This window comes from Medicago sativa, chromosome 6 (assembly GCF_051527215.1).
Source record: "Medicago sativa cultivar Bolivia chromosome 6, Bolivia_mono, whole genome shotgun sequence".
NCBI lineage: Eukaryota > Viridiplantae > Streptophyta > Magnoliopsida > Fabales > Fabaceae > Medicago > Medicago sativa.
The window spans coordinates 38,319,238-38,391,326 of record NC_140754.1 but is presented as its reverse complement, the minus strand read 5'-3'; the positions used below and the strand labels follow the sequence as shown (position 1 = coordinate 38,391,326).

General features: G+C 35.0%; 4 protein-coding genes, 2 long non-coding RNA genes and 3 pseudogenes across 8 annotated transcripts in view; 7 read left to right on the top strand and 2 right to left on the bottom strand.

Annotated features, from left to right (window-relative positions):
* Positions 1 to 106, top strand: part of LOC146914998 (uncharacterized) — a 7,319-nt gene extending 7,213 nt beyond the window's left edge. Inside the window, exon 3 of the long non-coding RNA XR_015014455.1 lies at positions 1 to 106. This exon is cut by the window's left edge and continues 242 nt beyond it. This is a non-coding gene — a long non-coding RNA (uncharacterized LOC146914998).
* Positions 107 to 1,009: 903 nt separating this feature from the next.
* LOC146914997 (eukaryotic translation initiation factor 3 subunit C-like) lies at positions 1,010 to 3,504 on the top strand (annotated as a pseudogene). The gene is made up of 2 exons (XR_015014454.1): positions 1,010 to 2,520; positions 3,365 to 3,504. The product of XR_015014454.1 is annotated as a eukaryotic translation initiation factor 3 subunit C-like (transcript).
* Positions 3,441 to 7,336, top strand: LOC146914996 (disease resistance protein RGA2-like). The gene is made up of 2 exons (XM_085717586.1): positions 3,441 to 6,829; positions 6,928 to 7,336. Exons 1-2 carry the CDS (start codon positions 3,514 to 3,516, stop codon positions 7,026 to 7,028), a joined length of 3,417 nt encoding a protein of 1,138 aa, XP_085573712.1. The 5' UTR covers positions 3,441 to 3,513; the 3' UTR covers positions 7,029 to 7,336.
* Positions 7,337 to 32,928: 25,592 nt separating this feature from the next.
* Positions 32,929 to 36,112, top strand: LOC146914995 (uncharacterized; annotated as a pseudogene).
* Positions 36,113 to 37,962: 1,850 nt separating this feature from the next.
* On the top strand, positions 37,963 to 44,773 carry LOC146914994 (MLO-like protein 10). The gene is made up of 8 exons (XM_085717588.1): positions 37,963 to 38,118; positions 38,215 to 38,331; positions 42,799 to 42,921; positions 43,008 to 43,082; positions 43,937 to 44,025; positions 44,107 to 44,156; positions 44,241 to 44,281; positions 44,441 to 44,773. Exons 1-8 carry the CDS (start codon positions 37,963 to 37,965, stop codon positions 44,618 to 44,620), a joined length of 831 nt encoding a protein of 276 aa, XP_085573714.1. The 3' UTR covers positions 44,621 to 44,773.
* A 2,968-nt stretch (positions 44,774 to 47,741) lies between these two features.
* On the top strand, positions 47,742 to 48,494 carry LOC146914993 (uncharacterized). Its single transcript, XR_015014458.1, has 2 exons — positions 47,742 to 47,960; positions 48,034 to 48,494. It is a non-coding gene; the product is annotated as an uncharacterized LOC146914993 (long non-coding RNA).
* Positions 48,495 to 53,143: 4,649 nt separating this feature from the next.
* Positions 53,144 to 56,963, top strand: LOC146914992 (disease resistance protein RGA2-like; annotated as a pseudogene). Its single transcript, XR_015014452.1, has 2 exons — positions 53,144 to 56,554; positions 56,629 to 56,963. The product of XR_015014452.1 is annotated as a disease resistance protein RGA2-like (transcript).
* A 9,076-nt stretch (positions 56,964 to 66,039) lies between these two features.
* Positions 66,040 to 66,660, bottom strand: LOC146914991 (uncharacterized). The gene has a single exon (XM_085721193.1). It carries the CDS (start codon positions 66,658 to 66,660, stop codon positions 66,040 to 66,042), a length of 621 nt encoding a protein of 206 aa, XP_085577319.1.
* Positions 66,661 to 71,007: 4,347 nt separating this feature from the next.
* On the bottom strand, positions 71,008 to 71,628 carry LOC146914990 (uncharacterized). Its single transcript, XM_085721192.1, has one exon. The coding sequence runs from the start codon at positions 71,626 to 71,628 to the stop codon at positions 71,008 to 71,010; it is 621 nt and encodes a 206-aa protein (XP_085577318.1).
* Between the last annotated feature and the right edge of the window lie 461 nt (positions 71,629 to 72,089).

Here is a 72,089-nt window from a genome sequence, read left to right as displayed (position 1 = left end):
CCATGTAATATTTCAATTATGCAGCAGTGTAAATGTTTGTATTCAATTTCTGTTTGAGGCCAATTTCTTTAGAGTTTCATCGATAAAATCGTTGTTATTCAGTGAATTTATCAATTTGTAGTAGCAAAGATATTTGCTTGCCCCCACGCATACGCAAGCAAATATTTTTACTAATATTGGTACATGATTCAGTGAGTTTGTACATGATTCTTCACTAATCATCTCAACTTATGTACTATGCATTATACTAATATTGGTTAGCCCATTTACACATCTATATATTTTTGGAGAGTACGTTATATGAATAATATTTTATAATTTATATAACTATCTCTCTTCAAAAGACGGCATTGTAACCTCACGGATGGAGAACAACTGAGTAGCTCACAATGTCTAATTTCACTGATAAAGAACACTGTCTGGAATCTCATTATAAAGCATTGAAATATTTTAGCCATTCCAAACTCTTCACAATTTTGGACAAAAAGGAAGGCGTATACTTGCCTTCACGTTTCTATGTATTATTTGTAGTTTAGAATCTTCGAGCAATTCCTTCATTTATGTTAAAACACTATTCCCAATCTTACATCTGTTGTTTAAATGGATGATAACTTATTTTGCTTCAATGCAAAAGCCAAGAAGTCTAATTTCAGGTCTACTGATAAACCAAGATTTTTTTTTCTGTGTGACAGTTGTTTGTTACAATTACAGGATTTCCAAAATCAAACAATGTTAGGTACTCTTTCGATACACCTTAGGTCTTCAATCTTGCCCTCACTATAAATTTGCATATCTGTTATGGTTAGTGACATAACTGCTGAAACTATAGGTTATATATTATATTCATTCTTTGGATGATAAAGAATAATCTAGTATACCTTATGAAACTTGTCTATTCAAAATAACATTTCTGATTTTTTTTCAAATTATTGGTAATCAAAAGTACACAAAAGCCATTTGGATATACCGACTGATATAGCAGGAAATTACCTGATTGCTTAGCAATTCTTCTCCATGACAATAAGCACGGAGTTATACGATGGCTTTAGATCCATTACTTTATACCCTCTCACACTGTAATGTTTTTCTCCTCAAAGATCCACCTACCTAGTACTGCTTACCCAATTGCTCCTTGTTCGTTGGCTCAATTCTTGAATAATGCTCTTCTGTTCCCATTGCTTCAGTGTCCTCTATATATATTTCCACGAGGAGTCAAAACATGGATTCTGGATAAGGACTTGTTTGCATAATCATATGATTAATTAGTAAAAAGTTTCATCCATTTCTTCTATACAATTGAAGAATGCCATGGATAATAATGACTGGGGAATGTTGCAAGAGAGCTTTGACAAGATCAACAAACAGCTTCAGAAATTCAGGTGTGTTTTCGAAAAGGTCCCTACACTTTACATCAGGTCTCTTGTAATGCTAGAAGATTACTTGGACATGGATTTTCCATTAAGGATGCTAAAAAGATGGAGCAGAAATTGAACAAGAATAATAAGCAGTATGAGGACTTGATTAACAAGTACAGGGAGAATCCTGAGAGTTACGGCGAGGACTCTGACAAAGAATATGAGAGCCATGATGATATTATCGATGCTGATCCATCGATCACATGGGACACTGTTAACAAGAAGTTCAAATGGCTTGTGGCCGTTAGGGGAAGGAAGAAAACTGGAAGGTTTGAACAATTTGATCACATCTTACCTACCAATCAAAATTGGCTAAAACACCTGCACAAGAGCTGCAAATTCTTTTTAGTGTGGTTTCTGCTCAGTTTGATGTTAATCCTCATTGGTGGGCATATGACTATAAATGTGTGGAAAAAAATGTGTGCAGAATATGTTGGTCGTTCTCGATATTCTTGTGCCGTATCCAAACATAAATGTTGATGACTCAGGAGCCAGATGAGAATGAAACTAAGAAAGGGGCCGACTATAACGAATCGATTCGTGCTTGGGGAAACTGAGTTGCTTTCTTAAAAAAAATTGATGCTGAGTCATTGTTGGGAGGCTCACACATGCAAATATATTGAGAGGCTCCAGGATGAGCCATTGTTGGGAGATTTCAAAGGCTCTTTAAAGGTTGCCTGATGAGGGGTGAACTCATTTACTACAAACCTCAAGAGGTTTATGATGCAATGAGGACATTGGTTGATCCGGAGAACAGCAGGACCTTAATGGATGGATTAGTGTTACTAATATACAAATATGGAGACGAAATAAAGCACTTGCAATGCTTTGTCATATACATCACCATTCTCATCATGATGAGTTCACTAAAGCCCGTGATCTGTTGCTTATGAGTCATTTGCAACAAAATGTTCACCACATGGACGATTTAACACGGATACATTTTAACAGGGCTATGTCACAATTAGGTCTATGTGCTTTTCGTGCTGGGCTGGTTTCTGACGCACATGACTGTCTGTCTGAACTTTATTCCGGTGGAAGGTTGAAAGAATTGCTCGTACAAGGAGTTGCACGAAATCGTTATCATGAAAAGACTCCAGCACAGGTACTAAATCCCATTTTTTTTCAAATGTATGTGCTTACAATATATAATTCTAATAGATCGGATGCTGCTTTAAAATCAATGTTGATCTGAATTGCAGTTTTGAACAGAAATTTGATTTTATTATTGGCTGCATATTGATCTGTAATTACATCTGATATGGATTACAATACATTATGTGTTTGAACACCTTGTTCCCTGTTATTTTATAGTTACAAGAAATCCAATTTAAGATCTTTATTCAGAAATTGAACTGTTGTGAATGTCTTTGTGTTAAAATTTAATTGCAGTTAAAACTGAAATATAAGGATTCATCGTAAGCTGGGCATAAAAGATACTTTGTGTGTAACATATACAAGCTGATCCTATGTATGGTTGAATTGTTGAAAAGATTACTTGAGGAATTAAGGATTTCAGCCTCACAACATAATATTCCAAAAAATTATGTTTATTATAATAAATATACTGCCCTTAAATATTGTAATAGACGCCAAGAAAGGATACCTATTATTTTGAGATAAAGATAAACAATAGTGCATGAAAGTAACATAATATATAAATTATACACTTGCCAACTTGATGCCACCCCACCATACTTGGACAGTGCTATATCCACTTGCACTTCAGGTACACTTGCCAACTTGAAATATTAAATAATTAGCATTACAATTATTTGGTATTGGATTCTCTCTGATGAACAAATGAACGGGCATGATGTTGTTTCATAAGATAAGTTTTCCAATTTTATTTTTTTCCCTTTCATTACCATGTACCTTCACAACTTGTTTTTTCCCACTCTATGTAGTTTTCCTCACTGTCATGTACTAATTTTGTTTTTCTTCTATAGCAGCCAATATTGACAAGTTGCAGAAGAACTACATCCACTGATTTAATAAATAATCTTTGAAAACAAATAACAACGCATATTCATCTTCCTAGAGCAAAGTCATCTCTAATCCAAACAACTTTGATTCATTTCTGTTCTCATATCTGAAAATGGCTGATGCTTTACTTGGAATCGTGATTCAAAACCTCGCATCTTTTGTACAAGAGGAGGTTGCTACCTATTTGGGTGTTGGAGAATTGACCCAAAGCCTATCTAGAAAGCTCACTTTAATCCGTGCTGTCCTAAAAGATGCTGAAAAGAAGCAAATAACAAACGATGCTGTCAAAGAGTGGCTACAGCAACTGCGTGATGCTGCTTATGTGCTTGATGATATATTGGACGAATGTTCGATAACCTTAAAAGCACATGGCGACAACAAGCGGATCACTCGTTTCCATCCTATGAAAATTTTGGCTCGTCGCAACATTGGAAAGAGGATGAAGGAGGTTGCTAAAAAGATCGATGATATTGCTGAAGAAAGGATGAAGTTTGGATTACAGGTGGGGGTCATGGAGCACCAACCAGAAGATGAAGAGTGGCGGCAAACTACCTCTGTCATCGCTGTATCCAAATTATATGGAAGAGACAAAGATAAGGAACAAATTGTTGAGTATCTTCTGAGGCATGCTAGCAACAGTGAAGATCTCTCTGTCTATTCCATTGTTGGCCACGGTGGATATGGAAAAACAACACTGGCTCAAATGGTCTTCAATGATGAAAGTGTAAAGAAACATTTTGACTTGAAAATATGGGTGTGTGTTTCTGGTGATATCAATGCGATGAAAGTTTTAGAGTCCATCATAGAAAACACCATTGGAAAAAATCCACATCTCTCGTCTTTAGAGTCAATGCAACAAAAGGTTCAAGAAATTTTGCAAAACAATAGGTATTTACTTGTTCTTGATGATGTGTGGACTGAAGACAGAGAGAAATGGAATAAGTTAAAGTCTTTGTTGCAAAATGGAAAGAAAGGTTCATCAATTTTGGTCACTACCAGACTTGACATTGTTGCATCCATCATGGGAACTTATCGTGATCATCATTTGGTAAGCTTATCTGATGATGACATCTGGTCTTTGTTCAAACAACAAGCTTTTGGAGAAAATAGAGAAGAGCGTGCAGAGCTTGTGGCAATAGGCAAAAAGTTAGTGAGAAAATGTGTGGGTTCACCTCTTGCTGCTAAAGTATTGGGTTGCAGTTTGTGCTTTACAAGCAACGAACATCAATGGATTTCTGTACTGGAAAGTGAGTTTTGGAATTTGCCTGAGGTTGATTCTATCATGTCTGCTTTGAGAATAAGCTACTTTAACTTGAAATTGTCATTGAGACCATGTTTTGCTTTCTGTGCTGTTTTTCCTAAGGGTTTTGAAATGGTTAAGGAAAATCTCATTCATCTTTGGATGGCTAATGGTCTTGTTACATCTAGAGGAAATTTACAGATGGAGCATGTCGGTGATGAGGTATGGAATCAATTGTGGCAAAGATCATTTTTTCAAGAAGTTAAATCTGATTTAGCAGGTAACATTACATTCCGAATGCATGATTTTATCCATGATTTAGCTCAGTCTATTATGGGAAAAGAATGTATTTCTTATGATGTTTCAGATTTGACTAATTTGTCAATTGGAGTTCACCATTTAAGTCTCTTTGATAAAAAACCAAATTTAAGTCTCTTTTTTCATAAATCAAAAGATGACCACATAATTCCCTTCCAAAAAGTTGATTCCTTGCGAACCTTTCTTGAGTATAAACCACCCTCCAAGAATTTAGATGTGATTCTGTCAAGCACCCCTCTTCGAGTTTTGCATACACGTTCAAATCAACTCTCATCATTGAAGAGTTTAGTGCATTTGAGGTACTTGGAAATTTATGAAAGTGACATCACAACCTTGCCTGGGTCTGTTTGTAAACTGCAGAAATTGCAAACACTAAAACTTGAACGTTGCCATTTTCTATCTAGTTTTCCCAAACAATTTACAAAATTGAAGGACCTTCGACATCTCATGATTAAAAATTGTCATTCATTGATATCAACTCCTTTTAGAATTGGGCAGTTAACTAGCCTGAAAACATTGACGATTTTCATTGTTGGTTCAAAAACTGGGTATGGTTTAGCACAGCTACACAACTTACAGTTAGGAGGCAAGCTACACATCAAAGGTCTTGAGAATGTGTCTAACGAAGAGGATGCGAGAGAAACTAATTTGATTAGCAAGAAGGACTTGGATCGTTTATATTTGTCATGGGGTAATGATACTAATTCACAAGTTGGCAGTGTTGATGCCGAGCGAGTACTGGAAGCTCTTGAGCCCCATTCCGGACTGAAGCATTTTGGGGTGAATGGTTATGGTGGAACAGATTTTCCACATTGGATGAGAAATGCTTCTATTCTAAAAGGCCTAGTTAGTATTATTCTCTATGACTGTAGAAACTGCAGGCAGCTTCCTCCATTTGGTAAATTACCATGTTTAACTACTCTTTTTGTATCTGGAATGAGAGATATAAAGTACATTGATGATGACTTGTATGAACCTGAGACTGAGAAAGCTTTTACATCACTGAAAAAATTGAGTTTGCATGACTTACCAAATTTAGAGAGGGTGCTGGAAGTTGAAGGAGTAGAGATGCTACCACAACTTTTAGAGTTAGATATAAAATATGCCCCCAAACTTACATTGACATCCCTTCTATCTGTTGAGTCACTTTCTGCTAGTGGAGGAAATGAAGAATTATTGAAGTCAATTTTTTACAACAATTGCAGTGAAGATGTAGCTGGTAACAATCTGAAGTCACTTTCTATATCAAAATTCGCCAAACTCAAGGAATTACCTGTTGAACTCGGTTCTCTTACTTCTTTAGAATCTCTTTATATTGAACGTTGCAATGACATGGAGTCATTTTCGGAGCACTTGTTGAAAGGTTTGAGTTCTCTTCAAAATTTGTCAGTTTTTTCATGCTCTGGATTCAAATCCCTGTCGGACGGTATGAGACACCTAACTTGTCTTGAGACACTACATATCTATAACTGTCCACAGTTAGTTTTTCCAGATAACATGAACAGTCTAACTTCCCTCCGTCAACTACGACTCATGGAGTGTAATGAAAACATACTAGATGGCATAGAAGGCATCCCCTCACTGCAAAAATTGAGTCTGTTCAATTTTCCATCTCTAAAATCCTTGCCGGACTGGTTGGGTGCCATGACTTCTCTTCAAGTATTAGCGATCTGTGACTTTCCAGAGTTAAGTTCACTACCAGACAACTTTCAGCAACTCCAAAACTTGGAAACGTTAAGTATTTTAGGTTGTCCTATATTGGAGAAGAGATGCAAGAGAGGAATAGGTGAAGATTGGCATAAGATAGCTCACATTCCTATATTGCCTTCTTCTGTAGAAACAACACCACCAACAAAATCAACAATTTGTGGTAATTTAATTTAATGAATCTCTTTAGTTTATTCCTTTCACTTTAATTTAATTATATGGTGTGATTTTAGACTTATATTGAACAATTAATGTGTGCAGAGAATATTATAACAACATGGAAGATAGCAAAGGCAGCATGGTATATATTGTGGAACTATACCCCCATGCAAAGTAGTGGGTTTGAGGATATGATTGATTGAACAACAACGATGATCAACTCAATAACCCAATTACCATAATAATATTTAAATTTCACTTTATTTATTTGTATCTTTGTTTATTCATTTATAACAATCACTTCATTTATCCCTTTCTAATTAAAGGAAATCCCCTGAAACACCCCTCCCCATATATAAAAGGAATAACTTCACTTTTTAGTGGAAAATGTTCATTGAATGCTATTGATTGGCCATATTATTGTATGGTTCAGTTATATTATTTGGATAGGAACATAAATTTCAACTATCTAATGAAGATTATGTGTCCTATATATTCTTGTGACTACAAATATTTGTTCTGCCTACACAAAATTGTTAAGTTCTGTTAATCTCTTTCTTGGGATTTTCTTTGAAAAAGATAATTAACTTCATTTGCTATTGATTAAAGATGTAGTTAGTTTATGTTCGAAAGAGAATATTATGACAATTTCTCCCAAAAAAAAGTTAGAAATTTTTAACAAAAACATTAATTAAATATGAATTTTTATGTTTTTGGTGCTAAACAATTCATATTAAATTCATGTATAGAAAAATGATTTATTTATGATATAGAAAAAGAGATTATAATAATTGAAAGAAAATAAATTAAATTTTTTTTTTGAAAGAAAGAGAAAGAAAATAAATTAATACATGGTAAAGAATATGTATAGAAAAAATTATCATTAATGATACATTTTTATTGTAAAACGACTTGAAATAAAACCAAACCATTTTATTAAAACGACTTATAATAAAATAAGGAGGATTATAGTTTATATATGCAGTTGCAATTAAATTTATCAATTGTATATTGGTTTCATCCTACTGGTACATCCTTATAAAATTGAGAGAGGAGATAAATTCATATATAGTTTCAGTGTACTTGTTCAAAAAAATATATATATAATTTCAGTGTAAATTTTTGTTACAGGGTCAATCAATCATTAAATTTTGTTAACTTTATTCATAACTTACTAAGCCATTTATTCGATTGTTTATAATTTACTGATGATGTTTACAAATTCGGCACTTCTATGGTGCAGTCAGGAAACTGACTTTTTTAGAAAAGTTATTTTGTTTAGTCAATGAGATAACTGTTGATGTCATGTCAGCTAGTGTACTAATGGTGGAATATTGTAAGTCTAAACTTTTCCTTATTACAAATCAGCCCTCATAGAAAATATTAATTACTTTTGATTTATTAACTTATTTTATTTATTTGTTATGTAGAAACTCTTCAATCATTTTTAAATTACAATTTCACTTTCCTCTTTTCTCGTCTTCATCTTTCCTCGTATCGTCCTTCTTCATACAAACATGAATTCACACAAAAGTGAAAATTCAATTTCCTTCGTGTTGCTTTCGTTCGTGTTCATCATATCTTCCAATTAATATGTCGAACGAAAAATCACTAACCCATATTCATCGATTTGATTAAGTAAGACGATTTTAGGGTATGAGAATGTGAATTTTGGAGAAGATGAATTTTGGAGAGAAAGAGATTTGATTAAGCAGATGAATTTTGGAAAGAAACAGTTTTAGGGTTTGAGAATGTGAATTTTGGAGAAGATGAATTTTGATTAGACAAGACGGTATGGTTGGTGTTGGAGCAGATGAATTTTGGAGAGAAAGGGATGAACAAAATTGATATGCAAAAATAGATGATAGGGATAATGAAAGTCAAAAAGTTTTACCCAATTTTGATGCATAAAATTTATGATTTACAAAATAAAATAATAATAAAAATGTTTAATTTTGATTTAATCAAGGACTCAATTGCAATAAGTAAAGATATAATGACACACCTTATTAGCAAATGTGCAATACACCATATAATCTAACGTGACCTGGGTTAAAAAACCAATTTTATATGAAAAAGTTAGAGAGAGAGGCTCTGCCTTCTTTCTAGGTTTTTCTTCCAGCTATGTTTCGCCCCTCCATTCTATTGGAGAACACCCCCCTCCGCAATGGAGGTTTGTTTCCCCTCTGCAATAGAGGCTTCCCCCTTCCTTGTGAAAGCTCGCTTTGTTACTTGCTACCACCCTATTCCCACCACCATCCAGATCCCAGTCTAGTTACCACATCACCACCATCACCCCTCTTGTTGTCACCGACCCAGATCTACAAGACCCTTTCATCAACAACATCATTGGGAAGCCCTCTCTATTGCTCTCGGTACCCACTAAGAAGCTCAGTTTTGTGTTTTAACTATCCAGTTGAGGTACCGATCCAGAATGCCATGCTCTCTGTCTCGATCGAACGCCCTCCACCGGAGCCGCCACCGCATATGAAACAGATCTCATGCTTTGGTTCCCTGGACCTGCTACCACCATCTACTCAACAGCTGATTTGGGATCCTCACCCATCGTTGATGCTCAGCCTTGTACGGCCTCCCTGCAAACCGCCAGATAAAAGTGGCAAGCTTTATGTTTTTTCTCTAGTGTTTGGGACTCTCTCTGGTTATGTGCAAGTTTTTTGGTGTATTAGGGGCTTCCAAGGTGTCACAGTTAAAATAGCACATTATGTGTTTGTTGGAATGCCACAACAAAGCTGGGTCATTTGGAAAACTAAGGTTCGATAAGTTCCTTATTGTAACACCCATACTAGACGTATCTAGAAAGTCTAGCACGTGCGTTGAATTTAGTACTGGATACATTAAAATATACAACATAAAATACTACGAATGAATATTATTTACAACAACATGCGTTCGTACAAAGATATACAACTCAACTTTTCCTAAAGTATAATAAATACATCCTTGAAATCCTTGTCATCCTGCTGCGGTACGAACGATCACTTGTTGAAACATCCATCCGGCTTCAAGCTTGCATTCCTACTTGCATATCTGAAACAAATAAGGATTGGGATGAGACATAATGTCTCAGTGAGTTCCCCTAAATCCTAGGCTATAGGCAACCTCAAGGGGAAACCTACGGTCACCACGTGTCTATATTACAACCTGACGGTTGATTATACGTGTGTGGGGACTTGCATACTTAGACGGTAGTGCATACTAGAGCCGTCATATTTTCATCTTACTTGTTATAGGTTTCACATCCTATACGTGTCATGGCGGTTGAGGGGAACCTAGAACCGCATTGCCAAGAATATGCTCTACGTATCAAGGCCTAAACATATCATAATCATGGCACGATGCTAAACCGGACGATTAGGGGAAACCTAAGATCGTCTCCGGTATCATGTTCTTTACTTGTTCTATGCATAACTTGCATTTGTCGTAGCATCTAATGCTCTTGCTCTTTACTTGGTCATACATGTAATCATTCTTGCATAAACATAACATAATCATATTCATATCATTCATAATCATATCTAAGTTCATTCATAAGGTTAGCGTTGAACATACATTCTTATCTTGATTCATTTTACGGATAGTCCCGGGTGGAGTAACCCCGATTACAATCCCATCATGACCGATGTACGTACATCGGACTCCCTCAGTGTCGTGCGATCCCCTTGCGGAGCCTTCCCCGTTCTCATCATGAGAACCCCTTGAATCCATACCTTCATGGATTGCAAGAGACACGAACACCTACATTCTTCATTACTCAGTACCATGTGATCCCCTTACGGAGCCTTCCCCGTTCTCATCATGAGAACCCCTTGAATCCATACCTTCATGGATTGCAAGAGACATGGCACCTACATATTCATAAATCATAGTCTTGTCATTCATTTAGGTTAAACCTAATCATACATTCCTGTTTACCTCGGATCCTTGAATCGATTCGATTAATGGTAAAGCCTTACTTGAACATTCTTAAACATGTGCGAAGCGTTTATGCTGCGCGTCTTATCATTCTAGGAATCTTGCTAACTTGCTAGTTCTCGACTAACTAAGTCGAGGCTCTAGTTTTCCCTTGCTTAATGGATAATTTACTACCCGATTCATAACATGTTTCTCTCGTACGCCATGCCTTACTAACATGCTTAATACTTGCTTCTTTATCATAGAAATCTTGCTTACAATGATCATCATGTAGGACCTTGATTTGAGGGGTTTACATTCGTAAAAAGACACCACGGAGAAAACCGCATCGCGAATCCCCATGCCTGCCTGAAGCGAGCAAAACAATGAGATTCCTCACTGTCTTACTCGCCTAGGCGAGTAGATTTGCTGGGGAGGCGAGTGGTAACTCGCAGCTGCGAGTTGGGGGCGAGCAAAACCCCCCATTCGCAGTTCTAGCTCGCCGTGGCGAGTAATAGCTCGCCGTGGCGAGTAATAGCTCGCCGTGGCGAGTTAGGACAGTCCAGAACACTTAAAAATGGTATTTTTGACCCAAAAACCTCAAACCAAGTGTCTCTATGTGTTTTGGAACATATTTGATCATTGGAAACTTATAAAACATTCATTTGGCAAGTATAAACATGTTTTGCATGCATGGCAAGAAAAGGGGCAACTATCACAATACATAATCCTAAACTTTTCATATTTTTCATAATAAACTAACATGGCATAATCATGATCCCAAAGGGTGGGAAAACTATCTATGGAACTCACCTTAACATAATCTTGAAGCATTCCCAAGCTCCAAGCTCAAACATGACAAAACCCTAGTTTGTGATCACTTGCTTCCTTGGCCCAAATCTTCCCTATCTTGATGTTTTTCTTACAACCTTGGCATCATGATTTCTTGATCTTGAAGAAAACCTAACTTGAAACCTCTTTCATCATACCATGAGCCAAAACATAACTCTTGACTTCAATACAAAATCAACTTCAAGGTTGTTTTCATGCTTCACTCTCCAACTCCATGAAATAGGATCCTTATAAGCCCTAAATCAACAAAACAAAAGCCTTAGCTTCTTGATCAAACCAAACCCTAAGTTTTCTTAAACTTCCCTTGAGAAGGAAAAATAGTGAAATCATCTCACTACAACTTCATATTACTTCCTTGAACAAGGGAAAACCATAACATAAGCAAGCTCTAGCTTCCTCTTTCCCAAACAACAAAACCCTAACCTTGAATTCTTATAAAGAGGAGAAGAAGTGGAAAGAAGCTTACCCCAAGGTACCAATCTCTTGTAGGATGATAGAGGGACCAAACTTGAACATGATTCTTGATGAAGAAGTCTTGATGAATTGGTGAGGTAAGGAGAGAAGAAGGAGAGATCGATGGAGTAGAGAGAAGGAGGAGGAAAAGTTTGCCAACATTTGAAGAGAGAGAAAGAGAATAGGAAATGAGATATTTTTGGGTTAAAACCAATTAAATATCCTTTCCAAGTGAAATTACCATTATGCCCTTGCCTTTAAACGGGTTAAATCCGACACAGATACTTTTCCCGTAAATAGCTGACATGTCATACAATATTTCCAATAACTTATTTTCCATGAATTAAATTCATCTGACACGTTCAATGGGTAATATACCGATACTGTTAGGCGGGATATTACACTTATTGTGCTGCAATCAGTTTTGCAACCCCTTCATACTTTGGCTGTCTTTTAATTTGTTGATCATAGTTGACATTATTGAGACCGCTTATAGTCGAAACGTGCTTGCAACAGTAGTCAATTTGATCCGTAACTGGATAGATAAAAAGACTGTGGATTCTCTCCTCTTCGTTGTCATGGATCGTGGAAGGAAGATAGTTCAATGTAGGGAGATAGGTTTTAGATGTTGGTTCAGCAACAAAATGTTGGCCTTTAGTCAATCTATGGTTTCCAATGATCATGGCCTTTTAGGCTTTACTGTTAGAAATTTTCTTTTAAGCATATGGAGACTATCCAAAAGTTGTTGTATCATCTTCATTGTAATCTTGTTGGAATTATCCTTTTATGAATGAATTATCATTTACCGTCAAAAAAAAAACGTGACTTGGATTAAATACACAAATGATCAATGATTGACCATAGAGTTAACTTCACCACAAAAGTCATTCTCATGACTTCACCATAAAATTTTCCTAAAATTAATTGTAAGATAATATTAGATATTGTATTAGGACCAGAGCACTCTGGATTAATTCAATTAATAAGGACCAGATTATTCTGAAGAGTGATTAACTTAAGCAACAAGATAAATATGAAAGGTTAAGTTTAGGACCAGAGCACTCTGAATTAATATAGTGTTTCAATAAAGGGTTAATAATAAAGGGTTAATACCCCTTTTAGTCCCTGTAATATGAGCGAATTCCGGTTTTAGTCCCTGTAAAAAAAAAGTTTAGATTCTGTCTCTGTCATTTCAGATTCTTCCACTTTTAGTCCCTCACTAAAACTTGTCAGCAGAATCTGTAACGCCCTCCTTTTTATTTAATTATTTTTATTAAGTTAGAGTCTATTTATGTGATTTATTTATTTATATGAGGAGTTAGTATTTTATTATGTGGCATTATTCTATTATTTATTAGAATATGAGAATTATTAGAGTAAGTAGATTTGGAGGTAGTTTGAGATTAGATGTCTTTTTATGATTTAGTCGATTTATTTTGATGAGTGATGTTTTGTTATGTTATATGTTGGTATTTACTAGAATAATATATATTTGTTATTTGTTAGAGATATATTTGTTATTTGGTGTAGAAATATATTTGTTATTTGTTAGAGATATATTTGTTATTTGGTGTAGAAATATATTTGTTATTTGTGAGAGATGTATTTAATTTAGACATAAATAAGATTATGAGGATTATTAGTGTGAGTGGAATTGGGGGTTAGAATAGAAAGAAGAATAAGTTGTTGGGCCTAAATAGATTTGGGAAGAATATTTTAGTATTATAAATAGAGAAGCTTAGGTTAGAAAGAGTTTACCGGAAACCGCTTTTTGGAAAAGAGGAGAACAAGAAAGAAGAGAAGAGGAGAGAAAAGTCAAGAGAAGAGGAGAAGACCTTAGGAAAGAAGAACGTTGCCGCTGATTCAGGAATTAATCTAAGGTGAGGGTGAGACTATCTTGCATTAATATTAAGTTGTTAAATCATTAGATTACATCTAACAAGTTGGGGAGAGTTTGTGAGAATTTGAGAATTAGGGTTTTGAGAGAGATTTGATGATTAGAAGATGAAAACTTGTTGAATTGATGTAGAAATTATGTACAAACCTTAGATAATCCATAGGATGATTATTGGAAGTAGTTTTGAGGTTAGAACCATGAGATTAGGTGAAACTTGGAGAAAATCTGCATTCAGCCCGAATTTTGATATTAAAACTGGAATTGATCGGTGCCGAATTGGTCTTAGGTGTAAACACGAAAGTTGTAGGTATGGATGTTAGCTTTCTAATGTCGTTGGTCTCACGTCAAAAAGTTATATAGAACTTGAGTTATGGTCAAATTACTGCACGTAGGTCACAGTAAATTTTTATGGACTTTCAGCACAACTTTTCCGAATTTAAAATGAAAACTGGTATTGATCAGTACAGAATTGGTCTTAGGCGTAAACATGAAAGTTTTAGATAATTTTGTTAGCTTTCTAGTGGCTTTGGCTTGACGTGAAAATGATGTTTGGTCTGTGAGTTATGATGAAAACACTACAGGGAGGTCTTAGCAAAATTGTACGGTGACAGCATTCTCTGTTTCATGTTTTTGCGTTTTGTTCATATGTTTCTGTTTTGAATTGATCTTTGTTATAAACATGAAATTTGTTGATATTTGTGATATCTTTCCAGTAGCTTTGGTTTGACAAGAAAATATGTTATGGATAATTTATTATGTTTTTACAAAGATACTTAGTGAATTATTGTCGATGTTTAAATACAATGTTATATGAAGTTGTTTATGATTGATGAATATGATGTTTTAAGATGTTGTTTATTATCATTTGATATTGTTATATTATGATATGACATGAATTATTTATGTGATCCATATGTTGTCAAGATGTTAAGATGTTAAGACGTTAAGATGATAAGAGTTGTTAAGTCGTCGAGTCGTTATGAAGTCATCAAGTTGTTAAGATGTTATGTTGTCAAGATGTTAGGATGTCATAGATGTTCATGATGTTGTTTAAGTTGTCAAGTTGTAGGAAGATTGAGTCCATTGCATACTCATTAAAGTTGGGGGCTTGAGGCCCGGCAGCCTTGTGCTCATTAAAGTTGGGGGCTTTAGGCCCGGCAGCCTTGTGCTCAAACTACGTTGGGAGCTTTAAGCCCGGCAGCTTTATGCTCACACGTTGAAGAGCCTAATTACGCTCATTTATGTTGTTGATTGGTACCACATGCATTTGCATATCAAGAGGTTTTTAAGATGATTTAAGATGTTAAGATGTCAAGTTGTCGAGTTGTCAAGTTGTTTAGATGTCAAGATGTCAAGTTGATGAGCTATTAATGAAGTGCTATGATGAATGAAGACGAATGATTATGATGTTTATGTTGATGATTGATTATGATGTTATATGATTTATGATAAGATGTTACGTGAATTATGATATGATGATATGTGATGTTTTATGAATATATTTATGACGATACATGATAACGTTGTGTTTGTACTTAGGATGCTATAAGTTGATGTTTATAATTATGTGGATATATGGAATTGATTACGAATTTGATTATGAAGTTATTTTCGGTAATGCTATGTTTTGATAATGATACTTATGTGAATTACATGTTGATGCTTATGATTGATATTGATGCTATGTGATGATTGTTGGTGACTATTATTTGATGTTATATAATGATGTTTAAGATTAGTAATTGATGATATATGAAGATGTTTATGATTAGTGTAATGATAGTTTATGACTAATGTAGGAAGATTAATGATACTAGTTAAGGAAGTTTAAGTTGTTAGATATGATTAATGAGTTATAAGATGTTTAAGTTGTTGAATGTACTTTATATGATTTATATGTTTATTATTTTTGTTTTGAGAAATCTCACCCCTCTGCTTGGAAATGTTGCTCTTCGTATGGGTAACTTGCAGGTAATCAAGATTAGAGGCGTCGTGAGTGGACTCCTCACATGTGTGTCTAGGTGCTCTGATACGTAACGGGATGGGACTTGACTTTACTTCTATTCCTTACGTATTGTTTATGAACTTTTATGAATAAATATTAAACTAAGACTTATGAGATTTTCTGATGAGGCCTGCGTGCCAAAGACTTTTTATGTTGAATGAACTAATTCCGCTGCGAAGTTTTGAATTACTTATGTTAAATGATTTTGAAGAATAAATTGTTATTTATTCAGTTTATGAATTTTTAAAAAGTGTAGCATTCCGTTTAAAGTTGAATTACTCTGATTTTTAATTATGAAATTTTTACGTTGGGAAAACGGGGTGTTACAGAATCTGCTGACGTGTCACGGTGACATAAACAGGGGCGAAGATTTGGAGAAGCATATTCAAACCAATGACATTGTTCATAAGGAATGCTTGTTTTCCATAAATACATTCATCTTCTTCTAAATTTTCCAGAAACCAGATACTCATAAAATGTTGTAACAGAAAAATCAATAGGAAAAAACCCAAAGACATATCCTTTAGATCCAGTGGGTTGTGCGAGTACGAATTTCCCCCTTCTTCATTCGAATCTGGATTTCGAATTGCTTTTGTCCACTTGTTTCTCAAAACTTCAGATCTGGATTTTAAGTTGGGGTTTCATTTGATTTGTGGTGTTAATTGATTTGGGAGTTTCAATTTGATATAGGGTTTTGTATTGAAGAAAAATAAGAAAAAGAGTGTTTGAAAAGGGTTGGGTTGAAACAAGAACATGTGAAGGAAAGAAATAGATGAAGAGAGAGATGAAGATGGTTAGGTTGTTTTGTTGAAGATGAAGAGGAGGGTTTTGTTATACCCTAATTTTGGACCTAAAAATACTTATTCAAAATACTTTTCCATCTTGAATATGTGTCTATTACTCTTGAAGAATTGCCAATTTGCTATAGTTTACACTGACATTTTACTCTGTTTTATCTCTCAATTTAACTTTAAAAATCTTTTCAACTGTGTATTTTTCTATGTTTCCTTGCATTTCAAGTCATCCAAAAGTATTTTTCTTGCATTTCAAGTCATTTGGATTTGTCACTGATCAATTGCATATGTCTCTGCATTTTATTTCAATATTATTTGCAAAATTCATGAAAAAGGGTATTTTAGTCATTTCCTGCATTCAAACTCATTTTTAGTCTTTGAGGATTGTTTGAGTCCTTTCAATTGGTTTGAATAAATTTTTGTTTAATTCTATGTCAAAATCCATTCCAAAAATTGCATTCGAGTCATTTTGAGTCAGTTTAGCCCCTAGGGGCATTTCAGTCATTTCATGTGTTAAGGTTCCTTTTAAATCTTTGAAAATTGTCTCTGAGTCTTTTCAATTTGGTTGAATAAAACTCTTGCCTTAATTCCCTGTTAAAAAACCATCTTAAAATTGCATTTGAGTCACTTTGAGTCATTTTAGTCCCTAGGGGCATTTTGGTCATTTCACACGAAATTTTGGCAGAGAGAGGTTACTTTGAAGTACCTCATTTATGTAGTTGGTTCATTTTAGTCCTTTTCGTGTTTTTTTTATTGGTTTCACTTTACGTTTATTTCAGATTACCAAATTTTAATCAAATTTTATTTTTTTATTTTCATTTAAGTCCCTATTTTCTAGTATTTTCATTTTAGTCCCCCAAGTTGTTAAAATTACATTTCAGTCCTTTTTTAATTCTGCAGTCCAGTCCACTATTTTTTGGTAATTGCAGGGAAGTCCCCATGTCCAATTTCAGTCCTTTTGTCCAAGTCATCAGCCCAAGTCCACGTGTCAGCACCTCATTGGGTCAAAGGCCACATGGCAGCCTATAAAAGGCGCATTCACTGCAAAAGTGCCAAGAGATCCATTCATTCTGTTACAACTCAGCACAAACACTTCCACTCTTTCTCTCGCCACCAAAAACAGATCAAAAACACAGAAAAGTGATGAACACGTTGAAGATTTATCAAGAACATTCATCCCAATTTCAACCCTAACCGTATCAAACTCATCACAAATCCACAAACTCTCCATTGATTCTTACCAAATTCATTGCCAATTACACAGATTCAATATGAATTTCACAAAAAACTGAATCAAAACCGATTCAATTCGACAAATTTTCGAAAAAGATTGCATCAGTCCTCAGTGATTTTCTGCGAAAACCTCATCATTGAACTGTTTCTCTTTCTTCTTGCAATTCAAGCCCTAAGGCGATCACAAGAAGAAAGCTGAGAGAGAGAGAAGAAGAAGAAAGCTGACAGAGAGAATAACCGATTTATTTTCGGTCCAAAAGCCTTCAAGGATCTTTTTGTTCGAATCTCCAAGCCAAAGTTCAGGTAATCATCAAAACTTCTTCGTTTTTTCATCGCTAAAGCTCAACAAAGATCCACAAACGAAAACAAACGGTGAATCGAAGCAGATTAACAAGTTCTCAGACTTGTTCTTTCAAAACCTTGAAAAGATTTGAAAAAAGATTGAAACCGAAACCCTAAAAAATGCAATCTGCGAAGATTCACCGTTTATTTGCAAAATCTGAGTTCATATCCATAATCAGCGTAGAAATAGAGTAGATTAGGGTTTCGTTTCAAGAAGTTTCGAAAAAGATTTGAAAAACATAGAAACCGAAAGAGTCAAGTGTAGATCTGCTCGTATTCAAGCCTCGTTTCGAAAAACTAAGTTCAGATTCATAACCGGCATGAAGAATAGAACAAGTTAGGGTTTAGGTCCTTGAAAATCGAAGATGTTTGAAGCGTTGCCGGAATCTGGAATTCACGGCGGTGACAATGAAGATTTCGATGAATCTTCATCGTCTCTAGCCGTTTCATTCCAGAAACCGGCGGTGGAGGATGAACGGAGAAGAAGAGAGAAGGGAGAGCCTCTCTCTCTAGATTCAACCTTAGAGAGAGAAACGAATGGGAGAAATGAATGAACCGGTCCTCTTTCCCTTATATAAACGTTGTTGAACCGTCTGGTTCAGTTAAACCATACGGGTTCGTTCGTTTTGCCCCTGAACCAAGTGCTTGCACCGTCATATCTAGGGTTTTAGGGAGTTGGATCAATCCAACGCTCCTGATGCGTTTGGATGATCCATGATCCATTTCCCCTTGGGCTTGGGCCTGCTTTGTTACAGGTTTTCATTTTTACTTCTTCTTTTTGCTATGTGCATACTGTTTGTTGATGTTTACACCCCCTGCCTTGCTTAAAATTCTTGTAAAAATTCCTTAAAAATGTACACATGTTCTTGATGATTTTTGTGATGTTTTTGTGCTATTTGTCTACTGAAAAACTTGATAAAAAATATTGATGCATTTTCTTGCTATTTTCTTGAGTTTTGTATTAAAAGACATATGAAAAATTGCTTGATTCCCTTTCTAATTCTTGAAAATATTTGTGATCCATGTTATGTGATTTTGTGAAGTTTTTACCTATTGTTTTGAATGTGTTTTGCCACATGTGTGTGAATAATGATGGTTGCTTGCTTGGCAAGTTATGTTTGTGAATACATAGTGCAAATAGGTCTAAATTCACCTTAAAATGTAAGGTCTAAATTCACCGACACATGCACACACATCACATAGATACTTTAGATGTATGTTTAGGGTATGCATGCCTTAGATGTATGATTAGGGAATGTATGTTTAGATGTATGGTTAGGAACTTTGAAACTTAGACAAAAATCCTCTTTTCCAAAAATATGAACAACTTCACTCAAATAATTTTCTAAATAAACCTTGGGATTAAAATCCCATTGAATTTTCCTTTCATTTTCTTAAACAAAAACTTTAATGAATTCTAACAATACTTAGACTTTCTTTTGCAAAATGACTAATTCAACATCATATTTTCACAATCTTATGCCCTTGAGGCCTCTCTCTCTTATTCTTCAAAATCCCATTTTCAAACTTAAAATCAATCAACAAAAACAAAAAAAAACATTTTTTGGAAGAGAACTACGGTGGATTTGATCCCTTAAAAGGGTACGTAGGCAAGGAACCAATATTCCTTCAATTCAAATAAAATAAAAATTCAAACATCTTCTTCTCCCTCCAATTCTTCACTTAGCAAACTCTTAGGTGTAAATATCATTTCTTAATATTAGCAGAACCCAAAGAATAAACATTCATGGTTCTTCTCTATTAATCCAGATATTGTAGAAAAACCCATTCCAACTTAGTTTTTCAACTGGTGGTTAAAATTTGGGCCATCTTTGGAAATTCTTCCAGAAGAATTACAAAATTTGTACACTAACTGGTGTGATAAAAGTCCTTTATATATATATATATATATATATATATATATATATATATATATATATATATATATGGGATTTACTACAATAGACTCACTCATTTTCATGAAGGTCTATTTTAGCAAGGTGCACCTTTTCCTTTAGACATAAATACCCATATTTTTGCTTTTTGAAAAAGGCAAAAGGAAGGGACAAAGTAGTAATTTACTTTTAATCATCAATGTTTTTTTTATTCTTCTCTCTCTTTCATCGGTTCCTTTCCATTCTTCTTCCAGGTTCCATGAATTTTGCTTTCATAATTGTTTCCTTGAAACCCAAATACCGAATTGAATCCATAAAAAAATTTAACAAAACATATACAGAAGAATTTAACAAAATTGAAGAGACAAATTATATAACGTCAATCTCCTAACGTTAATCTTTTGAATCAAACTCTGCAGTTTTGAAGATTTTTAAAACTCAATACCAACTCACAATTTCGAAGCCGTTGCTGTATTTTGGTTGCAGCGGCGAATTTAGATTATTGAGTGAAATATTTGTTTGAAATATGTTATTAATTAATATAGATCTAATAATTAACATTAGGAGCAACATGATAGCTTAAGGTTCTTCTTCATTTTTATATGTTTGATTTGTTCTAATTTTTTGATTTATTTTTTGGTCAATGTTTGATTTTTTATTAACAGTGAGGGAATGAAAAAAGGGATGAAGTACAGAAGGTAGCCGAAGGAGAGAGAATGAAACAGAGAGAACAAAAAAAGGGAATAAAAAAAAACACATTACTCCCTCCCGTCCCATATTTACTTGACCTATTTGACTCTGTCACGTATGCCAATGCACAATTTTAAAATTAAATTTCTTTAATAATCTAGTAGAAAAAATTACGAAAATTTGATATTTTGAAAATATTAATCGAGACGAATCTAACAACATCTTATATGCTATATTTTGTTTTTATATATTATTAGAAAAATAGAGTCAAAGCATGGTACATGAATAGTGCAAATATTCTAAATAGATTAAGTAATATGGGACGGAGGGAGTAATGATTAAGAGTAAATTACTACTTCGTCCCTTCCTTTTGTCTTTCTCAAAAAACAAAAATATGGGTAATTATGTCTAAAGAAAAAGGTGCACCTTGCTAAAATAGACCTTCATGAAAATGAGTGGGTCTATTGTAGCAAACCCATATATATATATATAAACAAAAGTGAGATTTTTCATTTGAGCTCATAGTATATAGTGTTTTGTACACACTCCCACTGATCCCACATATATATAAACAAGAGTGAGTGAGATTCTCATTAGTGATCACTGATATAAAAAATATTATAATAATGTAATATTCAACAGTGGAATACTTAATTGATAGTGTAAGATTATCAACATAAGTGGTTATATAATTTTAACCAATAGAGTTTCATGAACTCAACCACATATTTTGCACATGAGTATAGCAGAATTATTAACACAAGTGGTAACTCAGTGATAGTATGAAACCCCATGAATATATAATTTATCAATGACATATATTATCAAGAATTGGGGATCGTAGTTAACCACATATTCTGCATGTAAAATTAAGGAGAATGTAAATTTTCATTTAAGAATTTTATAACACAAGATCTCCTTTTCACAATTAAAATTCCAAAGAATTTTATAAATATAGTAACCTTTATATGACATAGTATGATGATTATATAAAATGTTTATCATCATATGAGTGAGATAAGTCTCTATTATTATAAAATAGGATATGAGACTCTATTCACAATTTTAATAACTCACTCAAAACTTTAATGCTACGGTTATAATTACACACATTTGAGAAAAGATTAGGTTACACACAGCGGAAATACACGAGACTTATACTTTATTATTATTGAGGATATAAGAGAAAATAGTCATAAACTTCCATAAGTATTAAAGAATAGCAATAATATAAAATATGTTTAAATATAGTTTAAAATGCTAGAATTAAATATCTAAAATATACCATTTATAATTATTTAGAATAGTGGTATAAATTTTTTTTTCTCAATATAGTTGTTAAGAACTTTGAGATTTCGACATATTGCTATTACAAAATAAGTTTACAATAATATAAAAGGATATGGAAGTGTATAATAATTTATGAGAAAAGAATATAATTAATATCCTCAATATAAGTCTCTACAATAATATTATATCTAGATTTATAAAACAAATAAATATATTTGTTTGACATGTAGAATTTTCCTCGCTTGTTAAACTAATAAGGTATCTTTTTTACCCACAAAAAGATGATTATGTTAAGTAATGTCATACCGATAGTGTATGTCCATCACGTTACACAATACATAGCAAGGATTCTCCCACTTGATAGAGAATAGACAATGATAGTTGAATTAAAAAGTGAAAAATATTTTAAATAAAATATTCAACTATTTCTCTATCGCAAAATGGTATGTTAAGTAACGTCACACAGATAGGGTACGTCCGTCACTCACATAACAAAGGAATAGTAGCAATCCAAAATATTTATATATATAAAAAATCACATTAGGTAGAAATTTATTTCAAAATATAATAATATTGGATTGCAAAATTTATACAATTTATACATGTCTTTTAATAGAGTAACTTACTTATTGTAATGTCATTCAAGGACCTTAAGGATAATAATAAGTAAGAACTATATCATCACAATGTACAATTCTTATGTCTCAAAATTTAAATATTGATAGAGTATTCTAATTATAATTGACATAAATATAAACATTTTAGGTACATTGAATAATAACAACTATATTAATAACAACACACCGATAGAGTATGACTGTTACCAATATAATGCTAATCTATTTAACAAAATTCGCATAATTGTACCCACGATAGGTGAGATTACAATTATACAAATAAATAATATTTATGCTTAAGAGAATATGATACAATAATATCATGCATAAACAATTGTACTTAATTTACTCAACTTCGATCATATTCAAATGATAGAAAAATGTGCTTAACAATATTTTAAATTAGCACATCATAAATATGACTTTAGAATTTCTCATCTTAACCATTCATCTTCAACTACTTGGACTGATAATTATTACGAGGGACTTCAAAATACAACCAAAACAATTGAATTGATATACAAACTTCAATAGACTCACCATAAGAATATGGCAATGGCATCCGTCATAAAATCTTGAGTAAAATTAATGACCCTTGCTTTTGCATGGCCCGTGGTATTTTCAAAGGGATTTTTGTATCAATATATAATTAATCTCTGGCTTTGGGGGAATTGAAGCATTTTCAAATTTAGGAGGATGCGGTTTCATATACATTTGCTTCACTATTGTTATTCTTCTACTTCTTTATTATGTAACTTCCTAGTAATTAATTTGTGTGACTCCTTCCCCTCTTTATTTTTTATTTATAACCTACAAATTGAAAAAATTATTATGTAACTTCCAATTAATTTGTGTAACTCATTCCAATAGTCATTGTTTTTCATTTATAATATCCTACAAATTGAACAAATTCAGTACATAATTTTTCACATTCCTTTCACCCTTTATAACCACCACTTACACGACATTCATTTTCTATTCTTTTATGCACATCTCCACCTAGAGATTTTTTTTCACACTGCTCAATTTTTTTTCCATCAGTTCACCTCTTCAGGTTCATCAAATACTACTTTTCGTTTACCTATGTTTGTTCCCGTTCTTTCATATTATTTCTGATTCATCTTACTTTATTTAGAGTTTATTTGGAGTATTCAACGTATTTGTTGTTCTACTATAAAAACCTACTGTTCTTTGTTGATTCGTATCTTTCAATTCATATATTCTTTTTCCCGATTTTGCTGTAGTAGATTCTGATTTTTTTACTTTGGTTTTTATAAATAGGAAGAAGAAATAATGGGAAAGCGAAGTGGAGGAGAAACATCATATGAAAACAAGGAAAAAAATGAGAAGCTTAGGAAAGAATGTATGCTTCATCTCATGCCTAAAGGTATCATAAATTCTCCCAAATACTTTCGCTTTGTTTCGTTTGCATCTTGGTTATTGCATTAAGGTATCATAAACTTGCATCTTGAATACTTTAACAACTCTTCACTTGCCTCATTCTGTTTTTTAATTATTGAGTTATTGCATGCGCAAGTAAAACTCTTCATTTAGCAAGAGTGTTATTTGTTTTTAAATTATCAAATGCAACATATATAATGAGTAAAAAAGGAATATGAGAGATTAGTGTTAGTTATATAGGTGAGAAGAAAATAAGGAAATTAGCAATGGCGGAGCTAGAAATAAATTTGGGGGTGGGCCATGCTTAATGTGTCAATTTATATATTTTTTATTAGTTAATTCGAGTGACCAATAATCTTTTATCAAATCCTTCAAAAAAATAATCTTTTATCAATGAAACATAATTTAAATCGGGTTTTAAAGATATTTTAACATAAATATTATATAATTTTTAATATGTTACACCATATTTTAGATTTAAAAAATAATTGTACATAAGTTGGTGAACTATATATAGTATTAGATTAGAGATATAAAGAATAAAAGCGAGAATGTGAAGTTGAAAGGTTGTTGCTTTAGTAGTCTGGGGATTTTTAGAAAGAGAAAGACTATGGGTGCACTGATTCGATTCTCTTTGGAGATTTTATTGACTAATTTTCGATTCTCTTTGGAGATTTTATTGACTAATTTTTTTTAAAAAAAAAAAAAAAGAACCAGAATTATATTCGATTCTCTTTGGAGATTTTATTGACTAATTTTCGATTCTCTTTGGAGATTTTATTGACTAATTTTTTTTTTTAAAAAAAAAAGAACCTGAATTATAATAAAAAAAAAGACTACCAAGGAATCGAACGCGCAACAAAAAAGAACCAGAATTATAATAAAAAAAAGACTACCAAGGAATCGAACACGCAACAGATTCTCTTTGGAGATTTTATTGACTAATTTTTTTTTAAAAAAAAAAGAACCAGAATTATAATAAAAAAAAGGCGCAACAAAAAAGAACCAGAATTATAATAAAAAAAAGACTACCAAGGAATCGAACACGCAACAGATTCTCTTTGGAGATTTTATTGACTAATTTTTTTTTTAAAAAAAAAGAACCAGAATTATAATAAAAAAAAGGTGCAACAAAAAAGAACCAGAATTATAATAAAAAAAAAACTACCAAGGAATCGAACACATAATAAAAAAAAAAACTACCAAGGAATCGAACACGCAACACATAGCCACCAGATCCACATACTTAACCAAAAAACTACCAAGGTTAACCAAAAAACTACCAAGGAATCGAACACGCAACACATAGCCACTAGATCCACATACTTAACCGCTAGGACAAGCTAAACAATTGTCAATACTTGCGCAACATATGTATATATAATATAACATCTTATTAAAATATTTGCATATATGCCTGTTAAAAATTAATTTTTATAGGGTTGGGGTGGGTCATGGCCCACCCTGGCCCATGAGTGGCTCCGCCACTGGAAATTAGGATGATTCAAAGCCTACATCTTTTTAGGTTTTATGTGGAGGAATGTAAAGGGACAGATTCTGTAGTGATGGTGTAAATATTTTGAGGGATTTTTATTATCATTATTAGACATATTTCATTTTGTTATTCATGGGACACGATCTTTCCTAGACAATATTTGGATTGTTATTAGATCATTTTCTGAAAGAGAAAAAAAATGTAGTGGAAGAGGCTTTAAGAATGAATAATGTACAATATTTGGTTAGTGGGCAGTTTTTTTATTTTTTTTAAATAGTAATCGAAGCAGCTATAAAAATAAAAAGAGTTACACTAATTAATTTTTTTTGAAGGAAGGAGTTACACTAATTAATTGTTATTTACATAAAGAAGTATGAATAGAAGTATGTAAACCGACCGTTATTTTTTTAATTCTTTTTAAATAAATTAGTTATAGCATTACTTGCAGACCGTTATTTTTTTAATTCTTTTTTTAATTCTTTTTTTAATTCTTTTTAATTATTTTTTAATTTTTTTTTTTTTTTTTTTTTTTTTTTTTTTTTTTTTCTTGCTCAAAAAAAAAAAAAAAAGCCACGTGTCTTCATCTTGTGCAAAGCAATCCAAGAATTTTTTTTTTTTGTTACATGAAACCATTCAAGTGAATTTTTTGTTCTTAACATAAGACATTCAAATTATGTTGACTTATGGTTAATAAATTCACATTAATATTACTTTGAAATTGACATTTACATCACAGTAAAAAAAATCACATTACAATTTGTGAGTATAAAAAAAAATGTTAAAGATATATAAAAAATTACATTAGAGAGAATTATAACATATAAGATAATATTTGATATATAAAAAAAATAATAAGTTGAATTACAATTGTTTTATTTCATTGATTGATTCACATAACTTCCATTTCTCTAAAAAAAATAATTATAATGATTTCATTTAAAAATAAATACTAACAATCTTTGAATATTACTTTCTTGGTTTAAAAAAAAAAGTTACTCCCCTTAATAATCAGTTTTAAACAATAAATTTTACTAATATATGAGACAAATATTGCAATTAACATTTATCAGTGCAAAGTATAAAAAAAAATACAACAGGAATATCTATAATTGATATATAAAAATAAATAGACAAATATTTCTCACTAATAAATATTAAAAAGCACGGCACCCATATTTATCTCTGTTCCATAAAAAAATATCATTGATGCATAAATAAAACATGGGAGAAACATTTGTCAAAAAAAGCTATATATATAAAAATATTTGGGACACGTTCAAAAAAATTTAAAATTATTTGGGACACATATTTGTCACTAACACACACACACACATATAACAAATATTAGTAACCGATACATAAAAAAACACAGGACAAATATTTATTACTGATATATACAAAAACATGAGAGAAATATTTGTCACTAATAAATATAAACAAAAAACTGGACAAATATTTTTTATGAAAAACTGGTCAACACATTTTTTGAAAAACATAAATCTAAAGTTATGCAAGCCTAACTTATTTCTTATGTAATCTATATGCACATGAGTTCTCTTCAATATGAATATTTGATAAATATTAAGAAAACATTGGGCAAAACGTAAAAAATATAGGGAAAATATTTGTAACTGATGCATACATACAAAGTACGAGACAAGTATTTATCATAGTTTTTTATGATGTTTTTATCACCAATAAATATATAAAAAAATGAGACAAATATTTTTCATTAATAAACATAATATATATTTGTCATTATAAACATAAAAAAAAACACAGGACAAATATTTATTATTGATACATAAAAAATTATGGGTCGGATATTTTTCACTAATAGAAATGTTTGTACTTGATACATAAAAAAAGGCAAACATTCATTTATAAATATAAAAAAATAATGAAAATATATTTCTCACTCATGCATAATAACACAGGTCATTTGTTCTCTCAAAAAAAAAAAAACACAGGTCATTTGTATCCAAAAATAATACGGGACATATGTCTAGCACAAGTAAACAAAAAAAATTTGAAACATATTTGTCATTGCGAAAAAAAAAAAAGTGAACATTATGATAAATAACGGTCATCAATAAACATGTGATAAATAATTTTTATCAATAAATAAAAAATAAAAATTCAGTCCCGTAAGTGTAACTCACTTGATATCTACCAAGAATATTTTTTTTGACAAATATCTACCAAGAATATTATGCGAAGGACCTTGGATTCGAACCCCGGATTCCAAGTTTCTCCACACATAATGTGTGTGAATCTAGCCGCAATACTACTAAAAAAAAAACACTTTTTTCGTCTCAAAATACAAACTGCAGTCAACCACTTCACACATGTTATAACGCCTAAATCATTTTCATTTTCCAAAAAACACTGCTATTATTTTAAAAAATGTGTATATTTTAAAATGTAAAGAATATATTTTTTGGAAAAAAAAAAAAATAATAACCCGTCACCCGTGCATTGCATGGGTTAACACATTAGTTTAGTAAATGAGCCATACTATTTCTCGCGAGAGAAAATCATCGCGAATTTCACGAAGCTACTATTTTTATGTTTCTCTCACTTATCTAGAATCCCAATAAGTCTGAACTCTGAACTACCACCATTATTTCAAGAACTACCACCGTCATCACCACTTACTCTTCTTTTCTTAAGAAGATCACTTACTCTTATGATTGTAATTGGCTAAGATGTTCACCTCAAAACTAGAAACACCGTTTGAACCATCAGTGTTAATTATAAATTTAACCAATTTTCTCATTTCCTTCAAGATTAATTGGATACGAGGAACGTGATTGTTTAACCTCATGTTATCAATTCTTTGAACGATAGATATATGTAAAAATTCATGTTCTACTTTAGATCTAAGTCTCAAATTAGGTCTAAATCTCTTCTGAAAATCTAATACCAGTACCACTCACATGATGCCAAAGTGCCATTAAAGTTTCCCTAAACTTCATTATGCCTGTGAAACTGGAGCGGCATCACCATAGTTTTAAAACTCGGCTCGGTTGTCGACTCGGTAAGGGTACTGGGTCACTGGGTTACTGGTCGAACCATTGAGTCATTGGTCGAACCGCATGATAAAACCGGATTAAACCGGATGACTCGGTTAGAGAACTCGGTCTCTATATTAGATATGTATTGGTATTAAACCGGATTGAATCGGATGATTGGATGACTAATATTTCCAAATTTCCCAATTTCCTTACATAGTTACAATTTTTTAAAATATATTTTCCCAATTCGTTTCATTATATTTTTTCCCTAATTTATTGCCCTTTTAAATTTTCTAATCTTCATTAATAAATATCAAAAACAATGTTACGCATGGCATTTTATTTTTGAAGTTTATTGATAGAAATATAAATAAATAAATATAAATATGTAAAAAGACAAACTTGGGCCACCATAAGTGAAAAAGAAAACACGGGCCCAAGCCATTGTCCCTCTTTTCATAACCCTAAATCCCTAATTGTAAATCAGGAAGTTATACCCCACACCCCTACATTTATACCTTCACCCCAACATTTGATACAATCTACCAAATTTACCCTTTGTATAAAACAAAACACAATCACCCATTCACTTTTCATCCCCACCCTTTTGTAGAGAAAACACAATCAACCCTTTTTCTGGAAAAAACACTTCTTCTGCTTATGCTTTCAACAAACATCACGCCTTTTTCCTGTGTTCTCTCCACCAGTTAAGATTAATTTTAATCAAGATATGCATGAGTTAAGAATAAAATAATTGTTTTTATAAGCTAGGGGAAATATGTGTACAAGTTGTTCAACGAAATTTGAATTGTGAGTGAGGATTTGTTGCACATGAAGTATTGAAAAAAGACAAGCTATGATTTTATCGATTACGGAAGTTGGATTTTTTTAATTGAAATTATTGAGAAAAAATAATACACTGGAACAAGCACATCACGTTTCCGGTTTGTTAATTTTAGAATTATAATTATTATTCTTTTTCTGGACACCCACATGGACCGGAAAGGATTTGTTGAGATTTCCAGTGTATATTCCGTAAAGATAAGAGTATTCGGAAACGTGAATATGAGTGTTCCGAATTATTTTCGGAACTGTTATATAGTGAGAAAAAAAATCAGAAATATATACTTTGAAGAATATTATGTAGGGGTGAACTCATATTGATTTGGTAAGTGTTGAAAGTGAGGGTGAAAAATAATGTATAAAAAGTTAAATAGAAAAAGGGTAAAATTGGAATATTTGAAAATTTGTATGGGTGAAAGTACATGTGTCGGGGTATAGGGTAAAATTTCCTGTAAATCATCATCTCTCAAATGTTTGTTGCCGCCGCCGCTAATTTTATAGTCTCTCTTCTCTTCTTTTTTTCAACTCAATCAAGACTTCTTGCTGCTTCCTCTTAATCTGTCTTTCTTCTTCATCCCTTGTCTGTGAGAAACTTGTTGCGTGACTGAATGATACATTTAAAACAAACATGCTTGACCCGGTCCGGTTTGAAGGAAACCGGCGGTTCTCTGGTTTATCCACAAAACCGGCCGAGTCAGCCGAGTCCCACCGAGTCAACTGCATACCCGATCCAACTGATGACTCGAACCGTCTATACCGCCGGTTCACGGTCCAACCGGTTCGACCGGCCGGTCCGGTCCGGTTTTTAAAACTATGGGCATCACCGTTCTGATTATGAAAGGTTAACTTTGGTAGACATTTTTTTTTTTGAAAGAAAACTTTGGTCGACATGTGGACCCCAATAATTCAAAAAACGAATCAGAGAGAGACACATGGGAGAGAAAAACGGAAATCAAATATGCATATGGGGTACACGTCATTCGCAGAAGCGTCGGGATACTCAGTTTCGGGACGTTTAGCATTTCTCTTAGTAAATAGATGTTAAAAAGGAAAAAAGAAAAGAGAAAGCCACATGGTAAATACTTATAGAAAATAAGTTAGAAAAGGGGTATTTGTGAGGTGACATGTAAGTAATGTGTTGTTTAGAATACATGTATATAGAGATAGATAGGCAGAACAGAATCAAGCATGTTTTCAATGTTACTTTTTCTATGTTTTCAATGTTACTTTTTCTTTTGGCCAAATTACACCGGGGGTCCTTTAAGTTTCATGTTTGTAACGAATTGTTCCTTTAAGTTATTTTTGTAACATATTAGTATTTTAAGTTGACAAATTGTTTCGACATAGCGTTCCGTCAAAGAAACGTTAAAAACCGATGACTTGCATATGTTTCATGAGCTGTTAAATTGTCACAAACCAAACTTGGAAGGCATAAACCACGTTAAATTGTCATGAAGTGAAGTATCAAAAGAACTCTATGTAAGCTATAAAAGCCACTAAGATTTGGATGCTAAAAATCGCAGATTGATGAAAGATTATTATAGTTTGCAGATTAGGAAAAAAGTATAGATTGATGCAAACATAGGAAAATCGCAGATTTACCTTTGAAATTGCAGGATCGGTTTTAATGTTTCTTTGACGGAAGGGTATGTCGAAAAAATTTGTCAACTTAAAGGACTGATATGTTACAAAACATAGTCACATAATTCGTGTAATCAAGGGAGAATTGCGAATTGGTTCGTGAGTACTGAATTCGGGTACTTCGGCGTATTGGTCCGCAACAAATTCCCCTGGAATTCGCACAAACCACCGAACCAAGAGTACCAAAGCATGGTTACCGCTGATTGGTTGAAAAAAAGGTTTAGAATATAAAATAAATATAAAATAATAAAACGGTGTAATGCACCGAATGGATTGGACGAAGACACCGATACCTATTTATTGCTACACTGATTCTTATCCTCAAATACATACTACATGCAATTCATTTGCTTGGTTTTATAGACCTCTTTCTTCTATAGTTCTATCAAATCTTCGATCTAGGACTTAGCTTTCTTCTCTTATTCAACAATGTTGTGCACTTTATGCTACTAGCTGCCTGTCAACTTTGATGTTTTTTTTCTTTATTTTATCATGACGTAGGTCATTTATTCCTATAGTGTTGGTGTTACGAACCGACGCGTACCAAAGCTCTATACTCCTAAACGTACCGAATTCTTCACATGTCACGTACCGCGAACCCGTACCCGTACCGCGTACCAACGCGAATTGCGAATTATGTGACTATGTTACAAAAATAACTTAAAAGAACAATTCGTTACAAACGTGAAACTTAAAGGATCCATGGTGTAATTTGGCCTTTTCTTTTCCATAAAACGCGTATTCCATTGCAATCGCTCCCTCAGCGGTTCTGTTCTTCCTATCCTTCAATCCCAGTCCTCAATTCTCATCAATGCAAGAAGACATTGAGACACGCAACGGAATTTGAACTCTGAAACTCTAAATTGAATTTGAAAGGGGCTTTATGTATCTCATCGACTCTTCCTCGATAACTTTCCTTTTCTTTCTACTCGCTCGGTATCTCTAGATTGGACATCGTCTCCTCCGCCATAAACCACCAGTGATGTTCCTTCCGGCATGTGCTATGTGTTGCATCAGCTTTTGCAAACAAATACAAATACAAATACAAAAAAAAAAACTATCAAAAGATAATCAATCAAATTGCTCTGATGCTATGTTTGAGTTCTGTAAATTGTGCATCTTTTTTTTTTTTTTTGTCTTTTTGACAAAGCTTCCTTCTTTTAAATTGTTAATTAATTTTTTTCAATTATAGAGTGTCTCAGATTTCTCTTTGATTTCCACTGATGGGACGAGGAGAAACACAAGACGTTTAAAACTCATGTGCATTGTCTCCAAAGTTATAAAATTCTCTATTTCACTCACTCTTTCACTATTGTTTTGAAAGTTGCATCTATATTGTTCATTTCCATTTTAAAGGGGAAAAATGAAAAACGCTCTGCTAGGGTTCTCCTAGCATGAGCGCCGCCCAACTTCATTCTAACAATTGCCATTCACTATCGCACAATACTAAATTTTTCCATACATTTCTTGTTTGGTGGTGAACTTAATTTCTTGTGGTGTATCACTACTTTTTCCACCAATTGTATTGGCTTGCGTTTGCATCTACATAAATTACGTGAATTGATTTTTACAAATCTTGTGGTCCACGTGAATTGCCAAATTTTGGTGAATCTCCACCGCTCCACCTCAATTGAGATTCGGTGCTACCTTTCCAATTCACCATATTCTTTTTAGAGCTACAGCCTCCAATTGAACGAACAGTTTTCTTTTTCCCGCAGCTGCTGCCATGTCTTTCGACTGGCAGGCAGAACTTGCTGCACCAAGGGGCCTCTCCTCGGCTGCGACAGGTCCATCTCCTCCTCCTAAGCTGGTGAACATGATTTCTTTTGCACAAGTGTTGACAGCTTTGCATACCGTTTCCTCTAATGACAGTTTGTCGCTACCATCAATTACAGGTGAGTCAGTCAGTATCAAAATTTCACAAGCTTTGTATGAGAAAGGAATGGCAGTCTGTAAGCGTAACCTATGTGGGCGACTGGTTCTAAACAAGGGTGACAAGCCTTATGCGACAAAGGACATTCATCTAAAACTTCAAAAGCAATGGAAGACAATTGGAGCATGGAGCATGTTGTCGTTAGGGAAGGGATTCTATGAATTTACTTTTGCCTCGGAAACTGATTTACGTACCGTATGGGCAGCGGGAAAGGTAAATTTGAAACCAGGTGTCTTACAGTTGTTTCAATGGACCAAGGATTTTAATTTGCACACAACGAAACACTCATGCTCAGATATGGATCCGATTAATGGCACTGCCACAAGAATATTGGATGGATAGGATGCTTTACGAAAAAGCTAATACTTTGGGTACGTCGTTTCTCATTGATAATGCGACGACTAAGCGCATTTATGGCTATTATGCTCGCATTTTTGTGGACATGGACTACTCACATAAATTTTTTCATGAAATCACGGTGGAGATGGAGGGTTACACCTTTCCTGTTGAAGTGGCCTATAAATGGCTTCCGGACTTCTGTACACATTGTCAGAACATCGGCCACGACGTTACCACTTGTAGGTAGTTGTATCCTCGGAAGGACACTAATGCAAAAGAAGAAAAAATTGTCCAAGGTAAAAAACCTATTATGACAAAGAAGAAACATTGGTTTCCGATTGAAGATAACCCTTTCAGTATAGGTTCCTCCTTGGCTTTTGCATCCCCCCAACAAAATGTTACCCCCTTACCTATTGAAGTAGCTGGACAAGCTGAGGTACTGGTGGTTTCACCGAAGTTGCAACAAGAAACCATGGATGTCACCGAGAAAGAAACAACTGCCATTCCTTTGAAGGTGACTACCTCGCAACAAGATAATGGTGCCGCATCTCAGATTCCGGTGGAACAAATTGAGCAGCGAGAAATTGAGCAGAATGATGACTCCACCGCACTAGCACCTCTGCTTCTGATATCCACGGTTCACGGGGAGGAAGGCATTGCGCACCAGGCCGAGAATACACCAGTTCAGCAACAACAATCAACTGAGACTGCGTTAATTGTTCATGGTGCAGTACCTCATGCTTACGTTGAGGAAGGTAATGCGCAAGACATTACATCAGAAGTCACACCTATGTTGGTAACACACCGCAACCCTGTCACATCTCACAATACATTCAGTTTGCAACTTTTGAATGTCAATGATGAAATAGGTCAAACTGATCTTGGGGGGGGGGGGATGAATCTGTTATATCTCCCGTCAAAGAAAAAGCTCTAGATGTTAGTAGTATTGTGGCCCCTGATGACGCCACAAAGGATCCGGTGCTTCAGAAAGAAATGGAGTTTATGCAAACTTGGTTGGAAAAGGCTACTGTGAATGAAGCGCATTTTACGCAGGTAATATCCAAGTCTCAGAAAAAGAAAATGCATAAAACTGCCTACCAAACCCGTTCACAGGGTCCTCTTTCGCCTTCTAAATGAATTTTGATTTTTTTTTTAATATTCGGGAAATTCGCAATAATGATTCCCGAGCTGCTTTGCAAGCATACTAGCTTCTTTGGGGCATGCGTTAGCAGACACTACTTGGTATACCACTTTGCCTTCTTCTTTGGTGGCGGATTTTGCTAAGGATATAAATGGTTTGCCTAACTTCCAATTTCCTTAGAAATTTCTAATCCTTCATTTTGTAGCTTTTTTTTCCTGTTACTTCCGAGGGTTTTGGCCTAGTCCACCCCTCTTGTATATACTTTTTCCTTTTTTTCAATAATATTAAGTATTGGAAAGGCGGTAGATGACGGGGGTTTCTATAGGGTGCCAACCAAGTTGGAATGCTTCAGACTCCCCCCGATGCCTAACCTTTCTCTTGGCCTATCGAAAAATACTACTTGGTTGAAGAGGCTTATGATTTCTAAGAGGAAATAGCAACAATTCGTGGAGGTATTACTTACATTTTGCAAAATTACATCTCTGTAATTTTAAGTATTGGATGAGTAACATTTTTTTGATAGCGCTTAATTATCTATATAAACCAACAAATGTGAGAATCACTTTGACAGGCATGAGAAAATGCGCCAAATGCATACGCATGCGCATATTGATAACCTTTTGCAAATATGAACACCGTTGATATAATGAAATATGAAATTTTCGTCTGTGACATGTGGATATAGAATTTTAATACTGACACTAAGTGAAAACATTGTTCTAATTACTTGTTCAAATTGCTAATGTTTTTCTATTGATTATTGTATTCTTTTAGCCTATATCATGCTTTATAAAAAAATAACTTTCAAATATATGAAGTTCATTTTTATTGAAATAGTGCATATTAATTTGACTCTTGGTTTTTCATGAATTGTTTACACAGTTGAACACCAACCAGTAGGTAGTTGTTATTTATGAGATTGACAAACCTATAACTATAGTCATGATGCAATTTAAGAAAAAATTTCCACATCATAGATTAAAAGGATGAAAAAAGACAAAGATGAGAATTGGTATACCGTTTCAATTTTTGTGAATAATTTTCTCTAAACATTGAGAAATTAATATGAAAAGCAAAGAAATCAAGGCAGGAGCCCATGTTGCCTGATCAAGCTCTTCATTGTTTGAAACAATGTTTTGTTGTTGGATTTCTTTTTGGCTTGGAATACAATTTCTAAGGTGTTGTTCCTGCTTGTGTCTTGGCTTGTGTCACAATATTATAGGATAATGTGAAGCTATGTGAATGGACTTCTAGATACATTAAGTGAATGTTTTATTGAGATATTATTTTAAATAAATGAATATGATAAAGTGCAAATTATCATTTAACAATATTGGTGTTGTTTTGAGATATGATTTGTTAAAGTCAAATTGGGGTATTGCTAAGGCTTTTAGGTTCATGGCTGTTGCAATGGGAATTGGTTCTTGGTTGTTGCAATGGGAATTTAACATTGTGAAGGCAAGGGAGAAATATTTAAATATCATTGATTTGGAGTAGTTAAAGAAATCAAGTGTTTTATGACATTGACCGAAAAAGCATGAAATTAAAAAGGATTTATGAGAAATGAATGAAATTTGTATTAAGAAAGGAAAATGGGGAACCAATATGTAATTGCTAGCAACCAAATTGTGAAAGCAATTGACATTTGATGTAAGTTTATGGAAGGAATAATCATAAACATATTGGTTCCCCATTGTTTGTTTTTTTACCCATGTAATTTGATCTCATTTGAGCACATTCCATTTATTGTCTCTAAATCTCATTAACGCATATTGAATGAATTATTCTATTACATATGTTTCTTTCTATATTGATATGGAAAGAAACATATGTAGTGTTCATCAATATGGAAAGAAACATATGTAATAGAATAATCCATTCAATATGCGTTAATAAGATTTAGAGACAATAAATGGAATGTGCTCAAATGAGATCAAATCACATGGGTAAAAAAACAAACAATGGGAGAACCAATATGTTTATGATTATTCCTTCCATAAACTTACATCAAATGTCAATTGTCTTCACAATTTGGTTGCTAGCAATTTTATATTGGCTCCCCATTTTCTTTTCTTAATACAAATTTCATTCTTTTGTCATAAATCCTTTTTAATTTCATGCTTTTTCGGTCTATGTCATGAAGCACTTGATTTCTTTAACTACTCCAAATCAATGATATTTAAATAATTCTCCCTTTCCTTCCCCATGTTAAATTCTCATTGCAATAACCAGGAACCAATTCTGATTGCAACTGCGAGGAACCTAAAAGCCTTAGCAATACCCAATTTGACTTTAGCAAATCACATCTCAAAACAACACCAATATTGTTAAATGATAATTTGTACTTTATCATATTCATTTATTTAAAATAATTTCTCAAAAAAAAATTTACTTAATGTATCTAGAAGTCCATTCACGTAGCTTCACATTATCCTATATTACTGTGACACAAGCCAAAACACAAGCAAGAATAACACCTTAGAAATTTTATTCCAAGCCAAAAAGAAACCCAATAACAAAACATGATTTCAAATAACGAAGAGCTTGATCAGACAACAACATGGGCTCTTGCCTTGGTTTCTTTGATTTTCATATTAATTTCTCTAGGTTTAGAGAAAATTATTCACAAAATGGGAACGGTATACCCATTCTCATCCTTGTCTTTTTTCTTCTTTTTTGTTATGTTGTGGAAATTTTTTCTTAAATTGCGTCATGACTATAGTTATAGGTTTGTAATTCTTACAAATAACAACTACCTTCAGGTTGTTGTTTAAATGTGTAAGCAATTCATGAAAAATCAAGAGTCAAACTAATATGCACTATTTCAATAAAAATAAACTTCATATATTTGAAAGCTATTTTTATAAAGCATGTTATAGGCTAAAAGAATACAATAATCAATAGAAATACATGAGCAATTGGAACAATGTTTTCACTTAGTGTCACTATTAAAATTCTATATCCACATGTCACTGAGGAAAATTTCATATTTCATATCAACAATGTTCATATTTGCAAATGGTTATCAATATGCATGCGTATGCATTTGGCGCATTTGCTCATGTCAGTCAAAGTGATTCTCACATTTGCTAGTTTCTATAGATAATTAAGTGCGGTCAAAAAAAAATATCACTCATGAGTCTTTTTTATTTTCTTAGTGGCTTGTCAAAAGGAAAAAAATAACTTTGCTTGAAGCTCTGGAGAAAGTGAAAATAGGTAAATCTTAGTCAATGTAGCACAAAAACTTTATTTTAATATCAATTTATTAATAAATTAAATATTTATATTATTTTAACTTATATCAATTATTTATATTATTTAATTTTTGTTTTTGTTTTGAAGAGCTGATGATCCTAGGTTTCCTCTCTTTGCTTTTAAATCTTGGGGAAAGCTTGATTGCAAAGTTATGTGTTCCGGCATATATGGCAAACAAAATGTTGCCATGCCCATATAGAGATGCAAGGAGGTATTTAGCAGAAAATGTTACCCATCAATGCAAGGAGGTATATATATGCTGTCATTCTTTATTTTTCTCTAATAAATTAAATCTGAAATGTTACCAGTTGCAAATGTAATAGTTGTTTGTTTGTTTGTTATAGGGATCGGGGCCCCTTATATCAGTTCATGGATTGCACCAGTTGCACATCCTAATATTCATCTTAGCAGTTCTCCATGTGGTATACAGTGTTGCCACAGTTCTTTTTGGGAAATTAAAGGTTTGCAATTTCATTTTGTGTTGGTTACTTCTCACAATCTATGTATTTTGAGTATACTTAAAATTATTAGTGCATCTATGGTTTCTTTGCACACAAGCAATCATAAATTAGGGTTTCTATGAAGGAGGAGAAGACATATATGGTGGTTAGAGTTGGTTATGGATTGATGAAGGAGATAGAGATAATATTGGAAAGTTGTTATTCTCATTGAATTATGAAAAGTGAGTTACAAGTAAGTATATATACAATGACTTAGAGAGTAAGTCTCTTGTAACAACCTAACAAACTTATCCAAACAAACTAAAAATCTTAATCACTTGCTAATCATGATTATGGATTAAAATACAAACTAATACACCCCTCTTAATCCATAATCCTAGCATTCCATCAGACCTAACTTGTCCCTCAAGTAAGAGAATCTGTCAATCTTCAATGCCTTTGTGAAACCATCTTCTAACAGTGCTTCAGTATGACAATACACCCCTTCAATCATTCCTTTTGTCACTTGGTCTCCGATGAAGTGCAACCTAGTTTCAATGTGTTTACTCCTGCCATGTGCTATTGGATTCTTGGCCAGATTTATAGCAGATCTATTGTCAATCTTTAATTTTAGTGGTTTCTTCACTTCACAGCTGAGTTCCTTCATCACATTGTCAAGCCAAATTGCTTGACAAGCTGCAAATGTGCCTGCAAAGTACTCAACCTCACATGATGATAGAGCAATGACTGGTTGTTTCTTAGTGCATCATGAGATTGATAAGTTATTGAACTTGAATATGTAGCCAGAAGTGCTTATCCTATCCATTCTATCTCCACACCAGTCTAAATCAAAGTATCCTTCTAACTTAGCCTCTCCTTCCTTGCTAGATGATGGAAACATCAGGCCAAGCTTCAGGGTTCCTTTCACATATCTCAATATTCTTTTTGTTGCAGTGAGATGAGACTTCCTTGCATCATTAATGAATCTACTGATGATAATTACTGCAAAGCATATATCTGGTCTGTTATTGTATAAGTACCTCAGTGATCCTACTATCTGTTTGAATTCAGTAGGTTCCAGTCTTTCTTTATTGCTGCATTCATCAAGATTAGGATTTGTATCAGATGGATTAGATGCAATGTTGCAATCAATTATTTGAAACCTTTTAAGTAGTTCCCAAATGTACTTTTGTGGATGCATAACAATGTCTGCATTGCTAGTTTTGAATTCTAATCCAAGGAAATATGATAATCTTCCTAAGTCAGTAATTTCAAACTCACACTTCATAGTGTGTTTGAACTTCTAAATATCATTTTGTTTACTTCCAGTTACCAATAAATCATCTACATATAAATAGATCACAATTATGTTCTCTTTATTCAGTTTCTAAACATATATACCATACTCAACCTTTCATTTCTTGAAGCCAATTTGAAGTAGGAACTAATCAATCCTCTTGTTCCATGCTCTAGGTTCTTGTTTCAAGCCATAGAGAGCTTTGTGTAACTTGTATACCATCTGCTCCTTCCCTTTCACTTCAAATCCAGGAGTTTGTGTAACATACACATCTTCCAATGGTCCATTTAGGAATGCAGACTTCACATCAAGATGAGATAATGGCAGTTCTTGCTACTATCCAATGCTTCCAGCAATATTATTGTCTCTAATCTAGCTATTGGAGCAAATTCTTTATTATAATCAACACCATATCTCTGTAGAAAAATTCTAGCAACCAGTCTTTCTTTGTATTTACAAACTGATCCATCAGGATTCAATTTCACGTTGAAAATCCATTTTACATCAATGGTTTTCTTCTTATCGGGTAATTCAACTAATTTCCATGTGTTATTATTCTCAATAGCCTTGATTTCTTCAATCATAGCCTTCCTCCATACTTCATTTTAAATTGCTTCCTTGTAATTAAGAGGTTTAGCATCAGCTAGCAATGCAAAATGGATGAGTTCACCTTCATCTTTCACTGCATTATCAGGCAATATCTCATAATTTTCCAATCTACTTGGAGCTTGCCTATTTATTTGTGGTCATATAACTGGTTGTGTATCTTGCTCATCTTCATTTTCATCTACACTCTCAATTTCATTCTCAACTTCTTCCATATCTTCATCAGATGCTTCACTCTGATCTGACTCAGTGAAGATATGTGAATTTACATTTCTTATGTCAGTGGTGGTCTCCCAGGTCCATGCTTCATTCTCATATACAATCACATCCCTGCTAATATGAACTTTCATAGTTATTGGATCATACAATTTGTATGCTCCAGTTTAGTGATAACCAAGTAGAATCATTTTTTTACTCTTATCATCTAACTTGTTTCTCTTTGCATATGGAATGTGTTTATAGCAGATTGAGCCAAACACCTTCAAGTGCTTGACACTTGGTTTTATTCCACTCCAAGCTTCTTTTGAAACTTTGTTCTTCAACTTCTTAGTTGGACATTTGTTCAATATGTAAGTAGTTGTACTAACTGCTTCTCCCCAAAACATATGTGGCATATTTTTCTGCTTGAACATACTTCTGGCCATGTCAAGGATAGTTCTATTCCTCCTTTTTACTAAACCATTGTGATGAGGAGTATATGGAGATGTGATTTCATGAGTTATACCTTCATTGTTGCAGAATTCTTCAAAACTCTTAGAGGTATACTCTCCACCACCATCAGTTCTCAAGATCTTAATTAATTTTTCACTTTCCTTCTCAACTAAGATCTTAAATCTCTTGAATATTTCAAAAGCTTCACTTTTTAGCTTAATAGTGTATAACCATAGCATCCTAGTTTGCTCATCTACAAAAGTGCTAAAGTAATTTCTTCCACCTAGTGTAGGTATCTCAAATGGACCACAAATATCAGAATGTATAACTTCTAGTGGAGTTTTTGATCTCTTAGGCTTCTCATACACAAAAGGGAGTCTACTTTGCTTATGTGCATAGTTCACAAGTTTTCTTATGTGTATCTAAAGCTGGTAAGCCAGATAATAAATTCTTAGTTCTCAAATAAGATAAGCTCCTAAAATTTAGAATACCATACCTCATATGCCATAACCAGTTTGAATCTTCTTCAGTTGCAGTTGACATGCACACATCTCCAGCATTTTGAATGCTACACAAGAAAGTTCTACTCTTTGTTAGCTTTGACTTCAGTATCAGTTTATCTTGTTTATCATATATATACAAGATATTGCCTTGCATAGTGACTGAAAACCTTTTTTCAATCAGTTGTCCATTGCTTAATAGATTGCATTTCATTCCTCGAACAAGTAACACCTTCTCAATTAGTGCATTTCTTCCATCTTTCATTTTTATAGCAATATCACCAATTCCTTCAGACACAAGATTCCTGCTATCTACAAGCCTAAAATTTGTTTGCTTTGATTAATCAAAGTTAATCAGCCATTCTTTAGGACCAGTCTTATGATTAGAACACCCTGAGTCAAGGTACCAATATTCACAAAGTGCATTTCCTTAACATGTAGTAGCCATCAATAAAACTGCTTCAGAATCTGCACCATCTTGTGCTATGTTTGCCTTCTCTTCACCTTTCTGATTCCTTTTTTCCGTCATTCTTGTGCCAACACTCATCAGCATAATGCCCAAAATTTTCACAGTTGTAGCACTAAATATTTCTCTTATCAAATTCTTTCTTCTTGTTCTAATTATTACCAAAACCTGCATCAGTCTTTGAAGTTTCTCCTTTCTCTGAACTTTCCTTTCCCTCTCTTCTTTGAATACTTATCATATCCATCTTTCTTGATGATTTGAGTTTTCAAGGCATGTTGAGCACTTCTTTCTGAACTTCTTTCAATCACCATCATCTCATGCACTTCAAGTCATGATTGAAGTTCTTCAAACTTCAGAGTTTTTACATCTTTGTATTCTTGTATAGAAACTACTATGAAATCAAATTTAGAGGCGAGGGATCTCATTATCTTACCCACAAATTGTTGATCTGACACAACTTCCCCACAAGCCTTCATCTGATTCACTACAGATAACAACTTGGAGATGTAATCACCGATCCTTTGATCATCCTCCATCAGCATCAACTCGTATTTCCTCCTTAGTGATTGCAGCTTCACTTGCTTCACATTATCACTTCCTTCATAATATTTTGCTATGATATCCTATGCTTCTTTGGATCTTGTTATCTTCGAAATTTTCTCAAAGTGATTAGAATCTACATTTTGGTGAATGTAGAAGCCTTGTAGTCTTTCTTCTTCTGTTCCTTGAATGCAGTTCTTTGAACATCTATTGCATTTGCAGCAAGATCTTCACATCCATTCTCCGCCAATTCAAGAAATCTTGTGCTCCAAATAGTGATTTCATCAATGCACTCCACCTCTCCCAGTTCTTCCCATCAAGAACCAGTATGTTTGTTCCAAAACCACCATTGTTGATCTTAATCACTTGCTAATCAGGATTATGGATTAAAATACAAACTACTAAAAATGATATCATTTTTTTTATAGATACGAAGATGGAAGGCATGGGAGGCGGAGACATCCTTTCATGGATATCAGTCTGCCAATTGTATGACCGAGTTAGTCAGACATCGGTCTTCTTTTTGGGCAAAAACTCCATTCTTCTATACAGTAAGACAAACTTTATTAATATACATGTAGTTTTACAGCTTCTGCATAAAACATTTAACCATCTCCATTTTTTTTGCCAATTTTAGATTTGCTTCTTCAGACAGTATTATGGGTCTGTGAGGGAAGCTGAATACCTGAGTCTGCGCAATGAGTTTATTGCGGTGAGTTCTACAATATTACTTTGATATTTAATTAGAAGTAAAATCCTAGAAATGTAGAAATTGTAAACTTGATAGAAAGAAGAGTCATTGATCATAAAGCAAAATATAAAAAAAAAATATAACATGGAAATAGAATGAATTTTCAAAACAATATTTAAAAAAAAATTCATTCAATTAGAAACCAAATTGGTGAAGTTAAATTATAAATTTATACAGTAGCATAAACATGATCAATTACTTTCCACTATCACTGATTTAGGGTCCATGGCTTTGCTTGTGGGTTTTCTTGATAATGATAACGTTGATGGTGGACTAAAAGAGAATGTAGAATTGCTTGATATTGTTGTTATGACGTTGGATTTGGTTCTAAGTAAGATAGATAATTGAGAGGCAATAGCAAGAACTAGGAGTTAAAGAGTATAGATAGATTATTTGCTTCTTTTCTCACTACCAGTTTGTTCAATTTTGTTTTTGGAATACGAGGGTCAATTAAATTAAAAAAAAATCTCAAGTTTTTACCCATTTTAGGTTTTATTAAATTAAATTAAAAAGGTTTTATCATTGTTTCAAGTAATTTAAAGAAGTTATGAGATTTTATTCATTTTGGGTTTGATAGTGCTCATGTATTGTATTCATGAGCATTGAACATAGGAAGAGCATCCTTAGAGAGAGGAGAGAATAGGGAAATAGAATAAAAGAAAAGTGTATGGTGTTGTCGGTGTATGATAAGAACCATAGGGCTTCACTATCCAACTGTTAAAAACAAATATTTGGAGTCGCTCACCGTGGAAGACCTATCAAGCTCTCCCACCCGACTGAGTCTTCCTTTGTTAACAATAGTGCATCGTTTGTAGGTCCACTTGTCTCAGGGAAGTACATTTAACTTTCAAGAACATATAAAAAAATCTTTGGAGGATGACTTTAAGGTGGTGGTAGGAATTAGGTAATATCTTTAAATTTTGAAACATTATTGTCTACTTTTCCAATGATAACATACTTACTACTCGCGCTGTATTATTGACAGTCCATTGCTTTGGGCATTCTTTGTTGTTTCTTTGCTCGCAAATGTTGATGGTAAGCAACTTAATATGATATTAACCTTTTTTCTTAACGAATGCCTATTGAATATTCAATTCACTATTCTTATTTATTTTCCAGGATGGGATGCTATGCTTTGGACATCCTTAATAACTCTTGTGGTAAGCATTATTCTTGAGTTACTTAGAGATTAGTAGACTTATAAGTTTGCCATTTCGTATGTTTTTACATAAAAAAAAGTTTGCTTTTGATACACAATTTAAATCTCAATTTGATAACCATGAATTTAACTACTATATTAATAACTTAATTGGTTGCAGATAATTTTGGCGGTTAACACTAAACTCCAAGCAATATTGACCGATATGTCTCTTGATATCACAGAGAGACATGGAGTAATACAAAGCAATCCCGAGAAATACTTTTGGTTTGGGAAGCCTCAACTAGTTCTTGATCTTATCCATTTTTCCTTGTTTGAGGTATTCAATTTCTTAAATTAAGTTAATTTTTTTCTTCATAATTTGAAAGAATTTAAGAAAGTAGTAAGCATCTTCTTAGAGGATTTTTATGTTTAACATGGCAAGACAAAAAAAGTTTACATGAAACAAACATATAAACGAAGAAAATTGTAGAGTTGGCACAACAATAACACTTTTCTTTAGAAAAGTGATGGGTGCCATTATTGAAGTATAGAATAAGAATTAAGTTGAGTAAATAATAATAATGCTTTGTTATGTTGTACTATTTATAAGACTAAGAATGTTTACTAAAAAATAGGAATAATATGAAGTGAACGATTTGTTTTAATGTATGATTAGTGGGTGTGATAGTGGGATGAGATTTATGAGGGAAGTATAGTTATTGAATAGAGAAATGCTAAGTAACGCGAAAAAAAAATCTACGAGGATTTCACGAACAGTTAATTGAAGAAGCACTCATTTAACTGCTTACCTCTGTCTGTTATATTTTTTCAAAAAAATGATTCCTTTCCCTCTATTCATTGAGAAAACACCATTTTTTTTATCTCTCTCCTCTTCTCTTAATCACATTTGTTCTCTAGTCTAGTTTAAAAAAATAATATTTAGATGATAAGAAAAATAACATGTTATGCATTCGACCCAAATTAATTCCCTTCCTTTACCTATAATTCATTCATTAGATTGATTTTGAGTACTGTTGTGCGCAAGTGTGAGTTATATGTCCCACATCGGATAAAAAAGTAAAGGTTGAACACCATATAAGTAAAAGGACCCATAAACCCATTGACTTAAGGTTTTGGGTAAGAGTGTGGCTCTCTCTTGTGTGGTTGTTCTCACCTCGATGTGGAAGGTCCCCCTGGCTCCCCCCATGACCCAACAATGGTATCAGAGCCCCGTTCGTCGAAGGATACGACCGAGGCAGCCGGTCTGTTGCAAATAAACCAGCAACGGCGATACAAGCAAGTAAGAGCTTCCGCTTGACGGGGGAGCATGATGAATAGATGGACTCACACTTGAGGGGGAGTGTTGCGGAGAAGCGGAGAAACCAGCATGCTTGACGGGGGAGCATGATGAATAGATGGACTCACACTTGAGGGGGAGTGTTGCGGAGAAGCGGAGAAACCAGCAACGGCGATACAAGCAAGTAAGAGATTCCGCTTGACGGGGGAGCATGATGAATAGATGGACTCACACTTGAGGGGGAGTGTTTGGACTCATACTTGAGGGGGAGTGTTGTGTTTAAGTGTGAGTTATATGTCCCACATCGGATATAAAAGTAAAGGTTGAACACCTTATAAGTAAGAGGACCCATAAACCCATTGCCTTAAGGTTTTGGGTAAGAGTGTGGCGTCTCTCTCTTGTGTGGTTGTTCTAACCTCGATTCTAACCTCGATGTGGAAGGTCTCCTGTCTCCCTTCCTTTCTTCTTTCTTATTTCTTTCTTATCATTTATTTTCTTATTTCTTTCTTATCATTTATTTCTTATTTCTTTCTTATCATTTACCTTCCTGTTATTCTTTCTTATCATTTACCTTCCTGTTATCATTTACCTTTCTTTCTTATCATTTACCTTCCTAACCTCGATGTGGAAGGTCTCCTGTCTCCCTTCCTTTCTTCTTTCCCTTCCTTTCTTCTTTCTTATTTCTTGCTTATCATTTACCTTCCTGTTATTCTTTCTTATCATTTACCTTCCTGTTATAATTTACCTTTCTTTCTTATCATTCTTCTTTCTTATTTCTTTCTTATCATTTACCTTCCTGTTATTCTTTCTTATCATTTACCTTCCTGTTATCATTTACCTTTCTTTCTTATCATTTACCTTCCTAACCTCGATGTGGAAGGTCTCCTGTCTCCCTTCCTTTCTTCTTTCTTATTTCTTGCTTATCATTTACCTTCCTGTTATTCTTTCTTATCATTTACCTTCCTGTTATCATTTACCTTTCTTTCTTATCATTTACCTTCCTGTTATCATTTACCTTCATTTAACAGTGTTGATTAATGTATGGTGGGTGTGGGTGCAAAACAGAGTAAATGGAAAACATCATTTACCTTCATTTACCTTCATTTAACTGTGTTGATTAATGTATGGTGGGTGTGGGTGCAAAACAGAGTAAATGGAAAACAAGTTTTGAATTGAGGTGTGTAAAATAAGCAATGCTTGATTTAGTGGGCAACAAGAAAAGGCGCAAACGGTTAAGAATGACAGTGTAAGAAGCGGTTCGTGATATATTTGTGAATATTGATTCACGGTATATAGCATGTCTCTGTTGAATATGGTAGTGGGATGAAGTTTTTGAGTGAATTATGATTGTTCATTATTTTTTTGGTACAAAAATTATCATTGTTCCTATCCCTATGGAAAGTAATTAACGTGGGTTAACTGAGGAGGTGAAAGTTTTCATTTTTTATTTTATTTTATTTTAATTAATAGAATTAATAAGTCAATCATGGTGTTGTTCCTATACTTATGGAATTCAAATGAAGATCTTGCTCTTTTTATCAACGTAGGGTGGGGTTGAGGTGAGGTTATTTGTTTTTATTCCTATTTGATTTAATTAATTAAAAATAGGAAGAGTGAGATTATTTTCATTTTTATTTTTTAATTAAATTAATTAATTAATAGGAGGTTTTGGAGGGAAACAATCAATAGAATTAATATGAGCTTTTGGAGGGAAATAGGAGGATTTGGAGGGAAAAAATTATTAGAGACCTTATAATTATAAATGATGATGATGATGATGATAGGATAAAACACATAACTGACACTTCATATATTCACATCAATAATAAATTTCTAAAAACTATAATAATTGAATGTAACCATATGGGTTACTGTTGTTAGTGCTACATAGTACGGAAAATTTCCAATTTTCAATCTTTGCATTTACGAGAGCTAATTATTTTGAGGCGTTTTCGATTTTGGAGTTGTTAATATTTGTAACTAACCTGTACCAAAAAAAAAATTATATTTGTAACTAACCAATAGTCTCTAATCTTGCAGAGTGCTTTCAAATAGCTTATTGCATATGGCTATGGGTAAATGACCATCTTTACACCTTAGATATTTTTAATTTATTTTGTAGTATGGTAAATGGCTAATAATTAATTATGATATCTTAATTTGCAGAGTTCATTTGGTCGGATTACTTGTTTGAATGTTGGTATTAAGCCTTCAATATTCAAAATAGTTTTAGGGTATGTTTGATCTCAAATTCTCTTTTTTCAATAAAATCGCATGCTGCAATATGCATTTCAAAATCTATACTAGAATTTTGAACTGAATTTGATGAATGTTTTGGAGGTTTGGCATGATATTCATCTGCAGCTACGTTTCACTACCCTTGTATGCTCTGGTTACTCAGGTATCGTACTACACACTTTCGTTTTAGGAAATTTACCATCATTACTAATATTTCAAGTTGTAAACTTTTGCAGATAGGAATAAGGAAACGATCAACATCTGATGAACTAAGAGTGTCAAGTGTGGGAAGCATGCACGGAAGCACCAACAGTCACTCAAGTCACCCAACAAATTTGATCGAAGGAAGACCAACATCAATAGCACTTATGAGATACATCTGGAGCACAAGACACGGGATGAGGGATGAGGAATGTCAATACGAATTTTGGGATGAGGCATTCGTTGATGAGACATAGGCTGAGGATTGCATTGGGGATGACATTGATGGTTCGGCGCAGGCTGAGGATAACATTAGGGATGACAATGATGGTTCCTATGATACCCAGACCCCAATCAGTAGATCCATCATTAAAGCAAAATCCTGGTGATGACACTACATAAATGTTCAACACTTCCATTTTGGTGAATAAATATGTACTAATTTTAAATCCAAAATTACTTGGCAACTTTTATTAAGATTATTGTTGTTTCTCGATTTCCAAACTGTTGTATTTGGATTTCCAAATTCTTTTTAGAAAAAGAATATCTACCGAAGTTGTTAATTACTAGGTTGAGTTACAACCAAGTCGCTCTCTTTAAGACATTTCGTGGCACTGCCCAAAGCTGTGCATGACAGACTATCAACCACGCCGCCTCCAGGACAAAACAAGCACAGCTGCAACTGTACGGTTAACTACTGCACTGTAGAAAACTGTTCAAGATTTACACTCCCAAATATGGTACTAAGAACACTCTTTAATACTGAAACCACTCTATTATGGTGTTGAGACCACTCAAATATGGTGTTACCACCATTCTAACTTTAATTAATCCAAAATATCAATATGGCACTATGTCCACTCAAGTATGGTGATACCACCATTTCAACTTTTTTATTTCTCCTCAATTAAAAAATATTGAAAGAATATTTATATACGTTAAGATCATTCTTAATTCCGACTGGATATTATTGTAAAAGGGACTATATATCAATTCATTTAAATAGGACCAGAGTGTTTTGGACAATGATTATAAGTAGAATGAGAAAAATGATATTAAGTTATAATGTAAAGTTATTTTAACATGGACCAAAATGTTATGGAGAATGTTTAATATAAGACAAAATGATAAAACAATATTATAAGCATGATTTAAACTTTATTAAAATATTTATGTAGTTGTTTTATCTTGGACCAGAATGTTCTGGAGGCAGTTAATATTGAATAAAATAATTCAACAATATTATTGATTAATCAGGAACAAGAGAATTCTAGATTAATTTAGTTGTGATTAATTAGTACGAGAATATTTTGAAGGTTAATATTAATATAAGTGTGATAGTGTGTGTAGATGTGTAGCTTTTAAATAAAGAGAAAGGGAAGAAGAATAACACCGGAGAATTATCCTAGTTCACCAAACCCGGCTGCTTCCAGTCCCCACACCTCGTATGAGATTATCCATTATAGTAGTCTGCTAACAGAAACTACTGACTAGCACTATAAGATCTTGATCACATGAAATCAGTCTGTTACACCCTGTATTATCAACCTCAGTAAGCTTCTACAATTCTTTGTTTTCGCACAAGAAATATTGTTACAATTCTTTCTCAAATTATTGCAACACCCTTTGTATGATGAGATTTGGTTTGGATCAAATAAATTTCTCAACACTTTTTTGAGATTTAAAGAGCAAATTCGAAAGAGTAGATCCAAGAGATATAATGAGACCTTGGAATTTGCTTCTTTGTGAAGAGCTTTGTATGTAGTGATGATTTTCACTTAAGAGAATGCTTTCTTTCAAAACTCTTTGATTATTCAAGTCTTCATGTATTTATAGATGTGGAGTGTCTTGGTGATCAAGAGTGAAAATAGAGTTGTTGGACACGTTTTTTTACTGTTGTCCAAAGCTTCAATTGATTTCCCTTTTCTTCTTCAATACGACCAGAATGTTAATCTGTACATCGAGAACGTTCTGGACGTCCAATCTGCTTTATGCGTGAGAGGTATGCAGCTGTAATGAGCTGTTAATAGTTGTAAGAAGCAAGGTTATCAAAATCGGGACTTTACTGCAAGTCGAAAAAGTGTAGAAAAATCGGGACTCGTAAAATCGCAATCAAAATCGAAGGATTTTACTCAAGGACTTTTGTAGAATCGATATAGGATAGCAAAGTCGGGACTCGTAAAATCGCAATCAAAATCGAGGATTCTACCAAAACAAAAATAATGTTAAATATATGTTATATATTGCATATAGTCATAAATGACTAAAGTTCAAAGTCCACAAAATACATATACATAAATGTGGGGGGAAGTGAAAGAATGAAAAAAAATTGCCTTTTGGGTATTTATAGAACGGTTCATGGATTCAAATCAGGTTAATTTACGAACCGGGTCAAAAATTGACCCTTATAAAAAAAATGAACAAAATCCTTCAAAATCCATCAAAATCCTGCGATTTTGAATGGATTTCACGATTTTGTGCGACTTTGATGAGATTTTGCCTGTTTTTGGGACTTTGCTATGGATTTGAGTCGTTGAAGCTACGCAAAGTCGCAAAAACCAGGATTTTGGGACTTAAGTCGCGTTTTTGATAACAATGGTAAGAAGTGACATTCTTATGTCATTTTGATGATTTCACACTTAATTCACATGTTCTTAAAGCCTTTATGAGATATTTTGCTTTAATGGGCTTGATTCTTTTGCTTAATGGTTTGAAAATCTTCATTAAGGCCCATGATAAGATGATTCTTTCTTCAATTTGCCAATCATTTAATGATTAAATGTCTTCTTTTGGTAAGACATATGAATATCTTGATCTTGCTATTTAATGATTCAAAAGTTGAATATCTTTGTAAAGTCAAATTTTGCCTTTTAACTGATGGGTCACGTTAACCTGTGCCCTAAGGGCACATGTTAAGCAATCCAAAAAGAGAAACTTTGCATTGGAAATCATAACATGTTGACTTTTAATAAGTTGAATGCACAATTTCTCATACGTATGTTTCCATAATTAATTCCTTAACATGTGCCCTTGAGGGCACAAGTTAACATTTGCCTTAACTGATTTGTCTTTTAACTTAAGTGCTTTGTTTGTCTTATGATACCAGAATGTTCTCGTAATTCTACAGGTTAAGAAGTGTCGGTTGGATTGCACTGCCGCTCCTTCAGGTGGCAGGCGTGAAGACATGTCCTATTCTCAAAAGCTTGGGGGAGTTTGTGCTTAATTAATGTTGCATTTACTTCTCATACTCATTATCAACATTCTATTTCTCTCTTCTTTTTTGTCTAGTTTATTATACACTCCATTTACGATATGTTTGTTTTAAGAGAGCTTGAAACTAGAGCTATGAAATTTCTCCGAATTGGTATAGAAACTAGACATATAATTTTTCTACCGCATCAATTTCTCGCCTAAACCTCGTTTAGTTTTTCTTTGCAATCTTCACACAGGCAAAGAAATGTACGAGAAACATTTTCACTCATTTTTGGTTATATTTTTTCTATAGCTTTTGGTTTTCCTTTTTTCTCTAATCACATCCAAACATTATGTCAAAATACTGTCAGTTTATTGGTTATTTTGTTATATGTATTTTCAGTGGAGTATTGCCCAAGTACTACGCACAATGCATAAAAATTCAACATTATATAACAGTTCAACATTAATCTCTATGTTTGAATTAAACTCTAACGATAAACATAGTACTTATAATCCAGTTCACACAAGTTCACCGCTAAGAGAAACTGCATATGAAATTTAGGTAACCAACAGGAGAAATTGCAGGAACAGATGTGAATGGATAATATAACAGTTCAACAGTAAATTGTTAAGCCAAGAAGATCCAATGCATAAGATGGTTTGTTTTTTAGTGTTAAGCTAAGTAAAGAGTTTTATAAAACTCTTGATAGGAATTTAAGATCTTTATAGACTAAAGAGGAAATTGAAGTTTTATGAATGTCATGTGTTAAAATTTACTTGCAGTTAAAACTGAATTATATGGATTCATCCTAACCTGGCATAAAAGATACTTTTAGATAAGACGAAACACTCAATTGCTTGAAATAGTAAATTATTCATTCTTTCAAATGAGTGTGTAACTTGCATTATTATCATTCTGGTCCTACACATCCTTTCAAAAAGAAAAGCTGATCCTATTTTTTGTGATAACTTGTTGAAAAGATTACAGCCACACAACACAATCAATGAAAGTGTTTTGTGATAGACTTATATACAGTATATAGTAAAATTTATGGCTATAGAAAAATCAGCCGTCGATAATTAGTAGGTACACTTGCCAACTTGAAATATATAAATAATTAGTATTACTATTATTTGTGACTGGATTCTCTCTGGTGAAATCTAGGCCACCCAAGAACAAAATTTTGGAAATTTTAAATATTAAAAATAGGTTTCAATGGTGTGGATTGTTCGTATGAGCCAATATGTTTCCCAATTATATATAGAGTAGAGAACCATTTTGGTCGTATAATGTGAAACCTGTCTATTTCTTTAAATATATCTAGATTCCATACATATTTCTATTGTTTTTTTTAGTAATTTTTGGACTAAATTGACCACTGGAAAAACATATTTGTGGACTAAAATGATTAATAAAAGTGACATTTGGGTTGTAATTTTAACCTTATTAGGTAGATTTGCTATAAAAAAAATTATGGTCTATGGCTATGCTCTTAAAATTCAAACAATTTGTTGATGAGTTTGCAATTACAACACATAGCGATATTCACTCACGGACCATTGTTTATCCATTTTATATATTAATATTGAAGTTGTTTGGATTCCAACATTACCGGCATTCTCATGCATATGAATATATGTATAAATGTGTTTGAGCACTCTCACCTTTTATTATGCTAGCTTTTAGAATATGATTCTGGTCCATTTAACAATTATTATCAGTTATCAATAATTAAGCCATACCTTGACAAATTGCTGGCATTTGGAAAGAGAACAATTTTTCTAGGCAGTGAGCAAATGAATGGACATGATGTTGTTTCATATGATAAGTTTTCCAATTTTGTTTTTTTCCCACAGTCATGTAGTTTTCGTCACTGTCATGTACTAATTATTTTTTTTTCTATAGCAGCCAATATTGACAAGTTGCAGAAGAACTACATCCACTGATTTAATAGATAATCTTTGAAAACAAATAACAACGCATATTTCATCTTCCTAGAACAAAGCATCTCCAATCCAAACAACTGTGATTCATTTTGTTCTCTTACCTTCAAAATGGCTGACGCTTTACTTGAAATCGTGATTGAAACCCTCGGATCATTTGTTGGAGAGGAGCTTTCAACCTATTTGGGTGTTGGAGAATTGACCCAGAAGCTACGTGGAAATCTCACTGCAATTCGTGCTGTCCTCAAAGATGCTGAAGAGAAGCAAATTACAAGCCATGCTGTGAAAGACTGGCTGCAGAAACTTGGTGATGCTGCTTATGTACTTGATGATATATTGGACGAATGTTCAATAACCTTAAAAGCACATGGCGACAAAAAGCGGATCACTAGTTTCAATCCTATGAAGATTTGGGCGCGTCGCAACATTGGAAAGAGGATGAAGGAGATTGCTAAAAAGATCGATGATATTGCTGAAGAAAGGATGAAGTTCGGATTACATGTGGGGGTCATGGAGCGCCAACCAGATCATGAAGAGTGGCGCCAAACTACCTCTGTCATCACTGAATCCGAAGTATATGGAAGAGACAAAGATAAAGAACAAATTGTTGAGTATCTTCTGAGGCATGCTAACAACAGTGAAGATCTCTCCGTCTATTCCATTGTTGGCCTAGGTGGATATGGAAAAACAACACTTGCTCAATTAGTCTACAACGATGAAAGCGTAACCACCCATTTTGATTTGAAAATATGGGTTTGTGTTTCAGATGATTTCAGCATCATGAAAATCCTACACTCTATCATAGAATCTGCCACTGGACAAAATCATAATCTCTTGACTTTAGAATTAATGCAAAAAAAAGTTCAAGAAGTTTTGCAAAGCAAAAAGTATTTACTTGTACTGGATGACGTGTGGAACCAAGAACAAGTAAAATGGGAAAAGTTGAAGCATTATTTGAAGAGTGGAAATACAATGAAAGGTTCATCTATTTTAGTCACAACACGACATGAGATTGTTGCATCTATCATGGGAACACGACATGGTAGGTTTATATGATGACGACATTTGGTCATTATTTAAACAACATGCTTTTGGACCTGATGGGGAAGATCATGCAGAACTTGCAGCAATAGGGAAGGAGATAGTCAGAAAATGTGTGGGTTCACCTCTTGCTGCCAAAGTATTGGGAAGCCTTTTGTGCTTTAAAAGTGAGGAACATCAATGGCTTTCTGTCAAGGAAAGTGAGCTTTGGAATTTATCTGAGGATAATCCTATCATGTCTGCTTTGAGACTGAGCTACTTTAATTTGAAATTGTCCTTGAGGCCATGTTTTACTTTTTGTGCTGTTTTTCCTAAGGATTTTGAAATGGTGAAGGAAAATCTCATTCAACTTTGGATGGCTAATGGACTTGTTACATCTAGAGGAAACTTACAGATGGAGCATGTTGGCAATGAGGTATGGAATGAATTATACCAAAGGTCATTTTTTCAAGAAGTTAAATCAGATTTTGTAGGTAACATTACATTCAAAATGCATGATTTAGTCCATGATTTAGCTCAATCTGTTATAGAAGAAGAATGTGTGGCTTCTGAGGCTTCAGGCTTGACTAATTTGTCAATTAGAATTCACCATATAAGTTATTTCGCTTCAAAAGTAAATTTGAATCCCTTAACAAAAATTGAATCATTGCGAACCTTTCTTGACTTTAAATCATCACCCTTCATGGGTTCATATGTGTTGCCATCTGTCACTCCTCTCCGAGCTTTACGTACAAGGTCTTGTCATCTCTCTGCATTGAAGAATTTAATGCATTTGCGGTACTTGGAACTTTACAAGAGTGATATAAGAACCTTGCCCGCGTCTGTTTGTAGACTGTAGAAATTGCAAACACTTAAACTTGAAGGTTGTGATTATCTTTCTAGTTTTCCGAAACAATTGACACAATTGCATGACCTTAGACATCTTGTTATTATTGCTTGCCGGAGATTGACATCAACTCCTTTTAGAGTTGGGGAGTTAACTTGTCTGAAAACATTGACTACTTTCATTGTTGGTTCAAAAAATGGGTTTGGTTTAGCAGAGCTACACAACTTAAAATTAGGAGGCAAGCTACACATCAAAGGCCTTCAGAAAGTGTTGAATGAAGAGGATGCAAGAAAAGCTAATTTGATTGGCAAGAAGGACTTAAATCGCTTATATTTGTCATGGGGTGATTATCCTAATTCACAAGTTGGTGGTGTTGATGCCGAGCGAGTACTAGAAGCTCTTGAACCTCATTCAGGTCTTAAGTGTTTTGGGGTGCAGTGTTATATGGGAACACAATTTCCTCCTTGGATGAGAAATACTGCTATTCTAAAAGGTTTAGTTCATATTATTCTCTATGACTGTAAAAACTGCAGGCACCTTCCTCCATTTGGTAAATTACCATGTTTAACTTATCTTTATGTATCTGGAATGAAAGACGTAAAGTACATTGATGATGACTTATATGAACCTGCGACTGAGAAGGCTTTTACGTCATTGAAAAAGTTGACTTTGTGCAACTTACCAAATTTAGAGAGGGTGATGGAAGTCGAAGGAGCGGAGATGCTACCACAACTTTTGAAGTTAGATATAACAGATGTCCCTAAACTTGCATTGCAGTCCCTTCCATCTATGGAGTCACTCTCTGTTAGTGGAGGAAATGAAGAATTATTGAAGTCCTTTTGTTACAACAATTGCAGTGAAGATGTAGCTTCCACTTCACGAGGAATTTCTGGTAACAATCTTAAGTCACTTTCTATATCGAAATTTGCCAAACTCAGAGAATTACCTGTTGAACTCAGTAGACTTAGTGCTTTAGAATCTCTTACAATTAAACATTGTGATGAAATGGAGTCATTATCAGAGCACTTTGCAAGGATTGAGTTCTCTTCGAACTTTGTCTGTTGATGCATGCGCTAGATTTAAATCCCTGTCTGATGGAATGAGACACCTAACTTGTCTTGAGACACTTCAAATCATTTTCTGTCCACAGTTAGTTTTTCCACATGACATGAACAATCTAATTTCCCTCCGTCGACTGCTACTCTGGGGATGTAATGAAAACATACTAGATGGCATAGAAGGCATCCCCTCACTGCAAAATTTGTCTCTGTATGATTTTCCTTGGCAAACATCCCTGCCAGACTGTTTGGGTGCCATGACTTCTCTTCAAGTATTAGGCATCTATCGGTTTCCAAAGTTAAAATCACTACCAGACAGCTTTCAGCGACTCCAGAACTTGCAAAGCATAAGTATTGCACGTTGCCCTAAGTTGGAGAAGAGATGCAAGAGAGGAAAAGGTGAAGATTGGCATAAGATAGCTCACATTCCTGAATTTGAATTGAATTACCAATTGCAATCTGATGCAGAACCAACAAAACCAACAAGTAGTGGTAATTGATTTGAATGAATATCTTAATTTTATTCCTTTTGCATTTTTTCTTACTATATCAAATATGGTGTGCAGAGGATAAACTGCCAGCATGGATGCAATTTATGCAAGTTTTTCTGGATTACAGTGTCCAGAAAGATTTTGACAGCATGATTGAAGATATAGACGTGTAACGCTCTGATTGAAAGATTTGCTGTATTTATTTGTATGTTTATTTATTTATTTTTAATAATCATGTATCCATTCTTTTTTCTCTTTTTAGTGGAAAATGTTTGGCCAAATTGATGTATGGTTCAGTTATTTTCTTACGAATTTGAAACTTCAACTATCTATTGAAGACGTGTCCTACATATATGGGATATTATATATGATACATTTATAAATTGAAGTTTAATTTCATAACAATAAAATATTATTTCAAAAGATGTATCTTATATATGGGATCTTCGAAAATATTTTTCATAAAAAAATAATTTATTTTATTGTTTATTAGAATCATGCTAAATTAATTGGGATTTTCTTTTGCAGATATTGAACTTGAATTGATTTGGAGTTGTATTATGATTGAGTTGTATTAACTTGAACATTGTATTATGATTTATATAAGCACATTAAAATTTTCTATTGGACTCTTGGTTTCATTCTACTTGGAACCTACTAGTATATTCCTATAAAATTAAGAGGGAAAATAAAGATGAATTTAATTCAAATATTACACTCTCAACCCATTAGATCATTAAAGTTTGTTGAATTTATTAATAAGTAATCTTAAAAACATTCATTAAAATTTGTTGTAATTTGCTGGAAATACAAACTCGAAAGTTGCTATTCTCACTTAAAAGATTGATCTCCCAGCCTGAAAATATATTTTTTACCGACAGATGAAAAATGTTGTTCACTCTTTACAGCGGCATCTAACTATCGTTGCTACAACAATATTTATCAACCGATGCGTTGTTGCTTTATCTAGAACAACAAAATACATCCTTAGATTTCTTCCAATAAAAAACTGCATGTTAAAAAATATAAAATATGAGTGGTTATTTGAATGGGAGAGAACCAAGCTCTCGAAACTTAGTGAAACTGTGTCTATGAAATATTTTAATTCTGCAGCCTTGTAAATGTTTGTATTCAATCTCTATGATACAACTTTCTTTTGAGTTTCATCGATAAAATCGTTGTTATTCGATGAATTTTTCAATTTCTACTAGCAAAGATATTTTGCCCAACGCGTACGCAAGCAGGTTTGTTGTCAATGATTCTGCACTAAGTATCTCAACTTATATACATATAAAAACACATTTTTAGAGAGTACGTTATATGGATCGCTAGGATGTGTGAATTGCTGTATTACTAGGATGTTGGATGTTACATTTGAGAAAGAAACATATATGGATCAAACAACCTTTTTGTGTGTATCTAGTATCACAAGATTGCCATTCCCTTCTACTGTGATAATGACCCCAGAAAAACAGATTTAGACATGTTTGTGGAAATACTTAGAGGTGTAGAATCCCAGAGTGAACATGTTCTGGTGTCTAAAGAATAGGGAAATGTGAGTAATAAGGATAACGAGGTTGCCATAAATTAATATCATTGAAACAAGAAAGAGGTGAAGATCCAATTTGGTCCCTCGCAATTTCCATCGGACCAAATTAGTCCCCAAAAAAAAGTAAACACGTATGTGCATTTATTTATTTTGTTGACTAAATTGGCACGATGTGTTGTGAACTCGTTGACTCAAAATCACATCAATTAATTTATATTTGTAGAGCAAGTATTAGTGTCAACAAATAACCAAAACATTTTCGAGAAACAATATGAAATCTAGCAAAGATAAAGCGAGTAGAAAGTAGAGGCACACTACACTGATATTTGTTTACCTAGTTCGATCAAACAATTACTTACATATGGGGGAGAGATCTTTTCTCCAATCTACATCCAAATTGTTCTTTACAAAGAGGGACATGGATTGACTATAGTTGATGAGCTGTCACATTCACGTAGTCACATGTTTGTGGCAGTCCGATCAAAATCGGCCGAACTTAAGTTAAGATCGGTATTATTGGATTATAAAATATAAATTAATTCTACTTTTTCTGAGCCGTGCGATCTTGAACGGACAGTCAATAACGACCTGATTATATGAGTGCGTGTAAACATTAACAGCGTTAAATCCATTTACTACAAAGATATACAAATATTACAAGCGATACATATGTAGGATCAGCTTGTCTTGTGAATACCATGATATTTACTAGCCTTAGTGAATCCATCAAACTAAGTCCTAGGGATTTTTAAAGTTTACAAACCATGTTTAATATTCCATTTTGTCTCGAAGCCTAGTGGATTATTCATGTAAACGTCTCATAACTGGTAAAGACCTTGATTAAGATTACACAGACGTCTGACAATAATCGTAAAACTAGAGGTGTGAAATTCTGCCAAGTGTCATTTGGAGAAGAATTTTCTTAGAATAGAAATTTGTGAAAATAGAGTTATGACTTTTATTGAGGCGTGTTTTTAGATAGTCATATTATGACAGAGGTGAAGGTTTTTTTTTTTTTTTTTTTACCAAAACAAATTTAATTCATTTCATTAAACAAAATGTTCTCGATACAAGGAGGAATTAACTCAAAACTGAAGGAAAATCGAATAGAAGAATGGAGTAGAAGCAGCGGAAAATTTTCGATTTTCATTCCTTGGATCATTACGAAATTCAAACATGAATCAGTGATTTGATTGTTACCTTGAACTGTGGAATCTGAAAGCTGGAACTGGAAACTGGAATCTCGATCACAGCCAAGCAAGCAGCAAGCAGCAAAGCCTCTAGCAAGTCCACACGAACAGTGCTCCTCCAAAACTCGGTGCTAGCCAATGAATTGGAAGTGCAGAGAAGAAAGGGGTTGCTTCAAAACGTGTAACCAAAAACTTCAGCACGCGAGTTCTATTTATAGAACTTCTAGTGTGCGGTATCTAGCAACACATCATTGCTACCCAAGTGACAAGAGTGTCAAGTGATCTGACGAAACCTTTCCATGATAATACTCATGTGTACACTTACTCCTTTGTCTCGATATCTTTATTGATCCAAAGGCATAGATATTGTCACCCTTGTATAGATCAATGTTTATATTCCTTGATTCCGAAATATACTGAATAACGAATAAGTCCAATATCTTATATTGACTTAGTTCGGCATGGCCATGCAATTTTACAGTCATATTTCATCAAGAGGCCTAAAGATATATCTCCTGTTTATGAGGAGGGACAAATCCCATCTAGGACACTCATGTCCCTCAGCATGATTCATCAAGTACCCATCAACCAATGTTATGGTTATCCTTTTACAGACAACGTTAGAATGGCAACAAAGCACTTGAGTCCACATCTAGGGATCATAGTGGTTTCAGGTCTAAGAGCGATATACATTATTATCATTGTGAGAATATCTTTTGACATTCTCATAACATACTATGTAGTATTCTCACGGTGGGTCAATCCAGTATAAATATTACTCCTAATATTTATACCTATGTATAGACTTAATATCTCAATATCAATGACCCATGAGATGCGGTCATCAGTCTACATACATAATAGTATTTATGCTTTATTATTATCCCAATTCATATTAAAGCTTGACTATGGATATGTTTAAGAATAGCGTTCTTTACGTAATGTAATCTCATGATTAAGTCACACTTAATATTCCATTACATGAACTATCTATTCTAGGGACTTTATTATTTTGAAACATAACAAAATCAATAAAGAAATGTCTTATTATTATATATATTCACAATATATATTTATATCAATATCATGATACAAAGCCAAACCCAATCAATATTGATTGGATATTAGGGCTTACTCCAACAAAAACTACTGTGACTAGGCCAATAAATGGCCGCCCTCGCAAGATATGAGCAGCTATATTCACTTGTCTCCTAACAAACTTGACCTCAAAATTTAATTGGGACGACATTCAAGTAAATAGCATTCACTAGGATTTGAGAGTCACTTTCAAACACAACTCGATCAAAACCTCTATTGGATGCAATCTTCACCACCTCTAATAAACCACTGCTGCCACAAGTTAAAAGCTTGCTGTCCGATATGTAAAGGTTTTTTGCCACCATTATTCTATACCAAATTGTTTCGATTCTTCCAAATACTCTGATAGAGCAGAGCCAATAACACAGAAGAAATCAATAGAAACTAGAGAATAGTGGTGAATATTATTAAGTAGATGGAATAAGGAAAAGGGTTACAAGTTCCAGAGCAAAGCTCCTCAGCAAAGTCTCTTGCTGCCGGCCCTAAAAGGGTACTAACAAATAATCTGATTGCTTGCCTAGAACTCCCTCTACATATTGACTTATATAGAATACTACCAAGGACATATTATCAAATAATATCTTTACTAAGATTTATTTGAATAATATACTTATTATATATTTCTAATATAATTCTAATATAATATCTTTACTAAGATTTATTTAGAGAATATCTTCTTACTCTCTCCCTTCCTCTTTCTCTCATACACCCTCCAAATCTTGGGCCTCTCATCATTCACGGTCACTAAGACCTCCACTTCATTAGGATTTGGTCCACCTACTGTCCTATCATCATCCCCTCCTTCAAAAATAGCCTTGTCCTCAAGGCTAAGGTCTGGAAATTGACTCTTCAGCAGTAATTCATCCTCCCAAGTAGCGTCACTAGCATCAAGACCTTTCCACTTAACCAACCATTCTTTCTTGTGATGTCCTTCTTCAAATTTATCCCTCCAAGACAAGAGCTTCTCAGGTTGCACTTCACTCTTATCAGCATCCAAGTTGATGGGCAGTTCCTCTGTAGGATGATAGTCTCCTATAGCCTTCTTCAGCTGAGAGACATGGAAGATAGGATGAATTTTAGAGGACTCCGGTAACTGCAACTTGTAAGCTACATCTCCTATTTTTTGAACAATCTGATAAGGGCCAAAAAACCTTGGAGCTAACTTTTGGTGAATTCTCTTCACCCTTGATTGTTGTCGATGAGGTCTCAGCTTAAGGAAAACCCAATCACCTACATCAAAATGCACATCCCTTCTCTTCTTGTCTGCATATAACTTCATTTGTTCTTGAGCTCGATGGAGATTGTGTTTAAGTTGACGTAGAGCTTCATCTCTATCCCTCAATTCTTGTGCCACTGCCTCAACCCTAGTCTCTCCCTCCAAGAAATGCACCAATACCGGAGGTTTCCTTCTGTAAACTACCTCAAAAGGAGTGAAGCCAGTAGAGATATGAAAGGTAGTGTTATACCATAACTCAGCCCAAGGAACCCAATGTGACCAAGATTTGGGTTAGTCCGAAACAAAACAACAGAGATAAGCCTCCAAGCAACGATTAATAACCTCTGTTTGTCCATCCGTTTGAGGATGATAGGCCGAAGACATTTTCAAAACAGTTCCCAACAGCTTAAAAACTTCTTTCCAAAAAATACTCACAAATAAGGGATCATGATCACTCAGAATAGAGTCAGGAACTCCGTGCAATCGCACTACTTCCTTCACAAATACAGCAGCAACAGTACGAGCAGTGAAAGGATGCTTCAATGTAATAAAATGGCTATACTTAGAAAGTCGATCCACCACCACTAAGATTGCTTCATACCCATTACTCTTAGGTAAGCCCACAATAAAATCCATCGAGATTTCGCGCCATACTACTTCAGGAACGGGAAGAGGTTGAAGTAATCCATTAGGAGTAGTTGCGGCATATTTGTTTCTCTGACAAGTATCACACATTTTCACAAACTTTTGCACCCTTTTCATCATTCCATGCCAATAAAGTGTCCCTGCCATTCGTCGATATGTACGAAGATAACCGAAATGCCCTCCAGTTGGAGAAGAATGGAAATCACTCAAGACAATGTCAATAATGGGAGATCCTGCAGGTATCACCAATCTGCCTTTGTAAAATAAGATCCCTCCTTTCAATTCGTACCCTGGTTTGGTGGTAGGATCGATTTTTAATGCTGCAATGATCCCTTTCAAGGCTGGATCTTGCATAACTTCAGCCTGTAAGTCTTTTCCTTGCTGCCAAATGGGATAAGATATCACGGTTTTCAGTTCCAAGTCTTCATGTTGACGGGACAAAGCATCCGCCACCTTATTTTCCATCCCCACCTTATACACCACTTCAAAGTCAAACCCCAATAATTTTGCAATCCATTCTTGTTGAGTGACCGTAGTGATCCGTTGGTTGATCAAGTGTCTCAAGCTCTTTTGATCTGAATACACTATAAATTTCCTTCCCAACAAATAATGTCTCCAATGTTGGATTGCAAGCACCAATGCCATGAGCTCCTTATCATAGGCAGATTTATTTAGTTTAGAACCTGAAAAGGCCTTGCTAAAATAGGCTATAGGGTGCTTTAACTGCATTAAAACAGCCCCCACTCCCTTACCAGAGGCATCACACTCAATCTCAAAGGGAACTTCAAAATTCGGCAAAGCCAAAACAGGTGCAGAAGTGACAGCAACCTTGAGTTGCTCAAACGCACCCGCAACTGCTACATTCCACACAAAACCATCTTTCTTCGTCAGCTCCGTGAGGGGTTTGGCAATTTTGCCATAATTAGCGATGAACTTTCTATAATAACCAGTTAATCCTAAGAATCCACGCACTCCTTTGACATTTTTGGGTAAAGGCCAATTAATAACGCTACTCACTTTATTAGGGTCGACTTCCACTCCTTGTTTTGAAATCACATGACCCAAATACTCCACCTGTCTCTGACCAAAAGCACATTTCTGTTGATTTGCCACAAAACAATGTTGTTGCAGCACCTGCAAGACAGCTTCAAGGTGTTCCAAATGAGTAGTCCAATCCATACTGTACACCAAGATGTCGTCAAAAAATACTAAGACAAATTTGCGCAGAAACGGCTTAAAAATTTCATTCATCTCTGATTGGAAGGTTGCTGGAGCATTGGTGAGGCCAAATGGCATAACCAAGTACTCATAATGGCCCTCATGAGTACGAAACGCTGTCTTATGAATGTCTTCCTCTTTCATCCGAATCTGGTGGTACCCAGATTTGAGATCCAACTTAGAAAAATACCCTGCACCATACAGCTCATCCAATAGCTCATCCACCACCGGAATAGGATACTTGTCTTGCACTGTCACCTTGTTAAGTGATCTATAGTCAACACACATCCGCCAGGAATTGTCTTTCTTTTTTACCAATATCACAGGACTAGAGAAAGCACTAGTACTGTTGCAGATTACCCCTTGTTGCATAAGACTCTTTATTTGTTTTTCTATCTCATCTTTCTGATAATGAGGGTATCGATAAGGTCGGCACTTACTAGACCTGCACCGTGTTGCAACACAATGGCATGAGCATTACTCCTGATTGGAGGAAGACCTTTTATCTCTTTGAATACTGCTGAATAGCGAGATAGTAGCTGCTGCAGTTCTTTGTTCTGTTTTGGTGGACGAGACTCCTATCCACCAACATCCACTGATGTAGAACAACAACAACCCTCTATAAGTCACATTTTTTCGCCACAAAACTCTATAGGGTGACTGTTGTAGCGGTGTTATGCTGCCCCTTCAGTTGGATGTTTTGACCACAATGATTAAAAACCATCGACATCTCCTTCCAATCCATTGTCACCTTCCCTAAAGTTTCCAACCACACTACACCGAGGACTAGACCAACACCCCCAGCCCCAAAACATAAGCTTCCACGGTGACGTGAACATTTCCCATTTCCAGTTTCACACCTTCACATTTTCCGAAAGTCATGATACGATGACCATCACCTAAACGGACCCCCATTGGTTTGGTGTTAGTAATGGGCAAACCCAAGGCTTCGACAACGGTGGGAGAAATGAAATTATGAGTTGCCCCGCTGTCTATAAGGACCAGAACAGAAGCACCTTGCACAAAACCCTCCAGCTTCATCGTTCGAACACCCACGTCACTAGTATCGGTTAGCGCGAACAATCCAATCACCTTACATTCCAGATCTTCAATCTCCCTTTCTTCATCATTAATAGCTTCAAGCACCACAACCTCTCCGTCTTCATTAACACCTTCGTCATCCGCAAGTATGATCAATCGGAGTTGTTTCGTCGCACATTGATGAAGAGAATTCCACCTTTCATTGCAACGGAAACACAGCCCCTTTGAACGCCGATCTTGTACCTCAGAAAAGGGAATATGCCTCACTCCACGGCTATGATTATCCTTGCGAAGGTCGTCGTTGGTACTCCCGGTTGAACTCACAGCAGAGGAAGGGGGTTGCGAAGGCTTTCCTCCCGGTTGGAAGCGACTGGTACCTGATGTCGCAGTAGATCCAGAACGAGTCGGGTTGGCAGGGGTAATGGAATCCCCATCGCGTTGGGCCCAAAACGGCTTGTTAGGACGAGGCCAATTTTGGGATTGGCTCGGTTTGTAGCGTGACCCGTATGCTTGACCCGACTGAGTCAAAACAGCGAATTCAGCCTCCACATCACGTGCTAGCTGCTTAGCTATGTATCAATTCCGTGGTTTGAAGGTACGAACACGAGAACGATTGTCGTGACGCAAACCTCCCACAAAATAACCTAGAAATTGCTGCTCCGGCAAACGGCCGCACTGCGATGAATACAATTCAAACTCAGCAACGTATTCCTCCACCGAACTCGTTTGTTTGAGCTCCTTAAGTTCTTCAAAGGGATTATCCAAACGCCCTGCACCAAATCGCATCATCATAGCATCCTTCAAATCTTCCCATGTCAAAGATTCCGTAGAATCCATCCATAAATAAAACCAATGAATTGTTGGACCTTCCATACTCAACTTGGTGAGTGGAATGCGAACATCCTCAGAAATGCGTTGAACTTCAAAATAGGTCTCAGCACGAGTGATCCATGCAACTGGATCATCACCATTAAAGGAAGGCAGTTCTACCTTCTTTGCAGAGAGACGAAATTCATCAAGGGACGAAGAACCGGTTGTTGGGCTTGACTGTGGTGTCTCCTTCTGCACTGTGTTGCGAATCTCGTTACGAATCTCTGTGAGTAGTGTCTCACAGAATGAATCAAAACTCAATTCCAAGCGCCCCAAACGTTCTTCCACCGCGTCGACACGATCAGTCATTTTGGGTGGCATCAACAACGGTAGGTCGGACCAATTGATAGAGCAGAGCCAATAACACAGAAGAAATCAATAGAAACTAGAGAATAGTGGTGAATATTATTAAGTAGATGGAATAAGGAAAAGGATTACAAGTTCCAGAGCAAAGCTCCTCAGCAAAGTCTCTTGCTACCGGCCCTAAAAGGGTACTAACAAATAATCTGATTGCTTGCCTAGAACTCCCTCTACATATTGACTTATATAGAATACTACCAAGGACATATCATCAAATAATATCTTTACTAAGTTTTATTTGAATAATATACTTATTATATATTTCTAATATAATTCTAATATAATATCTTTACTAAGATTTATTTAGAGAATATCTTCTTACTCTCTCCCTTCCTCTTTCTCTCATACACCCTCCAAATCTTGGGCCTCTCATCATTCACGGTCACTAAGACCTCCTCTTCATTAGGATTTGGTCCACCTACTGTCCTATCATCATCCCCTCCTTCAAAAATAGCCTTGTCCTCAAGGCTAAGGTCTGGAAATTGACTCTTCAGCAGTAATTCATCCTCCCAAGTAGCGTCACTAGCATCAAGACCTTTCCACTTAACCAACCATTCTTTCTTGTGATGTCCTTCTTCAAATTTATCCCTCCAAGACAAGAGCTTCTCAGGTTGCACTTCACTCTTGTCAGCATCCAAGCTGATGGGCAGTTCCTCTGTAGGATGATAGTCTCCTATAGCCTTCTTCAGCTGAGAGACATGGAAGATAGGATGAATTTTAGAGGACTCCGGTAACTGCAACTTGTAAGCTACATCTCCTATTTTTTGAACAATCTGATAAGGGCCAAAAAACCTTGGAGCTAACTTTTGGTGAATTCTCTTCACCACTGATTGTTGTCGATGAGGTCTCAGCTTAAGGAAAACCCAATCACCTACATCAAAATGCACATCCCTTCTCTTCTTGTCTGCATATAACTTCATTTGTTCTTGAGCTCGATGGAGATTGTGTTTAAGTTGACGTAGAGCTTCATCTTTGTCCCTTAATTCTTATGCCACTGCCTCAACCCTAGTCTCTCCCTCCAAGAAATGCACCAATACCGGAGGTTTCCTACCGTAAACTACCTCAAAAGGAGTGAAGCCAGTAGAGATATGAAAGGTAGTGTTATACCATAACTCAGCCCAAGGAACCCAATGTGACCAAGATTTGGGTTGGTCCGAAACAAAACAACGGAGATAAGCCTCCAAGCAACGATTAATAACCTCTGTTTGTCCATCCGTTTGAGGATGATAGGCCGAAGACATTTTCAAAACAGTTCCCAACAGCTTAAAAAGTTTTTTCCAAAAAATACTCACAAATAAGGGATCACGATCACTCAGAATAGAGTCAGGAACTCCATGCAATCGCACTACTTCCTTCACAAATACAGCAGCAACAGTACGAGCAGTAAAAAGATGCTTCAATGTAATAAAATGGCTATACTTAGAAAGTCGATCCACCACCACTACGATTGCTTCATACCCATTACTCTTAGGTAAGCCCACAATAAAATCCATGGAGATTTCGCGCCATACTACTTCAGGAACGGGAAGAGGTTGAAGTAATCCATTAGGAGTAGTTGCGGCATATTTGTTTCTCTGAGAAGTATCACACATTTTCACAAACTCTTGCACCCTTTTCATCATTCCATGCCAATAAAGTGTCCCTGTCATTCGTCGATATGTACGAAGATAACCGGAATGCCCTCCAGTTGGAGAAGAATGGAAATCACTCAAGAGAGTGTCAATAATGGGAGATCCTGCAGGTATCACCAATCTGCCATTGTAAAATAAGATCCCTCCTTTCAATTCGTACCCTGGTTTGGAGGTAGGATCAATTTTTAATGCTGCAATGATCCCTTTCAAGGCTGGATCTTGCATAACTTGAGCCTGTAAGTCTTTTCCTTGCTGCCAAATGGGATAAGATATCACAGTTTTCAGTTCCAAGTCTTCATGTTGACGGGACAAAGCATCCGCCACCTTATTTTCCACCCCCACCTTATACACCACTTCAACGTCAAACCCCAATAATTTTGCAATCCATTCTTGTTGAGTGACCGTAGTGATCTGTTGGTTGATCAAGTGTCTCAAGCTCTTTTGATCTGAATACACTATAAATTTCCTTCCCAACAAATAATGTCTCCAATGTTGGATTGCAAGCACCAATGCCATGAGCTCCTTATCATAGGCAGATTTATTTAGTTTAGAACCTGAAAAGGCCTTGCTAAAATAGGCTATAGGGTGCTTTAACTGCATTAAAACAGCCCCCACTCCCTTACCAGAGGCATCACACTCAATCTCAAAGGGAACTTCAAAATTCGGCAAAGCCAAAACAGGTGCAGAAGTGACAGCAACCTTGAGTTGCTCAAACGCACCCGCAGCTGCTACATTCCACACAAAACCATCTTTCTTCGTCAGCTCCGTGAGGGGTTTGGCAATTTTGCCATAATTAGCGATGAACGTTCTATAATAACCAGTTAATCCTAAGAATCCACGCACGCCTTTGACATTTTTGGGTAAAGGCCAATTAATAACGCTACTCACTTTATTAGGGTCGACTTCCACTCCTTGTTTTGAAATCACATGACCCAAATACTCCACCTGTCTCTGACCAAAAGCACATTTATGTTGATTTGCCACAAAACAATGTTGTTGCAGCACCTGCAAGACAGCTTCAAGGTGTTCCAAATGAGTAGTCCAATCCATACTGTACACCAAGATGTCGTCAAAAAATACTAAGACAAATTTGCGCAGAAACGGCTTAAAAATTTCATTCATCTCTGATTGGAAGGTTGCTGGAGCATTGGTGAGGCCAAATGGCATAAGCAAGTACTCATAGTGGCCCTCATGAGTACGAAACGCTGTCTTATGAATGTCTTCCTCTTCATCTGAATCTGGTGGTACCCAGATTTGAGATCCAACTTAGAAAAATACCCTGCACCATACAGCTCATCCACCACCGGTATAGGATACTTGTCTTGCACTGTCACCTTGTTAAGTGATCTATAGTCAACACACATCCGCCAGGAATTGTCTTTCTTTTTTACCAATATCACAGGACTAGAGAAAGCACTAGTACTGTTGCGGATTACCCCTTGTTGCATAAGACTCTTTATTTGTTTTTCTATCTCATCTTTCTGATAATGAGGGTATCGATAAGGTCGGCACTTACTGGACCTGTACCGTGTTGCAACACAATGACATGGGCATTACTCCTGATTGGAGGAAGACCTTTTATCTCTTTGAATACTGCTGAATGGCGAGATAGTAGCTGCTGCAGTTCTTTGTTCTGTTTTGGTGGACGGGACTCCTTTCCACCAACATCCACTGATGTAGAACAACAACAACCCTCTATAAGTCACATTTTTTTCGCCACAAAACTCTGTAGGGTGACTGTTGTAGCGGTGTTATGCTGCCCCTTCAGTTGGACGTTTTGACCACAATGATTAAAAACCATCGACATCTCCTTCCAATCCATTGTCACCTTCCCTAAAGTTTCCAACCACACTACACCGAGGACTAGACCAACACCCCCAGCCCCAAAACATAAGCTTCCACGGTGACGTGAACATTTCCCATTTCCAGTTTCACACCTTCACATTTTCCGAAAGTCATGATACGATGACCATCACCTAAACGGACCCCCATTGGTTTGGTGTTAGTAATGGGCAAACCCAAGGCTTCGACAACGGTGGGAGAAATGAAATTATGAGTTGCCCCACTGTCTATAAGGACCAGAACAGAAGCACCTTGCACAAAACCCTCCAGCTTCATCGTTCGAACACCCACGTCACTAGTATCGGTTAGCGCGAACAATCCAATCACCTTACATTCCAGATCTTCAATCTCCCTTTCTTCATCATTAATAGCTTCGAGCACCACAACCTCTCCGTCTTCATTAACACCTTCGTCATCCGCAAGTATGATCAATCGGAGTTGTTTCGTCGCACATTGATGAAGAGAATTCCACCTTTCATTGCAACGGAAACACAGCCCCTTTGAACGCCGATCTTGTACCTCAGAAAAGGGAATATGCCTCACTCCACGGCTATGATTATCCTTGCGAAGGTCGTCGTTGGTACTCCCGGTTGAACTCACAGCAGAGGAAGGGGGTTGCGAAGGCTTTCCTCCCGGTTGGAAGCGACTGGTACCTGATGTCGCAGTAGATCCAGAACGAGTCGGGTTGGCAGGGGTAATGGAATCCCCATCGCGTTGGGCCCAAAACGGCTTGTTAGGACGAGGCCAATTTTGGGATTGGCTCGGTTTGTAGCGTGACCCGTATGCTTGACCCGACTGAGTCAAAACAGCGAATTCAGCCTCCACATCACGTGCTAGCTGCTTAGCTATGTATCAATTCCGTGGTTTGAAGGTACGAACACGAGAACGATTGTCGTGACGCAAACCTCCCACAAAATAACCTAGAAATTGCTGCTCCGGCAAACGGCCGCACTGCGATGAATACAATTCAAACTCAGCAACGTATTCCTCCACCGAACTCGTTTGTTTGAGCTCCTTAAGTTCTTCAAAGGGATTATCCAAACGCCCTGCACCAAATCGCATCATCATAGCATCCTTCAAATCTTCCCATGTCAAAGATTCCGTAGAATCCATCCATAAATTAAACCAATGAATTGTTGGACCTTCCATACTCAACTTGGTGAGTGGAATGCGAACATCCTCAGAAATGCGTTGAACTTCAAAATAGGTCTCAGCACGAGTGATCCATGCAACTGGATCATCACCATTAAAGGAAGGCAGTTCTACCTTCTTTGCAGAGAGACGAAATTCATCAAGGGACGAAGAACCGGTTGTTGGGCTTGACTGTGGTGTCTCCTTCTGCACTGTGTTGCGAATCTCGTTACGAATCTCTGTGAGTAGTGTCTCACAGAATGAATCAAAACTCAATTCCAAGCGCCCCAAACGTTCTTCCACCGCGTCGACACGATCAGTCATTTTGGGTGGCATCAACAACGGTAGGTCGGACCAATTGATAGAGCAGAGCCAATAACACAGAAGAAATCAATAGAAACTAGAGAATAGTGGTGAATATTATTAAGTAGATGGAATAAGGAAAAGGATTACAAGTTCCAGAGCAAAGCTCCTCAGCAAAGTCTCTTGCTGCCGGCCCTAAAAGGGTACTAACAAATAATCTGATTGCTTGCCTAGAACTCCCTCTACATATTGACTTATATAGAATACTACCAAGGACATATTATCAAATAATATCTTTACTAAGTTTTATTTGAATAATATACTTATTATATATTTCTAATATAATATCTTTACTAAGATTTATTTAGAGAATATCTTCTTACTCTCTCCCTTCCTCTTTCTCTCATACACCCTCCAAATCTTGGGCCTCTCATCATTCACGGTCACTAAGACCTCCTCTTCATTAGGATTTGGTCCACCTACTGTCCTATCATCATCCCCTCCTTCAAAAATAGCCTTGTCCTCAAGGCTAAGGTCTGGAAATTGACTCTTCAGCAGTAATTCATCATCCCAAGTAGCGTCACTAGCATCAAGACCTTTCCACTTAACCAACCATTCTTTCTTGTGATGTCCTTCTTCAAATTTATCCCTCCAAGACAAGAGCTTCTCAGGTTGTACTTCACTCTTGTCAGCATCCAAGCTGATGGGCAGTTCCTCTGTAGGATGATAGTCTCCTATAGCCTTCTTCAGCTGAGAGACATGGAAGATAGGATGAATTTTAGAGGACTCCGGTAACTGCAACTTGTAAGCTACATCTCCTATTTTTTGAACAATCTGATAAGGGCCAAAAAACCTTGGAGCTAACTTTTGGTGAATTCTCTTCACCACTGATTGTTGTCGATGAGGTCTCAGCTTAAGGAAAACCCAATCACCTACATCAAAATGCACATCCCTTCTCTTCTTGTCTGCATATAACTTCATTTGTTCTTGAGCTCGATGGAGATTGTGTTTAAGTTGACGTAGAGCTTCATCTTTGTCCCTTAATTCTTATGCCACTGCCTCAACCCTAGTCTCTCCCTCCAAGAAATGCACCAATACCGGAGGTTTCCTTCCGTAAACTACCTCAAAAGGAGTGAAGCCAGTAGAGATATGAAAGGTAGTGTTATACCATAACTCAGCCCAAGGAACCCAATGTGACCAAGATTTGGGTTGGTCCGAAACAAAACAACGGAGATAAGCCTCCAAGCAACGATTAATAACCTCTGTTTGTCCATCCGTTTGAGGATGATAGGCCGAAGACATTTTCAAAACAGTTCCCAACAGCTTAAAAAGTTTTTTCCAAAAAATACTCACAAATAAGGGATCACGATCACTCAGAATAGAGTCAGGAACTCCATGCAATCGCACTACTTCCTTCACAAATACAGCAGCAACAGTACGAG

What these genes read in the sequence shown, in the direction of transcription:
- LOC146914996 (XM_085717586.1), top strand. Translation starts at nt 3,514, where the DNA reads ATGGCTGATGCTTTACTTGGAATCGTGATTCAAAACCTCGCATCTTTT. An exon ending in AACAAAATCAACAATTTGTG is followed by an intron (nt 6,830 to 6,927) that starts GTAATTTAATTT and finishes TAATGTGTGCAG; the next exon opens with AGAATATTATAACAACATGG.
- LOC146914991 (XM_085721193.1), bottom strand. Translation starts at nt 66,660, where the DNA reads ATGAAGTTATATGCAGACAAGAAGAGAAGGGATGTGCATTTTGATGTA.
- LOC146914994 (XM_085717588.1), top strand. Translation starts at nt 37,963, where the DNA reads ATGATCCTAGGTTTCCTCTCTTTGCTTTTAAATCTTGGGGAAAGCTTG. An exon ending in AAACTCCATTCTTCTATACA is followed by an intron (nt 42,922 to 43,007) that starts GTAAGACAAACT and finishes TGCCAATTTTAG; the next exon opens with ATTTGCTTCTTCAGACAGTA. An exon ending in CATCCTTAATAACTCTTGTG is followed by an intron (nt 44,282 to 44,440) that starts GTAAGCATTATT and finishes AATTGGTTGCAG; the next exon opens with ATAATTTTGGCGGTTAACAC.
- LOC146914990 (XM_085721192.1), bottom strand. Translation starts at nt 71,628, where the DNA reads ATGAAGTTATATGCAGACAAGAAGAGAAGGGATGTGCATTTTGATGTA.